A 64,339-nucleotide genomic window follows, 5' to 3' on the forward strand; every position below is an offset into this window, starting at 1 on the left:
CGCTCTTTCTCTCTCTCTGCGCTCTTTCTCTCTCTCTGCGCTCTTTCTCTCTCTCTGCGCTCTTTCTCTCTCTCTGCGCTCTTTCTTTCTCTCTCTCTGCGCTCTTTCTTTCTCTCTCTCTGCGCTCTTTCTTTCTCTCTCTCTGCGCTCTTTCTTTCTTTCTGCGCTCTTTCTTTCTCTCTCTGCGCTCTCTCTTTCTCTCTCTGCGCTCTTTCTTTCTCTTTCTTTCTCTGCGCTCTTTCTCTCTCTGCGCTCTCTCTCTCTCTCTGCGCTCTTTCTCTCTCTGCGCTCTTTCTCTCTCTGCGCTCTTTCTTTCTCTTTCTTTCTCTGCGCTCTTTCTCTCTCTCTGCGCTCTTTCTCTCTCTCTCTCTGCGCTCTTTCTTTCTCTTTCTCTCTCTCTGTGCTCTTTCTCTCTCTCGGCGCTCTTTCTCTCTCTCTCTCTCTGCGCTCTTTCTTTCTCTTTCTCTCTCTGCGCTCTCTATCTGCGCTCTTTCTTTCTCTCTGCGCTCTTTCTTTCTTTCTCTTTGCGCTCTTTTTTTCTCTCTTTGCGCTCTTTTTTTCTCTCTTTGCGCTCTTTTTTCTCTCTCTGCGCTCTTTCTTTCTCTCTCTCTGCGCTCTTTCTTTCTCTGCGCTCTTTATTTCTCTGCGCTCTTTATTTCTCTCTCTGCGCTCTTTATTTCTCTCTCTGCGCTCTTTATTTCTCTCTCTCTCTGCGCTCTTTCTTTCTCTTTCTCTCTCTGCGCTCTCTCTCTCTGCGCTCTATCTTTCCCTCTGCGCTCTTTCTTTCTTTCTCTCTGCGCTCTTTTTTTCTCTCTTTGCGCTCTTTCTTTCTCTCTCTGCTCTCTTTCTTTCGCTCTCTGTGCTCTTTCTTTCTCTCTCTCTGCGCTCTTTCTCTCTCTCTGCACTGTTTCTTTCTCTCTCTCTGCGCTCTTTCTTCCTCTCTGCGCTCTCTCTCTCTCTGCGCTCTTTCTCTCTCTCTGCGCTCTTTCTCTCTCTCTGCGCTCTTTCTCTCTCTCTGCGCTCTTTCTCTCTCTCTGCGTTCTTTCTCTCTCTCTCTGCGCTCTTTCTCTCTCTCTGCGCTCTTTCTTTCTCTCTCTCTCTGCGCTCTTTCTTCCTCTCTCTGCGCTCTTTCTTTCTCTGCGCTTTTCCTTTCTCTCTCTCTCTCTGCGCTCTTTCTCTCTCTCTGCGCACTTTCTTTCTCTCTGCGCTCTTTCTCTCTCTCTGCGTTCTTTCTCTCTCTCTCTGCGCTCTTTCTCTCTCTCTGCGCTCTTTCTTTCTCTCTCTCTCTGCGCTCTTTCTTCCTCTCTCTGCTCTCTTTCTTTCTCTGCGCTCTTTCTTTCTCTCTGCGCTCTTTCTCTCTCTGCGCACTTTCTCTCTCTGCGCTCTTTCTTTCTCTTTCTCTCTCTCTGCGCTCTCTCTCTCTCTCTCGGCGCTCTCTCTCTCTCTCTGCGCTCTTTCTTTCTCTTTCTCTCTGCGCTCTCTCTCTCTCTCTGCGCTCTTTCTTTCTCTCTGCGCTCTTTCTTTCTTTCTCTCTGCGCTCTTTTTTTCTCTCTTTGCGCTCTTTCTTTCTCTCTCTGCTCTCTTTCTTTCTCTCTCTGCTCTCTTTCTTTCTCTCTCTGCGCTCTTTCTTTCTCTCTCTCTGCGCTCTTTCTTTCTCTGCGCTCTTTCTTTCTCTCTCTGTGCTCTTTATTTCTCTCTCTGCGCTCTTTCTCTCTCTCTCTGCGCTCTTTCTCTCTCTCTGCGCTCTTTCTTTCTCTCTCTCTGCGCTCTTTCTCTCTCTATGTGCTCTTTCTTTCTCTCTGCGCTCTTTCTTTCTCTCTCTCTGCGCTCTTTCTCCCTCTCTCTCTCTGCGCTCTTTCTCTCTCTGCGCTCTTTCTTTCTCTCTCTCTCTGCGCTCTTTCTTTCTCTCTCTCTCTGCGCTCTTTCTTTCTCTCTCTCTCTGCGCTCTTTCTTTCTCTCTGTGCTCTTTCTCTCTCACTCTCTGCGCTCTTTCTTTCTCTCTCTGCGCTCTTTCTTTCTCTCTCTGCGCTCTTTCTTTCTCTCTCTGCGCTCTTTCTTTCTCTCTCTGCGCTCTTTCTTTCTCTCTCTGCGCTCTTTCTTTCTCTCTCTGCGCTCTTTCTCTCTCTCTGCGCTCTTTCTCTCTCTCTGCGCTCTTTCTCTCTCTCTGCGCTCTTTCTCTCTCTCTGCGCTCTTTCTCTCTCTCTGCGCTCTTTCTCTCTCTCTGCGCTCTTTCTTTCTCTCTGCGCTCTCTCTCTGCGCTCTCTCTCTCTCTGCGCTCTTTCTCTCTCTGCGCTCTTTCTCTCTCTGCGATCTTTCTCTCTCTGCGCTCTTTCTCTCTCTGCGCTCTTTCTCTCTCTGCGCTCTTTCTTTCTCTTTCTTTCTCTGCGCTCTTTCTCTCTCTTTGCGCTCTTTCTCTCTCTCTCTGCGCTCTTTCTTCTTCTCTCTGCGCTCTTTCTTTCTCTGCGCTTTTTCTTTCTCTCTCTCTCTCTGCGCTCTTTCTCTCTCTCTGCGCTCTTTCTTTCTTTCTCTCTGCGCTGTTTCTTTCTTTCTGCGCTCTTTTTTTCTCTCTTTGCGCTCTTTCTCTCTCTCTCTCTCTGCGCTCTTTCTTTCTCTCTGCACTCTTTCTCTCTCTGCGCACTTTCTCTCTCTGCGCACTTTCTCTCTCTGCGCTCTTTCTTTCTCTCTCTCTGCGCTCTCTCTCTCTCGGCGCTCTTTCTCTCTCTCTCTGTGCTCTTTCTTTCTCTTTCTCTCTCTCTGCGCTCTTTCTCTCTCTCTCTCTGCGCTCTTTCTCTCTCTGCGCTCTTTCTTTCTCTCTCTCTCTGCGCTCTTTCTTTCTCTATCTCTCTGCGCTCTTTCTTTCTCTCTGTGCTCTTTCTCTCTCACTCTCTGCGCTCTTTCTTTCTCTCTCTGCGCTCTTTCTCTCTCTCTGCGCTCTTTCCATCTCTTTGCTCTCTTTCTCTCTCTCTGCGCTCTTTCTCTCTCTCTGCGCTCTTTCTCTCTCTGCGCTCTCTCTCTGCGCTCTCTCTCTGCACTCTTTCTCTCTCTGCGCTCTTTCTCTCTCTGCACTCTTTCTTTCTCTTTCTTTCTCTGCGCTCTTTCTCTCTCTCTGCGCTCTTTCTCTCTCTCTGCGCTCTTTCTCTCTCTCTCTGCGCTTTTTCTCTCTCTCTCTCTGCGCTCTTACTTTCTCTTTCTCTCTCTGCGCTCTTTCTCTCTCTCTGCGCTCTTTCTTTCTCTCTCTGTGCTCTTTCTTTCTTTCTATCTCTGCGCTCTTTCTCTCTCTGCGCTCTCTCTTTCTCTCTCTGCGCTCTTTCTTTCTCTTTCTTTCTCTGCGCTCTTTCTCTCTCTGCGCTCTCTCTCTCCCTGCGCTCTTTCTCTCTCTGCGCTCTTTCTCTCTCTGCGCTCTTTCTTTCTCTTTCTTTCTCTGCGCTCTTTCTCTCTCTCTCTCTGCGCTCTTTCTTTCTCTTTCTCTCTCTCTGCGCTCTTTCTCTCTCTCGGCGCTCTTTCTCTCTCTCTCTCTCTGCGCTCTTTCTTTCTCTTTCTCTCTCTGCGCTCTCTCTCTCTGCGCTCTTTCTTTCTCTCTGCGCTCTTTCTTTCTTTCTCTCTGCGCTCTTTTTTTCTCTCTTTGCGCTCTTTCTTTCTCTCTCTGCTCTCTTTCTTTCTCTCTCTGTGCTCTTTCTTTCTCTCTCTCTGCGCTCTTTCTCTCTCTCTGCGCTCTTTCTTTCTCTCTCTCTGCGCTCTTTCTTCCTCTCTCTCTCTCTCTGCGCTCTTTCTCTCTCTGCACTCTTTCTTTCTCTCTCTCTCTGCGCTCTTTCTTTCTCTCTCTCTCTGCGCTCTTTCTTTCTCTCTGTGCTCTTTCTCTCACTCTCTGCGCTCTTTCTTTCTCTCTCTGCGCTCTTTCTTTCTCTCTCTGCGCTCTTTCTTTTCTCTCTGCGCTCTTTCTTTCTCTCTCTGCGCTCTTTCTTTCTCTCTCTCTGCGCTCTTTCTCTCTCTCTGCGCTCTTTCTCTCTCTCTGCGCTCTTTCTCTCTCTTTGCGCTCTTTCTCTCTCTCTGCGCTTTTTCTCTCTCTCTGCGCTCTTTCTCTCTCTGCGCCCTTTCTCTCTCTGCGCTCTTTCTCTCTCTGCGCTCTTTCTCTCTCTGCGCTCTTTCTCTCTCTGCACTCTTTCTTTCTCTTTCTTTCTCTGCGCTCTTTCTCTCTCTCTCTCTGCGCTCTTTCTCTCTCTCTCTCTGCGCTCTTACTTTCTCTTTCTCTCTCTGCGCTCTTTCTCTCTCTCTGCGCTCTTTCTTTCTTTCTCTCTGCGCTCTTTCTTTCTTTCTGCGCTCTTTTTTTCTCTCTTTGCGCTCTTTCTTTCTCTCTCTGCGCTCTCTCTTTCTCTCTCTGCGCTCTTTCTTTCTCTTTCTTTCTCTGCGCTCTTTCTCTCTCTGCGCTCTCTCTCTCTCTGCGCTCTTTCTTTCTTTCTGCGCTCTTTCTTTCTTTCTCTCTGCGCTCTTTCTTTCTTTCTGCGCTCTTTTTTTCTCTCTTTGCGCTCTTTCTTTCTCTCTCTGCGCTCTCTCTTTCTCTCTCTGCGCTCTTACTTTCTCTTTCTCTCTCTGCGCTCTTTCTCTCTCTCTGCGCTCTTTCTTTCTTTCTCTCTGCGCTCTTTCTTTCTTTCTGCGCTCTTTTTTTCTCTCTTTGCGCTCTTTCTTTCTCTCTCTGCGCTCTCTCTTTCTCTCTCTGCGCTCTTTCTTTCTCTTTCTTTCTCTGCGCTCTCTCTCTCTCTGCGCTCTTACTTTCTCTTTCTCTCTCTGCGCTCTTTCTCTCTCTCTGCGCTCTTTCTTTCTCTCTCTGCGCTCTTTCTTTCTTTCTATCTCTGCGCTCTTTCTCTCTCTGCGCTCTCTCTTTCTCTCTCTGCGCTCTTTCTTTCTCTTTCTTTCTCTGCGCTCTTTCTCTCTCTGCGCTCTCTCTCTCCCTGCGCTCTTTCTCTCTCTGCGCTCTTTCTCTCTCTGCGCTCTTTCTTTCTCTTTCTTTCTCTGCGCTCTTTCTCTCTCTCTGCGCTCTTTCTCTCTCTCTCTCTGCGCTCTTTCTTTCTCTTTCTCTCTCTCTGCGCTCTTTCTCTCTCTCGGCGCTCTTTCTCTCTCTCTCTCTCTGCGCTCTTTCTTTCTCTTTCTCTCTCTGCGCTCTCTCTCTCTGCGCTCTTTCTTTCTCTCTGCGCTCTTTCTTTCTTTCTCTCTGCGCTCTTTTTTCTCTCTTTGCGCTCTTTTTTCTCTCTTTGCGCTCTTTCTTTCTCTCTCTGCGCTCTTTCTTTCTCTCTGCGCTCTTTCTTTCTCTGCGCTCTTTATTTCTCTCTCTGCCCTCTTTATTTCTCTCTCTGCGCTCTTTATTTCTCTCTCTGCGCTCTTTCTCTCTCTCTATGCGCTCTCTCTCTGTGCTCTTTCTTTCTCTCTCTCTGCACTCTTTCTTTCTCTCTCTGCGCTCTTTCTTTCTCTCTCTCTGTGCTCTTTCTTTCTCTCTGCGCTCTTTCTCTCTCTCTGCGCTCTTTCTCTCTCTCTGCGCTCTTTCTTTCTCTCTCTGCGCTCTTTCTTTCTCTCTCTGCGCTCTTTCTTTCTTTTTCTCTCTCTCTGCGCTCTTTCTCTCTCTCTCTGCGCTCTTTCTCTCTCTCTGCGCTCTTTCTTTCTCTTTCTCTCTCTGCGCTCTTTCTTTCTCTTTCTCTCTCTGCGCTCTCTCTCTCTGCGCTCTATCTTTCTCTCTGCGCTCTTTCTTTCTTTCTCTCTGCGCTCTTTTTTTCTCTCTTTGCGCTCTTTCTTTCTCTCTCTGCTCTCTTTCTTTCTCTCTCTGTGCTCTTTCTTTCTCTCTCTCTGCGCTCTTTCTCTCTCTCTGCGCTCTTTCTTTCTCTCTCTCTGCGCTCTTTCTTCCTCTCTCTCTCTCTGCGCTCTTTCTCTCTCTGCACTCTTTCTTTCTCTCTCTCTCTGCGCTCTTTCTTTCTCTCTCTCTCTGCGCTCTTTCTTTCTCTCTGTGCTCTTTCTCTCACTCTCTGCGCTCTTTCTTTCTCTCTCTGCGCTCTTTCTTTCTCTCTCTGCGCTCTTTCTTTCTCTCTCTGCGCTCTTTCTTTCTCTCTCTGCGCTCTTTCTTTCTCTCTCTCTGCGCTCTTTCTCTCTCTCTGCGCTCTTTCTCTCTCTCTGCGCTCTTTCTCTCTCTTTGCGCTCTTTCTCTCTCTCTGCGCTTTTTCTCTCTCTCTGCGCTCTTTCTCTCTCTGCGCTCTTTCTCTCTCTGCGCTCTTTCTCTCTCTGCGCTCTTTCTCTCTCTGCACTCTTTCTTTCTCTTTCTTTCTCTGCGCTCTTTCTCTCTCTCTCTCTGCGCTCTTTCTCTCTCTCTCTCTCTGCGCTCTTACTTTCTCTTTCTCTCTCTGCGCTCTTTCTCTCTCTCTGCGCTCTTTCTTTCTTTCTTTCTCTCTGCGCTCTTTCTTTCTTTCTGCGCTCTTTTTTTCTCTCTTTGCGCTCTTTCTTTCTCTCTCTGCGCTCTCTCTTTCTCTCTCTGCGCTCTTTCTTTCTCTTTCTTTCTCTGCGCTCTTTCTCTCTCTGCGCTCTCTCTCTCCCTGCGCTCTTTCTCTCCCTGCGCTCTTTCTCTCTCTGCGCTCTTTCTTTCTCTTTCTTTCTCTGCGCTCTTTCTCTCTCTCTGCGCTCTTTCTCTCTCTCTCTCTGCGCTCTTTCTTTCTCTTTCTCTCTCTCTGCGCTCTTTCTTTCTCTCTCTCTGTGCTCTTTCTTCCTCTCTCTCTCTCTGCGCTCTTTCTCTCTCTGCGCTCTTTCTTTCTCTCTCTCTCTGCGCTCTTTCTTTCTCTCTCTCTCTGCGCTCTTTCTTTCTCTCTGTGCTCTTTCTCTCACTCTCTGCGCTCTTTCTTTCTCTCTGCACTCTTTCTCTCTCTGCGCACTTTCTCTCTCTGCGCACTTTCTCTCTCTGCGCTCTTTCTTTCTCTTTCTCTGCGCTCTCTCTCTCTCTCTGTGCTCTTTCTTTCTCTTTCTCTCTCTCTGCGCTCTTTCTCTCTCTCTCTCTGCGCTCTTTCTTTCTCTTTCTCTCTGCGCTCTTTCTTTCTCTTTCTCTCTGCGCTCTCTCTCTCTCTGCGCTCTTTCTTTCTCTCTGCGCTCTTTCTTTCTTTCTCTCTGCGCTCTTTTTTTCTCTCTTTGCGCTCTTTCTTTCTCTGTCTGCTCTCTTTCTTTCTCTCTCTGCTCTCTTTCTTTCTCTCTCTGCGCTCTTTCTTTCTCTCTCTCTGCGCTCTTTCTTTCTCTGCGCTCTTTCTTTCTCTCTCTGCGCTCTTTATTTCTCTCTCTGCGCTCTTTCTCTCTCTCTCTGCGCTCTTTCTCTCTCTCTGCGCTCTTTCTTTCTCTCTCTCTGCGCTCTTTCTCTCTCTATGTGCTCTTTCTTTCTCTCTGCGCTCTTTCTTTCTCTCTCTCTGCGCTCTTTCTTCCTCTCTCTCTCTGCGCTCTTTCTCTCTCTGCGCTCTTTCTTTCTCTCTCTCTCTGCGCTCTTTCTTTCTCTATCTCTCTGCGCTCTTTCTTTCTCTCTGTGCTCTTTCTCTCTCACTCTCTGTGCTCTTTCTCTCTCACTCTCTGCGCTCTTTCTTTCTCTCTCTGCGCTCTTTCTTTCTCTCTCTGCGCTCTTTCTTTCTCTCTCTGCGCTCTTTCTTTCTCTCTCTGCGCTCTTTCTTTCTCTCTCTGCGCTCTTTCTTTCTCTCTCTGCGCTCTTTCTTTCTCTCTCTCTGCGCTCTTTCTTTCTCTCTCTCTGCGCTCTTTCTCTCTCTCTGCGCTCTTTCTCTCTCTCTGCGCTCTTTCTCTCTCTCTGCGCTCTTTCTCTCTCTTTGCTCTCTTTCTCTCTCTCTGCGCTCTTTCTCTCTCTCTGCGCTCTTTCTCTCTCTGCGCTCTCTCTCTGCGCTCTCTCTCTGCGCTCTTTCTCTCTCTGCGCTCTTTCTCTCTCTGCACTCATTCTTTCTCTTTCTTTCTCTGCGCTCTTTCTCTCTCTCTGCGCTCTTTCTCTCTCTCTGCGCTCTTTCTCTCTCTCTCTGCGCTCTTTCTCTCTCTCTCTCTGCGCTCTTACTTTCTCTTTCTCTCTCTGCGCTCTTTCTCTCTCTCTGCGCTCTTTCTTTCTCTCTCTGCGCTCTTTCTTTCTTTCTATCTCTGCGCTCTTTCTCTCTCTGCGCTCTCTCTTTCTTTCTCTGCGCTCTTTCTTTCTCTTTCTTTCTCTGCGCTCTTTCTCTCTCTGCGCTCTCTCTCTCCCTGCGCTCTTTCTCTCTCTGCGCTCTTTCTCTCTCTGCGCTCTTTCTTTCTCTTTCTTTCTCTGCGCTCTTTCTCTCTCTCTGCGCTCTTTCTCTCTCTCTCTCTGCGCTCTTTCTTTCTCTTTCTCTTTCTCTGCGCTCTTTCTCTCTCTCGGCGCTCTTTCTCTCTCTCTCTCTGCGCTCTTTCTTTCTCTTTCTCTCTCTGCGCTCTCTCTCTCTGCGCTCTTTCTTTCTCTCTGCGCTCTTTCTTTCTTTCTCTCTGCGCTCTTTTTTTCTCTCTTTGCGCTCTTTTTTTCTCTCTTTGCGCTCTTTCTTTCTCTCTCTGCGCTCTTTCTTTCTCTCTCTGCGCTCTTTCTCTCTCTCTCTCTGCGCTCTTTCTTTCTCTCTCTGCGCTCTTTCTCTCTCTGCGCTCTTTCTTTCTCTCTCTCTGTGCTCTTTCTCTCTCTCTGCGCTCTTTCTCTCTCTCTGCGCTCTTTCTTTCTCTCTCTGCGCTCTTTCTTTCTCTTTCTCTCTCTCTGCGCTCTTTCTCTCTCTCTCTGCGCTCTTTCTCTCTCTCTCTCTGCGCTCTTTCTTTCTCTTTCTCTCTCTGCGCTCTTTCTTTCTCTTTCTCTCTCTGCGCTCTCTCTCTCTGCGCTCTATCTTTCTCTCTGCGCTCTTTCTTTCTTTCTCTCTGCGCTCTTTTTTTCTCTCTTTGCGCTCTTTCTTTCTCTCTCTGCTCTCTTTCTTTCTCTCTCTGTGCTCTTTCTTTCTCTCTCTCTGCGCTCTTTCTTTCTCTCTGCGCTCTTTCTTTCTCTCTCTCTGCGCTCTTTCTTCCTCTCTCTCTCTCTGCGCTCTTTCTCTCTCTGCGCTCTTTCTTTCTCTCTCTCTCTGCGCTCTTTCTTTCTCTCTCTCTCTGCGCTCTTTCTTTCTCTCTGTGCTCTTTCTCTCACTCTCTGCGCTCTTTCTTTCTCTCTCTGCGCTCTTTCTTTCTCTCTCTGCGCTCTTTCTTTCTCTCTCTGCGCTCTTTCTTTCTCTCTCTGCGCTCTTTCTTTCTCTCTCTGCGCTCTTTCTTTCTCTCTCTCTGCGCTCTTTCTCTCTCTCTGCGCTCTTTCTCTCTCTCTGCGCTCTTTCTCTCTCTCTGCGCTCTTTCTCTCTCTCTGCGCTCTTTCTCTCTCTTTGCGCTCTTTCTCTCTCTTTGCGCTCTTTCTCTCTCTCTGCGCTCTTTCTCTCTCTCTGCGCTCTTTCTCTCTCTGCGCTCTTTCTCTCTCTGCGCTCTTTCTCTCTCTGCGCTCTTTCTCTCTCTGCGCTCTTTCTCTCTCTGCGCTCTTTCTCTCTCTGCACTCTTTCTTTCTCTTTCTTTCTCTGCGCTCTTTCTCTCTCTCTGCGCTCTTTCTCTCTCTCTCTCTGCGCTCTTTCTCTCTCTCTCTCTGCGCTCTTACTTTCTCTTTCTTTCTTTCTGCGCTCTTTCTCTCTCTCTGCGCTCTTTCTTTCTTTCTCTCTGCGCTCTTTCTTTCTTTCTGCGCTCTTTTTTTCGCTCTTTGCGCTCTTTCTTTCTCTCTCTGCGCTCTCTCTTTCTCTCTCTGCGCTCTTTCTTTCTCTTTCTTTCTCTGCGCTCTTTCTCTCTCTGCGCTCTCTCTCTCCCTGCGCTCTTTCTCTCTCTGCGCTCTCTCTCTCCCTGCGCTCTTTCTCTCCCTGCGCTCTTTCTCTCTCTGCGCTCTTTCTTTCTCTTTCTTTCTCTGCGCTCTTTCTCTCTCTCTGCGCTCTTTCTCTCTCTCTCTCTGCGCTCTTTCTTTCTCTTTCTCTCTCTCTGCGCTCTTTCTCTCTCTCGGCGCTCTTTCTCCCTCTCTCTCTCTGCGCTCTTTCTTTCTCTTTCTCTCTCTGCGCTCTCTCTCTCTGCGCTCTTTCTTTCTCTCTGCGCTCTTTCTTTCTTTCTCTCTGCGCTCTTTTTTTCTCTCTTTGCGCTCTTTTTTTCTCTCTTTGCGCTCTTTCTTTCTCTCTCTGCGCTCTTTCTTTCTCTCTCTCTGCGCTCTTTCTTTCTCTGCGCTCTTTATTTCTCTCTCTGCGCTCTTTATTTCTCTCTCTGCGCTCTATATTTCTCTCTCTGCGCTCTTTATTTCTCTCTCTGCGCTCTTTATTTCTCTCTCTGCGCTCTTTCTCTCTCTCTATGCGCTCTCTCTCTGCGCTCTTTCTCTCTCTCTCTCTGCGCTCTTTCTTTCTCTCTCTCTGCGCTCTTTCTTTCTCTCTCTGCGCTCTTTCTCTCTCTGCGCTCTTTCTTTCTCTCTCTCTGTGCTCTTTCTATCTCTCTGTGCTCTTTCTCTCTCTCTGCGCTCTTTCTCTCTCTCTGCGCTCTTTCTCTCTCTCTGCGCTCTTTCTCTCTCTCTGCGCTCTTTCTTTCTCTCTCTGCGCTCTTTCTTTCTCTCTCTGCGCTCTTTCTTTCTCTTTCTCTCTCTCTGCGCTCTTTCTCTCTCTCTCTGCGCTCTTTCTCTCTCTCTCTCTGCGCTCTTTCTTTCTCTTTCTCTCTCTGCGCTCTTTCTTTCTCTTTCTCTCTCTGCGCTCTCTCTCTCTGCGCTCTTTCTTTCTTTCTCTCTGCGCTCTTTTTTTCTCTCTCTGCTCTCTTTCTTTCTCTCTCTCTGCGCTCTTTCTCTCTCTGTGCTCTTTCTTTCTCTCTCTCTCTGCGCTCTTTCTTTCTCTCTCTCTCTGCGCTCTTTCTTCCTCTCTCTGCGCTCTTTCTTTCTCTGCGCTTTTTCTTTCTCTCTCTCTCTGCGCTCTTTCTCTCTCTCTGCGCTCTTTCTTTCTTTCTCTCTGCGCTCTTTCTTTCTTTCTCTCTGCGCTGTTTCTTTCTTTCTGCGCTCTTTTTTTCTCTCTTTGCGCTCTTTCTCTCTCTCTCTCTGCGCTCTTTCTTTCTCTCTGCGCTCTTTCTCTCTCTGCGCACTTTCTCTCTCTGCGCACTTTCTCTCTCTGCGCTCTTTCTTTCTCTTTCTCTCTCTCTCTGCGCTCTCTCTCTCTCGGCGCTCTTTCTCTCTCTCTCTCTCTCTCTCTCTGTGCTCTTTCTTTCTCTTTCTCTCTCTGCGCTCTCTCTCTCTCTCTCTGCGCTCTTTCTTTCTCTCTGCGCTCTTTCTTTCTTTCTCTCTGCGCTCTTTTTTTCTCTCTTTGCGCTCTTTTTTTCTCTCTTTGCGCTCTTTCTTTCTCTCTCTGCGCTCTTCCTTTCTCTCTCTGCGCTCTTTCTTTCTCTCTCTCTCTGCGCTCTTTCTTTCTCTGCGCTCTTTATTTCTCTCTCTGCGCTCTTTATTTCTCTCTCTGCGCTCTTTTTTTCTCTCTCTGCGCTCTTTCTTTCTCTCTCTCTGCGCACTTTCTTTCTCTCTCTGCGCTCTTTCTCTCTCTGCGCTCTTTCTTTCTCTCTCTCTGCGCTCTTTCTCTCTCTCTGTGCTCTTTCTCTCTCTCTGCGCTCTTTCTTTCTCATTCTCTCTCTCTGCGCTCTTTATCTCTCTCTCTGCGCTCTTTCTCTCTCTCTCTCTGCGCTCTTTCTTTCTCTTTCTCTCTCTGCGCTCTCTCTCTCTCTCTGCGCTCTTTCTTTCTCTCTGCGCTCTTTCTTTCTTTCTCTCTGCGCTCTTTCTTCTCTCTCTGCTCTCTTTCTTTCTCTCTCTGCTCTCTTTCTTTCTCTCTCTGCGCTCTTTCTTTCTCTCGCTGCGCTCTTTCTTTCTCTCTCTGCGCTCTTTCTCTCTCTGAGCTCTTTATTTCTCTCTCTGCGCTCTTTATTTCTCTCTCTGCGCTCTTTCTCTCTCTCTCTGCGCTCTTTCTCTCTCTCTCTGCGCTCTTTCTTTCTCTCTCTCTGCGCTCTTTCTCTCTCTATGTGCTCTTTCTTTCTCTCTGCGCTCTTTCTTTCTCTCTCTCTGCGCTCTTTCTTCCTCTCTCTCTCTCTGCACTCTTTCTCTCTCTCTGCGCTATTTCTTTCTCTCTCTGCGCTCTTTCTTTCTCTCTCTCTCTGCGCTCTTTCTTTCTCTCTGTGCTCTTTCTCTCTCACTCTCTGCGCTCTATCTTTCTCTCTCTGCGCTCTTTCTTTCTCTCTCTGCGCTCTTTCTTTCTCTCTCTGCGCTCTTTCTCTCTCTCTGCGCTCTTTCTCTCTCTCTGCGCTCTTTCTCTCTCTCTGCGCTCTTTCTCTCTCTCTGCGCTCTTTCTCTCTCTCTGCGCTCTTTCTCTCTCTCTGCGCTCTTTCTCTCTCTCTGCGCTCTTTCTCTCTCTCTCTCTGCGCTCTTTCTTTCTCTCTGCTCTCTTTCTCTCTCTGCGCTCTCTCTCTGTGCTCTTTCTCTCTCTGCGCTCTTTCTCTCTCTGCGCTCTTTCTCTCTCTGCGCTCTTTCTTTCTCTTTCTTTCTCTGCGCTCTTTCTCTCTCTCTGCGCTCTTTCTCTCTCTCTCTCTGCGCTCTTTCTCTCTCTCTCTGCGCTCTTTCTTTCTCTTTCTCTCTCTGCGCTCTTTCTCTCTCTCTGCGCTCTTTCTTTCTTTCTCTCTGCGCTCTTTCTTTCTTTCTGCGCTCTTTTTTTCTCTCTTTGCGCTCTTTCTTTCTCTCTCTGCGCTCTCTCTTTCTCTCTCTGCGCTCTTTCTTTCTCTTTCTTTCTCTGCGCTCTTTCTCTCTCTGCGCTCTCTCTCTCTCTGCGCTCTTTCTCTCTCTGCGCTCTTTCTCTCTCTGCGCTCTTTCTTTCTCTTTCTTTCTCTGCGCTCTTTCTCTCTCTCTGCGCTCTTTCTTTCTCTTTCTCTCTCTCTGCGCTCTTTCTCTCTCTCGGCGCTCTTTCTCTCTCTCTCTCTCTGCGCTCTTTCTTTCTCTTTCTCTCTCTGCGCTCTCTCTCTGCGCTCTTTCTTTCTCTCTACGCTCTTTCTTTCTTTCTCTCTGCGCTCTTTTTTTCTCTCTCTCTGCGCTCTTTTTTTCTCTCTCTGCGCTCTTTATTTCTCTCTCTGCGCTCTTTATTTCTCTCTCTGTGCTCTTTATTTCTCTCTCTGCGCTCTTTATTTCTCTCTCTGCGCTCTTTATTTCTCTCTCTGCGCTCTTTATTTCTCTCTCTGCGCTCTTTATTTCTCTCTCTGTGCTCTTTATTTCTCTCTCTGCGCTCTTTCTTTCTCTTTCTCTCTCTCTGCGCTCTTTCTCTCTCTCGGCGCTTTTTCTCTCTCTCTCTCTCTCTGCGCTCTTTCTTTCTCTTTCTCTCTCTGCGCTCTCTCTCTCTGTGCTCTTTATTTCTCTCTCTGCGCTCTTTATTTCTCTCTCTGCGCTCTTTATTTCTCTCTCTGCGCTCTTTCTCTCTCTCTCTGCGCTCTCTCTCTCTCTCTGCGCTCTCTCTCTGCGCTCTTTCTTTCTCTCTCTCTGCGCTCTTTCTTTCTCTCTCTGCGCTCTTTCTCTCTCTGCGCTCTTTCTTTCTCTCTCTCTGTGCTCTTTCTCTCTCTCTGTGCTCTTTCTCTCTCTCTGCGCTCTTTCTCTCTCTCTGCGCTCTTTCTCTCTCTCTGCGCTCTTTCTCTCTCTCTGCGCTCTTTCTTTCTCTCTCTGCGCTCTTTCTTTCTCTCTCTGTGCTCTTTCTTTCTCTTTCTCTCTCTCTGCGCTCTTTCTCTCTCTCTGCGCTCTTTCTTTCTCTTTCTCTCTCTGCGCTCTCTCTCTCTGCGCTCTTTCTTTCTCTCTGCGCTCTTTCTTTCTTTCTCTCTGCGCTCTTTTTTTCTCTCTTTGCGCTCTTTTTTTCTCTCTTTGCGCTCTTTCTTTCTCTCTCTGCTCTCTTTCTTTCTCTCTCTGCGCTCTTTCTTTCTCTCTCTCTGCGCTATTTCTTTCTCTGCGCTCTTTATTTCTCTCTCTGCGCTCTTTCTCTCTCTCTGCGCTCTTTCTCTCTCTCTCTCTGCGCTCTTTCTTTCTCTTTCTCTCTCTCTGCGCTCTTTCTCTCTCTTTGCGCTCTTTCTTTCTCTCTCTGCGCTCTTTATTTCTCTCTCTGCGCTCTTTATTTCTCTCTCTGCGCTCTTTCTCTCTCTCTCTGCGCTCTCTCTCTGCGCTCTTTCTTTCTCTCTGCGCTCTTTCTTTCTCTCTCTGCGCTCTTTCTCTCTCTGCGCTCTTTCTTTCTCTCTCTCTGTGCTCTTTCTCTCTCTCTGCGCTCTTTCTCTCTCTCTGCGCTCTTTCTCTCTCTCTGCGCTCTTTCTCTCTCTCTGCGCTCTTTCTTTCTCTCTCTGCGCTCTTTCTTTCTCTCTCTGCGCTCTTTCTTTCTCTCTCTGTGCTCTTTCTTTCTCTTTCTCTCTCTCTGCGCTCTTTCTCTCTCTCTGCGCTCTTTCTTTCTCTTTCTCTCTTTGCGCTCTCTCTCTCTCTGCGCTCTTTCTTTCTCTCTGCGCTCTTTCTTTCTCTCTGCGCTCTTTCTTTCTTTCTCTCTGCGCTCTTTTTTTCTCTCTTTGCGCTCTTTTTTTCTCTCTTTGCGCTCTTTCTTTCTCTCTCTGCTCTCTTTCTTTCTCTCTCTGCGCTCTTTCTTTCTCTCTCTCTGCGCTATTTCTTTCTCTGCGCTCTTTATTTCTCTCTCTGCGCTCTTTCTCTCTCTCTGCGCTCTTTCTCTCTCTCTCTCTGCGCTCTTTCTTTCTCTTTCTCTCTCTCTGCGCTCTTTCTCTCTCTCGGCGCTCTTTCTCTCTCTCTCTCTCTGCGCTCTTTCTTTCTCTTTCTCTCTCTGCGCTCTCTCTCTCTGCGCTCTTTATTTCTCTCTCTGCGCTCTTTATTTCTCTCTCTGCGCTCTTTATTTCTCTCTCTGCGCTCTTTCTCTCTCTCTCTGCGCTCTCTCTCTGTGCTCTTTCTTTCTCTCTGCGCTCTTTCTTTTTCTCTCTGCGCTCTTTCTCTCTCTGCGCTCTTTCTTTCTCTCTCTCTGTGCTCTTTCTCTCTCTCTGCGCTCTCACTCTCTCTCTCTGCGCTCTTTCTCTCTCTCTGTGCTCTTTCTTTCTCTCTCTGCGCTCTTTCTTTCTCTCTCTGTGCTCTTTCTTTCTCTTTCTCTCTCTCTGCGCTCTTTCTCTCTCTCTCTGCGCTCTTTCTTTCTCTTTCTCTCTCTGCGCTCTCTCTCTCTGCGCTCTTTCTTTCTCTCTGCGCTCTTTCTTTCTTTCTCTCTGCGCTCTTTTTTTCTCTCTTTGCGCTCTTTTTATCTCTCTTTGCGCTCTTACTTTCTCTCTCTGCTCTCTTTCTTTCTCTCTCTGCGCTCTTTCTTTCTCTCTCTCTGCGCTCTTTCTTTCTCTGCGCTCTTTATTTCTCTCTCTGCGCTTTTTCTCTCTCTCTGCGCTCTTTCTCTCTCTATGTGCTCTTTCTTTCTCTCTGCGCTCTTTCTTTCTCTCTCTCTGCGCTCTTTCTTCCTCTCTCTCTCTGCGCTCTTTCTCTCTCTCTGCGCTCTTTCTCTCTCTCTGCGCTATTTCTTTCTCTCTCTGCGCTCTTTCTTTCTCTCACTCTCTGCGCTCTTTCTTTCTCTCTCTGCGCTCTTTCTTTCTCTCTCTGCGCTCTTTCTTTCTCTCTCTGCGCTCTTTCTTTCTCTCTCTGCGCTCTTTCTTTCTCTCTCTCTGCGCTTTTTCTTTCTCTCTCTCTGCGCTCTTTTTTTCTCTCTCTCTGCGCTCTTTCTCTCTCTCTGCGCTCTTTCTCTCTCTCTGCGCTCTTTCTCTCTCTGCGCTCTTTCTTTCTCTCTCTGCGTTTTTTCTTTCTCTCTCTCTGCGCTCTTTTTTTCTCTCTCTCTGCGCTCTTTCTCTCTCTCTGCGCTCTTTCTCTCTCTGCGCTCTTTCTCTCTCTGCGCTCTTTCTCTCTCTGCGCTCTTTCTTTCTCTCTCTCTGTGCTCTTTCTCTCTCTCTGTGCTCTTTCTCTCTCTCTGCGCTCTTTCTCTCTCTCTGCGCTCTTTCTCTCTCTCTGCGCTCTTTCTTTCTCTCTCTGCGCTCTTTCTTTCTCTCTCTGCGCTCTTTCTTTCTCTTTCTCTCTCTCTGCGCTCTTTCTCTCTCTCTCTGCGCTCTTTCTCTCTCTCTCTCTGCGCTCTGTCTTTCTCTTTCTCTCTCTGCGCTCTTTCTTTCTCTTTCTCTCTCTGCGCTCTCTCTCTCTGCGCTCTTTCTTTCTCTCTGCACTCTTTCTTTCTCTCTGCACTCTTTCTTTCTCTCTTTGCGCTCTTTCTTTCTCTCTTTGCGCTCTTTCTTTCTCTGCGCTCTTTCTTTCTCTCTCTGCGCTCTTTATTTCTCTCTCTGTGCTTTTTCACTCTCTCTGCGCTCTTTCTTTCTCTCTGCGCTCTTTCTTTCTCTCTCTCTGCGCTCTTTCTTCCTCTCTCTCTCTGCGCTCTTTCTCTTTCTCTCTCTCTGCGCTCTTTCTTTCTCTCTACGCTCTTTCTTTCTTTCTCTCTGCGCTCTTTTTTTCTCTCTCTCTGCGCTCTTTTTTTCTCTCTTTGCGCTCTTTCTTTCTCTCTCTGCGCTCTTTCTTTCTCTCTCTCTGCGCTCTTTCTTTCTCTGCGCTCTTTATTTCTCTCTCTGCGCTCTTTATTTCTCTCTCTGCGCTCTTTATTTCTCTCTCTGCGCTCTTTATTTCTCTCTCTGTGCTCTTTATTTCTCTCTCTGCGCTCTTTATTTCTCTCTCTGCGCTCTTTATTTCTCTCTCTGCGCTCTTTATTTCTCTCTCTGCGCTCTTTATTTCTCTCTCTGTGCTCTTTATTTCTCTCTCTGCGCTCTTTCTTTCTCTTTCTCTCTCTCTGCGCTCTTTCTCTCTCTCGGCGCTTTTTCTCTCTCTCTCTCTCTCTGCGCTCTTTCTTTCTCTTTCTCTCTCTGCGCTCTCTCTCTCTGTGCTCTTTATTTCTCTCTCTGCGCTCTTTATTTCTCTCTCTGCGCTCTTTATTTCTCTCTCTGCGCTCTTTCTCTCTCTCTCTGCGCTCTCTCTCTCTCTCTGCGCTCTCTCTCTGCGCTCTTTCTTTCTCTCTCTCTGCGCTCTTTCTTTCTCTCTCTGCGCTCTTTCTCTCTCTGCGCTCTTTCTTTCTCTCTCTCTGTGCTCTTTCTCTCTCTCTGTGCTCTTTCTCTCTCTCTGCGCTCTTTCTCTCTCTCTGCGCTCTTTCTCTCTCTCTGCGCTCTTTCTCTCTCTCTGCGCTCTTTCTTTCTCTCTCTGCGCTCTTTCTTTCTCTCTCTGTGCTCTTTCTTTCTCTTTCTCTCTCTCTGCGCTCTTTCTCTCTCTCTGCGCTCTTTCTTTCTCTTTCTCTCTCTGCGCTCTCTCTCTCTGCGCTCTTTCTTTCTCTCTGCGCTCTTTCTTTCTTTCTCTCTGCGCTCTTTTTTTCTCTCTTTGCGCTCTTTTTTTCTCTCTTTGCGCTCTTTCTTTCTCTCTCTGCTCTCTTTCTTTCTCTCTCTGCGCTCTTTCTTTCTCTCTCTCTGCGCTATTTCTTTCTCTGCGCTCTTTATTTCTCTCTCTGCGCTCTTTCTCTCTCTCTGCGCTCTTTCTCTCTCTCTCTCTGCGCTCTTTCTTTCTCTTTCTCTCTCTCTGCGCTCTTTCTCTCTCTTTGCGCTCTTTCTTTCTCTCTCTGCGCTCTTTATTTCTCTCTCTGCGCTCTTTATTTCTCTCTCTGCGCTCTTTCTCTCTCTCTCTGCGCTCTCTCTCTGCGCTCTTTCTTTCTCTCTGCGCTCTTTCTTTCTCTCTCTGCGCTCTTTCTCTCTCTGCGCTCTTTCTTTCTCTCTCTCTGTGCTCTTTCTCTCTCTCTGCGCTCTTTCTCTCTCTCTGCGCTCTTTCTCTCTCTCTGCGCTCTTTCTCTCTCTCTGCGCTCTTTCTTTCTCTCTCTGCGCTCTTTCTTTCTCTCTCTGCGCTCTTTCTTTCTCTCTCTGTGCTCTTTCTTTCTCTTTCTCTCTCTCTGCGCTCTTTCTCTCTCTCTGCGCTCTTTCTTTCTCTTTCTCTCTTTGCGCTCTCTCTCTCTCTGCGCTCTTTCTTTCTCTCTGCGCTCTTTCTTTCTCTCTGCGCTCTTTCTTTCTTTCTCTCTGCGCTCTTTTTTTCTCTCTTTGCGCTCTTTTTTTCTCTCTTTGCGCTCTTTCTTTCTCTCTCTGCTCTCTTTCTTTCTCTCTCTGCGCTCTTTCTTTCTCTCTCTCTGCGCTATTTCTTTCTCTGCGCTCTTTATTTCTCTCTCTGCGCTCTTTCTCTCTCTCTGCGCTCTTTCTCTCTCTCTCTCTGCGCTCTTTCTTTCTCTTTCTCTCTCTCTGCGCTCTTTCTCTCTCTCGGCGCTCTTTCTCTCTCTCTCTCTCTGCGCTCTTTCTTTCTCTTTCTCTCTCTGCGCTCTCTCTCTCTGCGCTCTTTATTTCTCTCTCTGCGCTCTTTATTTCTCTCTCTGCGCTCTTTATTTCTCTCTCTGCGCTCTTTCTCTCTCTCTCTGCGCTCTCTCTCTGTGCTCTTTCTTTCTCTCTGCGCTCTTTCTTTTTCTCTCTGCGCTCTTTCTCTCTCTGCGCTCTTTCTTTCTCTCTCTCTGTGCTCTTTCTCTCTCTCTGCGCTCTCACTCTCTCTCTCTGCGCTCTTTCTCTCTCTCTGTGCTCTTTCTTTCTCTCTCTGCGCTCTTTCTTTCTCTCTCTGTGCTCTTTCTTTCTCTTTCTCTCTCTCTGCGCTCTTTCTCTCTCTCTCTGCGCTCTTTCTTTCTCTTTCTCTCTCTGCGCTCTCTCTCTCTGCGCTCTTTCTTTCTCTCTGCGCTCTTTCTTTCTTTCTCTCTGCGCTCTTTTTTTCTCTCTTTGCGCTCTTTTTATCTCTCTTTGCGCTCTTACTTTCTCTCTCTGCTCTCTTTCTTTCTCTCTCTGCGCTCTTTCTTTCTCTCTCTCTGCGCTCTTTCTTTCTCTGCGCTCTTTATTTCTCTCTCTGCGCTTTTTCTCTCTCTCTGCGCTCTTTCTCTCTCTATGTGCTCTTTCTTTCTCTCTGCGCTCTTTCTTTCTCTCTCTCTGCGCTCTTTCTTCCTCTCTCTCTCTGCGCTCTTTCTCTCTCTCTGCGCTCTTTCTCTCTCTCTGCGCTATTTCTTTCTCTCTCTGCGCTCTTTCTTTCTCTCACTCTCTGCGCTCTTTCTTTCTCTCTCTGCGCTCTTTCTTTCTCTCTCTGCGCTCTTTCTTTCTCTCTCTGCGCTCTTTCTTTCTCTCTCTGCGCTCTTTCTTTCTCTCTCTCTGCGCTTTTTCTTTCTCTCTCTCTGCGCTCTTTTTTTCTCTCTCTCTGCGCTCTTTCTCTCTCTCTGCGCTCTTTCTCTCTCTCTGCGCTCTTTCTCTCTCTGCGCTCTTTCTTTCTCTCTCTGCGTTTTTTCTTTCTCTCTCTCTGCGCTCTTTTTTTCTCTCTCTCTGCGCTCTTTCTCTCTCTCTGCGCTCTTTCTCTCTCTGCGCTCTTTCTCTCTCTGCGCTCTTTCTCTCTCTGCGCTCTTTCTTTCTCTCTCTCTGTGCTCTTTCTCTCTCTCTGTGCTCTTTCTCTCTCTCTGCGCTCTTTCTCTCTCTCTGCGCTCTTTCTCTCTCTCTGCGCTCTTTCTTTCTCTCTCTGCGCTCTTTCTTTCTCTCTCTGCGCTCTTTCTTTCTCTTTCTCTCTCTCTGCGCTCTTTCTCTCTCTCTCTGCGCTCTTTCTCTCTCTCTCTCTGCGCTCTGTCTTTCTCTTTCTCTCTCTGCGCTCTTTCTTTCTCTTTCTCTCTCTGCGCTCTCTCTCTCTGCGCTCTTTCTTTCTCTCTGCACTCTTTCTTTCTCTCTGCACTCTTTCTTTCTCTCTTTGCGCTCTTTCTTTCTCTCTTTGCGCTCTTTCTTTCTCTGCGCTCTTTCTTTCTCTCTCTGCGCTCTTTATTTCTCTCTCTGTGCTTTTTCTCTCTCTCTGCGCTCTTTCTTTCTCTCTGCGCTCTTTCTTTCTCTCTCTCTGCGCTCTTTCTTCCTCTCTCTCTCTGCGCTCTTTCTCTTTCTCTCTCTCTGCGCTCTTTCTCTCTCTCGGCGCTCTTTCTCTCGCTCTCTCTCTCTCTCTGCGCTCTTTCTTTCTCTTTCTCTCTCTGCGCTCTCTCTCTCTGCGCTCTTTATTTCTCTCTCTGCGCTCTTTATTTCTCTCTCTGCGCTCTTTCTCTCTCTCTCTGCGCTCTTTCTCTCTCTCTCTGCGCTCTCTCTCTGCGCTCTTTCTTTCTCTCTGCGCTCTTTCTTTCTCTCTCTGCGCTCTTTCTTTCTCTTTCTGCGCTCTTTCTTTCTCTCTCTCTGTGCTCTTTCTCTCTCTCTGCGCTCTCTCTCTCTCTCTGCGCTCTTTCTCTCTCTCTGTGCTCTTTCTTTCTCTCTCTGTGCTCTTTCTCTCTCTGTGCTCTTTCTTTCTCTTTCTCTCTCTCTGCGCTCTTTCTCTCTCTCTCTGCGCTCTTTCTTTCTCTTTCTCTCTCTGCGCTCTCTCTCTGCGCTCTTTCTTTCTCTCTGCGCTCTTTCTTTCTTTCTCTCTGCGCTCTTTTTTTCTCTCTTTGCGCTCTTTTTATCTCTCTTTGCGCTCTTTATTTCTCTCTCTGCTCTCTTTCTTTCTCTCTCTGCGCTCTTTCTTTCTCTCTCTCTGCGCTCTTTCTTTCTCTGCGCTCTTTATTTCTCTCTCTGCGCTTTTTCTCTCTCTCTGCGCTCTTTCTCTCTCTATGTGCTCTTTCTTTCTCTCTGCGCTCTTTCTTTCTCTCTCTCTGCGCTCTTTCTTCCTCTCTCTCTCTGCGCTCTTTCTCTCTCTCTGCGCTCTTTCTCTCTCTCTGCGCTATTTCTTTCTTTCTCTGCGCTCTTTCTTTCTCTCTCTCTCTGCGCTCTTTCTTTCTCTCTCTCTCTGCGCTCTTTCTCTCTCTCTGCGCTCTTTCTCTCTCTCTGCGCTCTTTCTCTCTCTCTGCGCTCTTTCTCTCTCTCTGCGCTCTTTCTCTCTCTCTGCGCTCTTTCTCTCTCTCTGCGTTCTTTCTCTCTCTCTGCGCTCTTTCTCTCTCTCTCTCTGCGCTCTTTCTTTCTCTCTGCTCTCTTTCTCTCTCTGCGCTCTCTCTCTGTGCTCTTTCTCTCTCTGCGCTCTTTCTCTCTCTGCGCTCTTTCTCTCTCTGCGCTCTTTCTTTCTCTTTCTTTCTCTGCGCTCTTTCTCTCTCTCTGCGCTCTTTCTCTCTCTCTCTGCGCTCTTTCTCTCTCTCTCTCTGCGCTCTTTCTTTCTCTTTCTCTCTCTGCGCTCTTTCTCTCTCTCTGCGCTCTTTCTTTCTTTCTCTCTGCGCTCTTTCTTTCTTTCTGCGCTCTTTTTTTCTCTCTTTGCGCTCTTTCTTTCTCTCTCTAAGCTCTCTCTTTCTCTCTCTGCGCTCTTTCTTTCTCTTTCTTTCTCTGCGCTCTTTCTCTCTCTGCGCTCTCTCTCTCTCTGCGCTCTTTCTCTCTCTGCGCTCTTTCTCTCTCTGCGCTCTTTCTTTCTCTTTCTTTCTCTGCGCTCTTTCTCTCTCTCTGCGCTCTTTCTTTCTCTTTCTCTCTCTCTGCGCTCTTTCTCTCTCTCGGCGCTCTTTCTCTCTCTCTCTCTCTGCGCTCTTTCTTTCTCTTTCTCTCTCTGCGCTCTTTCTTTCTCTCTGCGCTCTTTCTTTCTTTCTCTCTGCGCTCTTTTTTTCTCTCTCTCTGCGCTCTTTTTTTCTCTCTTTGCGCTCTTTCTTTCTCTCTCTGCGCTCTTTCTTTCTCTCTCTCTGTGCTCTTTCTTTCTCTGCGCTCTTTATTTCTCTCTCTGCGCTCTTTATTTCTCTCTCTGCGCTCTTTATTTCTCTCTCTGCGCTCTTTATTTCTCTCTCTGCGCTCTTTATTTCTCTCTCTGCGCTCTTTATTTCTCTCTCTGCGCTCTTTATTTCTCTCTCTGTGCTCTTTATTTCTCTCTCTGCGCTCTTTATTTCTCTCTCTGCGCTCTTTCTTTCTCTTTCTCTCTCTCTGCGCTCTTTCTCTCTCTCGGCGCTCTTTCTCTCTCTCTCTCTCTCTCTGCGCTCTTTCTTTCTCTTTCTCTCTCTGCGCTCTCTCTCTCTGCGCTCTTTCTTTCTCTTTCTTTCTCTGCGCTCTTTCTCTCTCTGCGCTCTCTCTCTCTCTGCGCTCTTTCTCTCTCTGCGCTCTTTCTCTCTCTGCGCTCTTTCTTTCTCTTTCTTTCTCTGCGCTCTTTCTTTCTCTTTCTCTCTCTCTGCGCTCTTTCTCTCTCTCGGCGCTCTTTCTCTCTCTCTCTCTCTGCGCTCTTTCTTTCTCTTTCTCTCTCTGCGCTCTCTCTCTGCGCTCTTTCTTTCTCTCTGCGCTCTTTCTTTCTTTCTCTCTGCGCTCTTTTTTTCTCTCTCTCTGCGCTCTTTTTTTCTCTCTTTGCGCTCTTTCTTTCTCTCTCTGCGCTCTTTCTTTCTCTCTCTCTGTGCTCTTTCTTTCTCTGCGCTCTTTATTTCTCTCTCTGCGCTCTTTATTTCTCTCTCTGCGCTCTTTATTTCTCTCTCTGCGCTCTTTCTTTCTCTCTCTGCGCTCTTTATTTCTCTCTCTGCGCTCTTTATTTCTCTCTCTGCGCTCTTTATTTCTCTCTCTGCGCTCTTTATTTCTCTCTCTGCGCTCTTTATTTCTCTCTCTGCGCTCTTTCTTTCTCTTTCTCTCTCTCTGCGCTCTTTCTCTCTCTCGGCGCTCTTTCTCTCTCTCTCTCTCTCTCTGCGCTCTTTCTTTCTCTTTCTCTCTCTGCGCTCTCTCTCTCTCTGCGCTCTTTATTTCTCTCTCTGCGCTCTTTATTTCTCTCTCTGCGCTCTTTATTTCTCTCTCTGCGCTCTTTCTCTCTCTCTCTGCGCTCTCTCTCTCTCTCTGCGCTCTCTCTCTGCGCTCTTTCTTTCTCTCTCTCTGCGCTCTTTCTTTCTCTCTCTGCGCTCTTTCTCTCTCTGCGCTCTTTCTTTCTCTCTCTCTGTGCTCTTTCTCTCTCTCTGTGCTCTTTCTCTCTCTCTGCGCTCTTTCTCTCTCTCTGCGCTCTTTCTCTCTCTCTGCGCTCTTTCTTTCTCTCTCTGCGCTCTTTCTTTCTCTCTCTGTGCTCTTTCTTTCTCTTTCTCTCTCTCTGCGCTCTTTCTCTCTCTCTGCGCTCTTTCTTTCTCTTTCTCTCTCTGCGCTCTCTCTCTCTGCGCTCTTTCTTTCTCTTTGCGCTCTTTCTTTCTTTCTCTCTGCGCTCTTTTTTTCTCTCTTTGCGCTCTTTTTTTCTCTCTTTGCGCTCTTTCTTTCTCTCTCTGCTCTCTTTCTTTCTCTCTCTGCGCTCTTTCTTTCTCTCTCTCTGCGCTATTTCTTTCTCTGCGCTCTTTATTTCTCTCTCTGCGCTCTTTCTCTCTCTCTGCGCTCTTTCTCTCTCTCTCTCTGCGCTCTTTCTTTCTCTTTCTCTCTCTCTGCGCTCTTTCTCTCTCTTTGCGCTCTTTCTTTCTCTCTCTGCGCTCTTTATTTCTCTCTCTGCGCTCTTTATTTCTCTCTCTGCGCTCTTTCTCTCTCTCTCTGCGCTCTCTCTCTGCGCTCTTTCTTTCTCTCTGCGCTTTTTCTTTCTCTCTCTGCGCTCTTTCTCTCTCTGCGCTCTTTCTTTCTCTCTCTCTGTGCTCTTTCTCTCTCTCTGCGCTCTCTCTCTCTCTCTGTGTGCTCTTTCTCTCTCTCTGCGCTCTTTCTCTCTCTCTGCGCTCTTTCTCTCTCTCTGCGCTCTTTCTCTCTCTCTGCGCTCTTTCTTTCTCTCTCTGCTCTCTTTCTTTCTCTCTCTGTGCTCTTTCTTTCTCTTTCTCTCTCTCTGCGCTCTTTCTCTCTCTCTGCGCTCTTTCTTTCTCTTTCTCTCTCTGCGCTCTCTCTCTCTCTGCGCTCTTTCTTTCTCTCTGCGCTCTTTCTTTCTTTCTCTCTGCGCTCTTTTTTTCTCTCTTTGCGCTCTTTTTTTCTCTCTTTGCGCTCTTTCTTTCTCTCTCTGCTCTCTTTCTTTCTCTCTCTGCGCTCTTTCTTTCTCTCTCTCTGCGCTATTTCTTTCTCTGCGCTCTTTATTTCTCTCTCTGCGCTCTTTCTCTCTCTCTGCGCTCTTTCTCTCTCTCTCTCTGCGCTCTTTCTTTCTCTTTCTCTCTCTCTGCGCTCTTTCTCTCTCTCGGCGCTCTTTCTCTCTCTCTCTCTCTCTGCGCTCTTTCTTTCTCTTTCTCTCTCTGCGCTTTCTCTCTCTGCGCTCTTTATTTCTCTCTCTGCGCTCTTTATTTCTCTCTCTGCGCTCTTTATTTCTCTCTCTGCGCTCTTTCTCTCTCTCTCTGCGCTCTCTCTCTGTGCTCTTTCTTTCTCTCTGCGCTCTTTCTTTTTCTCTCTGCGCTCTTTCTCTCTCTGCGCTCTTTCTTTCTCTCTCTCTGTGCTCTTTCTCTCTCTCTGCGCTCTCTCTCTCTTTCTCTGCGCTCTTTCTCTCTCTCTGTGCTCTTTCTTTCTCTCTCTGCGCTCTTTCTTTCTCTCTCTGTGCTCTTTCTTTCTCTTTCTCTCTCTCTGCGCTCTTTCTCTCTCTCTCTGCGCTCTTTCTTTCTCTTTCTCTCTCTGCGCTCTCTCTCTCTGCGTTCTTTCTTTCTCTCTGCGCTCTTTCTTTCTTTCTCTCTGCGCTCTTTTTTTCTCTCTTTGCGCTCTTTTTATCTCTCTTTGCGCTCTTTCTTTCTCTCTCTGCTCTCTTTCTTTCTCTCTCTGCGCTCTTTCTTTCTCTCTCTCTGTGCTCTTTCTCTCTCTCTGCGCTCTCTCTCTCTCTCTCTGCGCTCTTTCTCTCTCTCTGTGCTCTTTCTTTCTCTCTCTGCGCTCTTTCTTTCTCTCTCTGTGCTCTTTCTTTCTCTTTCTCTCTCTCTGCGCTCTTTCTCTCTCTCTCTGCGCTCTTTCTTTCTCTTTCTCTCTCTGCGCTCTCTCTCTCTGCGCTCTTTCTTTCTCTCTGCGCTCTTTCTTTCTTTCTCTCTGCGCTCTTTTTTTCTCTCTTTGCGCTCTTTTTATCTCTCTTTGTGCTCTTTTTCTTTCTCTCTCTGCTCTCTTTCTTTCTCTCTCTGCGCTCTTTCTTTCTCTCTCTCTGCGCTCTTTCTTTCTCTGCGCTCTTTATTTCTCTCTCTGCGCTTTTTCTCTCTCTCTGCGCTCTTTCTCTCTCTATGTGCTCTTTCTTTCTCTCTGCGCTCTTTCTTTCTCTCTCTCTGCGCTCTTTCTTCCTCTCTCTCTCTGCGCTCTTTCTCTCTCTCTGCGCTCTTTCTCTCTCTCTGCGCTATTTCTTTCTCTCTCTGCGCTCTTTCTTTCTCTCACTCTCTGCGCTCTTTCTTTCTCTCTCTGCGCTCTTTCTTTCTCTCTCTGCGCTCTTTCTTTCTCTCTCTGCGCTCTTTCTTTCTCTCTCTGCGCTCTTTCTTTCTCTCTCTCTGCGCTTTTTCTTTCTCTCTCTCTGCGCTCTTTTTTTCTCTCTCTCTGCGCTCTTTCTCTCTCTCTGCGCTCTTTCTCTCTCTCTGCGCTCTTTCTCTCTCTGCGCTCTTTCTTTCTCTCTCTGCGTTTTTTCTTTCTCTCTCTCTGCGCTCTTTTTTTCTCTCTCTCTGCGCTCTTTCTCTCTCTCTGCGCTCTTTCTCTCTCTGCGCTCTTTCTCTCTCTGCGCTCTTTCTCTCTCTGCGCTCTTTCTTTCTCTCTCTCTGTGCTCTTTCTCTCTCTCTGTGCTCTTTCTCTCTCTCTGCGCTCTTTCTCTCTCTCTGCGCTCTTTCTCTCTCTCTGCGCTCTTTCTTTCTCTCTCTGCGCTCTTTCTTTCTCTCTCTGCGCTCTTTCTTTCTCTTTCTCTCTCTCTGAGCTCTTTCTCTCTCTCTCTGCGCTCTTTCTCTCTCTCTCTCTGCGCTCTTTCTTTCTCTTTCTCTCTCTGCGCTCTTTCTTTCTCTTTCTCTCTCTGCGCTCTCTCTCTCTGCGCTCTTTCTTTCTCTCTGCACTCTTTCTTTCTCTCTGCACTCTTTCTTTCTCTCTTTGCGCTCTTTCTTTCTCTCTCTGCGCTCTTTCTTTCTCTCTGCGCTCTTTCTTTCTCTCTCTCTGCGCTCTTTCTTCCTCTCTCTCTCTGCGCTCTTTCTCTCTCTCTCTCTGCGCTCTTTCTTTCTCTTTCTCTCTCTCTGCGCTCTTTCTCTCTCTCGGCGCTCTTTCTCTCGCTCTCTCTCTCTCTGCGCTCTTTCTTTCTCTTTCTCTCTCTGCGCTCTCTCTCTCTGCGCTCTTTATTTCTCTCTCTGCGCTCTTTATTTCTCTCTTTGCGCTCTTTATTTCTCTCTCTGCGCTCTTTCTCTCTCTCTCTGCGCTCTCTCTCTGCGCTCTTTCTTTCTCTCTGCGCTCTTTCTTTCTCTCTCTGCGCTCTTTCTTTCTCTCTCTGCGCTCTTTCTTACTCTCTCTCTGTGCTCTTTCTCTCTCTCTGCGCTCTCTCTCTCTCTATGCGCTCTTTCTCTCTCTCTGTGCTCTTTCTTTCTCTCTCTGCGCTCTTTCTTTCTCTCTCTGTGCTCTTTCTTTCTCTTTCTCTCTCTCTGCGCTCTTTCTCTCTCTCTCTGCGCTCTTTCTTTCTCTTTCTCTCTCTGCGCTCTCTCTCTGCGCTCTTTCTTTCTCTCTGCGCTCTTTCTTTCTTTCTCTCTGCGCTCTTTTTTTCTCTCTTTGCGCTCTTTTTATCTCTCTTTGCGCTCTTTATTTCTCTCTCTGCTCTCTTTCTTTCTCTCTCTGCGCTCTTTCTTTCTCTCTCTCTGCGCTCTTTCTTTCTCTGCGCTCTTTATTTCTCTCTCTGCGCTTTTTCTCTCTCTCTGCGCTCTTTCTCTCTCTATGTGCTCTTTCTTTCTCTCTGCGCTCTTTCTTTCTCTCTCTCTGCGCTCTTTCTTCCTCTCTCTCTCTGCGCTCTTTCTCTCTCTCTGCGCTCTTTCTCTCTCTCTGCGCTATTTCTTTCTTTCTCTGCGCTCTTTCTTTCTCTCTCTCTCTGCGCTCTTTCTTTCTCTCTCTCTCTGCGCTCTTTCTTTCTCTCTGCGCTCTTTCTCTCTCACTCTCTGCGCTCTTTCTTTCTCTCTCTGCGCTCTTTCTTTCTCTCTCTGCGCTCTTTCTTTCTCTCTCTGCGCTCTTTCTTTCTCTCTCTGCGCTATTTCTTTCTCTGCGCTCTTTATTTCTCTCTCTGCGCTCTTTCTCTCTCTCTGCGCTCTTTCTCTCTCTCTCTCTGCGCTCTTTCTTTCTCTTTCTCTCTCTGCGCTCTCTCTCTCTGCGCTCTTTATTTCTCTCTCTGCGCTCTTTATTTCTCTCTCTGCGCTCTTTATTTCTCTCTCTGCGCTCTTTCTCTCTCTCTCTGCGCTCTCTCTCTGTGCTCTTTCTTTCTCTCTGCGCTCTTTCTTTTTCTCTCTGCGCTCTTTCTCTCTCTGCGCTCTTTCTTTCTCTCTCTCTGTGCTCTTTCTCTCTCTCTGCGCTCTCTCTCTCTTTCTCTGCGCTCTTTCTCTCTCTCTGTGCTCTTTCTTTCTCTCTCTGCGCTCTTTCTTTCTCTCTCTGTGCTCTTTCTTTCTCTTTCTCTCTCTCTGCGCTCTTTCTCTCTCTCTCTGCGCTCTTTCTTTCTCTTTCTCTCTCTGCGCTCTCTCTCTCTGCGTTCTTTCTTTCTCTCTGCGCTCTTTCTTTCTTTCTCTCTGCGCTCTTTTTTTCTCTCTTTGCGCTCTTTTTATCTCTCTTTGCGCTCTTTCTTTCTCTCTCTGCTCTCTTTCTTTCTCTCTCTGCGCTCTTTCTTTCTCTCTCTCTGTGCTCTTTCTCTCTCTCTGCGCTCTCTCTCTCTCTCTCTGCGCTCTTTCTCTCTCTCTGTGCTCTTTCTTTCTCTCTCTGCGCTCTTTCTTTCTCTCTCTGTGCTCTTTCTTTCTCTTTCTCTCTCTCTGCGCTCTTTCTCTCTCTCTCTGCGCTCTTTCTTTCTCTTTCTCTCTCTGCGCTCTCTCTCTCTGCGCTCTTTCTTTCTCTCTGCGCTCTTTCTTTCTTTCTCTCTGCGCTCTTTTTTTCTCTCTTTGCGCTCTTTTTATCTCTCTTTGTGCTCTTTTTCTTTCTCTCTCTGCTCTCTTTCTTTCTCTCTCTGCGCTCTTTCTTTCTCTCTCTCTGCGCTCTTTCTTTCTCTGCGCTCTTTATTTCTCTCTCTGCGCTTTTTCTCTCTCTCTGCGCTCTTTCTCTCTCTATGTGCTCTTTCTTTCTCTCTGCGCTCTTTCTTTCTCTCTCTCTGCGCTCTTTCTTCCTCTCTCTCTCTGCGCTCTTTCTCTCTCTCTGCGCTCTTTCTCTCTCTCTGCGCTATTTCTTTCTCTCTCTGCGCTCTTTCTTTCTCTCACTCTCTGCGCTCTTTCTTTCTCTCTCTGCGCTCTTTCTTTCTCTCTCTGCGCTCTTTCTTTCTCTCTCTGCGCTCTTTCTTTCTCTCTCTGCGCTCTTTCTTTCTCTCTCTCTGCGCTTTTTCTTTCTCTCTCTCTGCGCTCTTTTTTTCTCTCTCTCTGCGCTCTTTCTCTCTCTCTGCGCTCTTTCTCTCTCTCTGCGCTCTTTCTCTCTCTGCGCTCTTTCTTTCTCTCTCTGCGTTTTTTCTTTCTCTCTCTCTGCGCTCTTTTTTTCTCTCTCTCTGCGCTCTTTCTCTCTCTCTGCGCTCTTTCTCTCTCTGCGCTCTTTCTCTCTCTGCGCTCTTTCTCTCTCTGCGCTCTTTCTTTCTCTCTCTCTGTGCTCTTTCTCTCTCTCTGTGCTCTTTCTCTCTCTCTGCGCTCTTTCTCTCTCTCTGCGCTCTTTCTCTCTCTCTGCGCTCTTTCTTTCTCTCTCTGCGCTCTTTCTTTCTCTCTCTGCGCTCTTTCTTTCTCTTTCTCTCTCTCTGCGCTCTTTCTCTCTCTCTCTGCGCTCTTTCTCTCTCTCTCTCTGCGCTCTTTCTTTCTCTTTCTCTCTCTGCGCTCTTTCTTTCTCTTTCTCTCTCTGCGCTCTCTCTCTCTGCGCTCTTTCTTTCTCTCTGCACTCTTTCTTTCTCTCTGCACTCTTTCTTTCTCTCTTTGCGCTCTTTCTTTCTCTCTTTGCGCTCTTTCTTTCTCTGCGCTCTTTCTTTCTCTCTCTGCGCTCTTTATTTCTCTCTCTGTGCTTTTTCTCTCTCTCTGCGCTCTTTCTTTCTCTCTGCGCTCTTTCTTTCTCTCTCTCTGCGCTCTTTCTTCCTCTCTCTCTCTGCGCTCTTTCTCTCTCTCTCTCTGCGCTCTTTCTTTCTCTTTCTCTCTCTCTGCGCTCTTTCTCTCTCTCGGCGCTCTTTCTCTCGCTCTCTCTCTCTCTGCGCTCTTTCTTTCTCTTTCTCTCTCTGCGCTCTCTCTCTCTGCGCTCTTTATTTCTCTCTCTGCGCTCTTTATTTCTCTCTTTGCGCTCTTTATTTCTCTCTCTGCGCTCTTTCTCTCTCTCTCTGCGCTCTCTCTCTGCGCTCTTTCTTTCTCTCTGCGCTCTTTCTTTCTCTCTCTGCGCTCTTTCTTTCTCTCTCTGCGCTCTTTCTTACTCTCTCTCTGTGCTCTTTCTCTCTCTCTGCGCTCTCTCTCTCTCTCTGCGCTCTTTCTCTCTCTCTGTGCTCTTTCTTTCTCTCTCTGCGCTCTTTCTTTCTCTCTCTGTGCTCTTTCTTTCTCTTTCTCTCTCTCTGCGCTCTTTCTCTCTCTCTCTGCGCTCTTTCTTTCTCTTTCTCTCTCTGCGCTCTCTCTCTGCGCTCTTTCTTTCTCTCTGCGCTCTTTCTTTCTTTCTCTCTGCGCTCTTTTTTTCTCTCTTTGCGCTCTTTTTATCTCTCTTTGCGCTCTTTATTTCTCTCTCTGCTCTCTTTCTTTCTCTCTCTGCGCTCTTTCTTTCTCTCTCTCTGCGCTCTTTCTTTCTCTGCGCTCTTTATTTCTCTCTCTGCGCTTTTTCTCTCTCTCTGCGCTCTTTCTCTCTCTATGTGCTCTTTCTTTCTCTCTGCGCTCTTTCTTTCTCTCTCTCTGCGCTCTTTCTTCCTCTCTCTCTCTGCGCTCTTTCTCTCTCTCTGCGCTCTTTCTCTCTCTCTGCGCTATTTCTTTCTTTCTCTGCGCTCTTTCTTTCTCTCTCTCTCTGCGCTCTTTCTTTCTCTCTCTCTCTGCGCTCTTTCTTTCTCTCTGCGCTCTTTCTCTCTCACTCTCTGCGCTCTTTCTTTCTCTCTCTGCGCTCTTTCTTTCTCTCTCTGCGCTCTTTCTTTCTCTCTCTGCGCTCTTTCTTTCTCTCTCTGCGCTCTTTCTCTCTCTCTGCGCTCTTTCTCTCTCTCTGCGCTCTTTCTTTCTCTCTCTGCGCTCTTTCTTTCTCTCTCTGCGCTCTTTCTTTCTCTTTCTCTCTCTCTGCGCTCTTTCTCTCTCTCTCTGCGCTCTTTCTCTCTCTCTCTCTGCGCTCTTTCTTTCTCTTTCTCTCTCTGCGCTCTTTCTTTCTCTTTCTCTCTCTGCGCTCTCTCTCTCTGCGCTCTTTCTTTCTCTCTGCACTCTTTCTTTCTCTCTGCACTCTTTCTTTCTCTCTTTGCGCTCTTTCTTTCTCTCTTTGCGCTCTTTCTTTCTCTGCGCTCTTTCTTTCTCTCTCTGCGCTCTTTATTTCTCTCTCTGTGCTTTTTCTCTCTCTCTGCGCTCTTTCTTTCTCTCTGCGCTCTTTCTTTCTCTCTCTCTGCGCTCTTTCTTCCTCTCTCTCTCTGCGCTCTTTCTCTCTCTCTCTCTGCGCTCTTTCTTTCTCTTTCTCTCTCTCTGCGCTCTTTCTCTCTCTCGGCGCTCTTTCTCTCGCTCTCTCTCTCTCTGCGCTCTTTCTTTCTCTTTCTCTCTCTGCGCTCTCTCTCTCTGCGCTCTTTATTTCTCTCTCTGCGCTCTTTATTTCTCTCTTTGCGCTCTTTATTTCTCTCTCTGCGCTCTTTCTCTCTCTCTCTGCGCTCTCTCTCTGCGCTCTTTCTTTCTCTCTGCGCTCTTTCTTTCTCTCTCTGCGCTCTTTCTTTCTCTCTCTGCGCTCTTTCTTACTCTCTCTCTGTGCTCTTTCTCTCTCTCTGCGCTCTCTCTCTCTCTCTCTGCGCTCTTTCTCTCTCTCTGTGCTCTTTCTTTCTCTCTCTGCGCTCTTTCTTTCTCTCTCTGTGCTCTTTCTTTCTCTTTCTCTCTCTCTGCGCTCTTTCTCTCTCTCTCTGCGCTCTTTCTTTCTCTTTCTCTCTCTGCGCTCTCTCTCTGCGCTCTTTCTTTCTCTCTGCGCTCTTTCTTTCTTTCTCTCTGCGCTCTTTTTTTCTCTCTTTGCGCTCTTTTTATCTCTCTTTGCGCTCTTTATTTCTCTCTCTGCTCTCTTTCTTTCTCTCTCTGCGCTCTTTCTTTCTCTCTCTCTGCGCTCTTTCTTTCTCTGCGCTCTTTATTTCTCTCTCTGCGCTTTTTCTCTCTCTCTGCGCTCTTTCTCTCTCTATGTGCTCTTTCTTTCTCTCTGCGCTCTTTCTTTCTCTCTCTCTGCGCTCTTTCTTCCTCTCTCTCTCTGCGCTCTTTCTCTCTCTCTGCGCTCTTTCTCTCTCTCTGCGCTATTTCTTTCTTTCTCTGCGCTCTTTCTTTCTCTCTCTCTCTGCGCTCTTTCTTTCTCTCTCTCTCTGCGCTCTTTCTTTCTCTCTGCGCTCTTTCTCTCTCACTCTCTGCGCTCTTTCTTTCTCTCTCTGCGCTCTTTCTTTCTCTCTCTGCGCTCTTTCTTTCTCTCTCTGCGCTCTTTCTTTCTCTCTCTGCGCTATTTCTTTCTCTGCGCTCTTTATTTCTCTCTCTGCGCTCTTTCTCTCTCTCTGCGCTCTTTCTCTCTCTCTCTCTGCGCTCTTTCTTTCTCTTTCTCTCTCTCTGCGCTCTTTCTCTCTCTCGGCGCTCTTTCTCTCTCTCTCTCTCTCTGCGCTCTTTCTTTCTCTTTCTCTCTCTGCGCTCTCTCTCTCTGCGCTCTTTATTTCTCTCTCTGCGCTCTTTATTTCTCTCTCTGCGCTCTTTCTCTCTCTCTCTGCGCTCTCTCTCTGTGCTCTTTCTTTCTCTCTGCGCTCTTTCTTTTTCTCTCTGCGCTCTTTCTCTCTCTGCGCTCTTTCTTTCTCTCTCTCTGTGCTCTTTCTCTCTCTCTGCGCTCTCTCTCTCTTTCTCTGCGCTCTTTCTCTCTCTCTGTGCTCTTTCTTTCTCTCTCTGCGCTCTTTCTTTCTCTCTCTGTGCTCTTTCTTTCTCTTTCTCTCTCTCTGCGCTCTTTCTCTCTCTCTCTGCGCTCTTTCTTTCTCTTTCTCTCTCTGCGCTCTCTCTCTCTGCGTTCTTTCTTTCTCTCTGCGCTCTTTCTTTCTTTCTCTCTGCGCTCTTTTTTTCTCTCTTTGCGCTCTTTTTATCTCTCTTTGCGCTCTTTCTTTCTCTCTCTGCTCTCTTTCTTTCTCTCTCTGCGCTCTTTCTTTCTCTCTCTCTGCGCTCTTTCTTTCTCTGCGCTCTTTATTTCTCTCTCTGCGCTTTTTCTCTCTCTCTGCGCTCTTTCTCTCTCTATGTGCTCTTTCTTTCTCTCTGCGCTCTTTCTTTCTCTCTCTCTGCGCTCTTTCTTCCTCTCTCTCTCTGCGCTCTTTCTCTCTCTCTGCGCTCTTTCTCTCTCTCTGCGCTATTTCTTTCTCTCTCTGCGCTCTTTCTTTCTCTCACTCTCTGCGCTCTTTCTTTCTCTCTCTGCGCTCTTTCTTTCTCTCTCTGCGCTCTTTCTTTCTCTCTCTGCGCTCTTTCTTTCTCTCTCTGCGCTCTTTCTTTCTCTCTCTCTGCGCTTTTTCTTTCTCTCTCTCTGCGCTCTTTTTTTCTCTCTCTCTGCGCTCTTTCTCTCTCTCTGCGCTCTTTCTCTCTCTCTGCGCTCTTTCTCTCTCTGCGCTCTTTCTTTCTCTCTCTGCGTTTTTTCTTTCTCTCTCTCTGCGCTCTTTTTTTCTCTCTCTCTGCGCTCTTTCTCTCTCTCTGCGCTCTTTCTCTCTCTGCGCTCTTTCTCTCTCTGCGCTCTTTCTCTCTCTGCGCTCTTTCTTTCTCTCTCTCTGTGCTCTTTCTCTCTCTCTGTGCTCTTTCTCTCTCTCTGCGCTCTTTCTCTCTCTCTGCGCTCTTTCTCTCTCTCTGCGCTCTTTCTTTCTCTCTCTGCGCTCTTTCTTTCTCTCTCTGCGCTCTTTCTTTCTCTTTCTCTCTCTCTGCGTTCTTTCTTTCTCTTTCTCTCTCTGCGCTCTTTCTTTCTCTTTCTCTCTCTGCGCTCTCTCTCTCTGCGCTCTTTCTTTCTCTCTGCACTCTTTCTTTCTCTCTGCACTCTTTCTTTCTCTCTTTGCGCTCTTTCTTTCTCTCTTTGCGCTCTTTCTTTCTCTGCGCTCATTCTTTCTCTCTCTGCGCTCTTTATTTCTCTCTCTGTGCTTTTTCTCTCTCTCTGCGCTCTTTCTTTCTCTCTGCGCTCTTTCTTTCTCTCTCTCTGCGCTCTTTCTTCCTCTCTCTCTCTGCGCTCTCTCTCTCTCTCTCTCTGCGCTCTTTCTTTCTCTTTCTCTCTCTCTGCGCTCTTTCTCTCTCTCGGCGCTCTTTCTCTCGCTCTCTCTCTGCGCTCTTTCTTTTTCTTTCTCTCTCTGCGCTCTCTCTCTCTGCGCTCTTTATTTCTCTCTCTGCGCTCTTTATTTCTCTCTCTGCGCTCTTTATTTCTCTCTCTGCGCTCTTTCTCTCTCTCTCTGCGCTCTCTCTCTGCGCTCTTTCTTTCTCTCTGCGCTCTTTCTTTCTCTCTCTGCGCTCTTTCTTTCTCTCTCTGCGCTCTTTCTTTCTCTCTCTCTGTGCTCTTTCTCTCTCTCTGCGCTCTCTCTCTCTCTCTGCGCTCTTTCTCTCTCTCTGTGCTCTTTCTTTCTCTCTCTGCGCTCTTTCTTTCTCTCTCTGTGCTCTTTCTTTCTCTTTCTCTCTCTCTGCGCTCTTTCTCTCTCTCTCTCTGCGCTCTTTCTTTCTCTTTCTCTCTCTGCGCTCTCTCTCTGCGCTCTTTCTTTCTCTCTGCGCTCTTTCTTTCTTTCTCTCTGCGCTCTTTTTTTCTCTCTTTGCGCTCTTTTTATCTCTCTTTGCGCTCTTTATTTCTCTCTCTGCTCTCTTTCTTTCTCTCTCTGCGCTCTTTCTTTCTCTCTCTCTGCGCTCTTTCTTTCTCTGCGCTCTTTATTTCTCTCTCTGCGCTTTTTCTCTCTCTCTGCGCTCTTTCTCTCTCTATGTGCTCTTTCTTTCTCTCTGCGCTCTTTCTTTCTCTCTCTCTGCGCTCTTTCTTCCTCTCTCTCTCTCTGCGCTCTTTCTCTCTCTCTGCGCTCTTTCTCTCTCTCTGCGCTCTTTCTCTCTCTCTGCACTATTTCTTTCTTTCTCTGCGCTCTTTCTTTCTCTCTCTCTCTGCGCTCTTTCTTTCTCTCTCTCTCTGCGCTCTTTCTTTCTCTCTGCGCTCTTTCTCTCTCACTCTCTGCGCTCTTTCTTTCTCTCTCTGCGCTCTTTCTTTCTCTCTCTGCGCTCTTTCTTTCTCTCTCTGCGCTCTTTCTTTCTCTCTCTGCGCTCTTTCTTTCTCTCTCTCTGCGCTTTTTCTTTCTCTCTCTCTGCGCTCTTTTTTTCTCTCTCTCTGCGCTCTTTCTCTCTCTCTGCGCTCTTTCTCTCTCTCTGCGCTCTTTCTCTCTCTGCGCTCTTTCTTTCTCTCTCTGCGTTTTTTCTTTCTCTCTCTCTGCGCTCTTTTTTTCTCTCTCTCTGCGCTCTTTCTCTCTCTCTGCGCTCTTTCTCTCTCTCTGCGCTCTTTCTCTCTCTGCGCTCTTTCTCTCTCTGCGCTCTTTCTTTCTCTCTCTCTGTGCTCTTTCTCTCTCTCTGTGCTCTTTCTCTCTCTCTGCGCTCTTTCTCTCTCTCTGCGCTCTTTCTTTCTCTCTCTGCGCTCTTTCTTTCTCTCTCTGCGCTCTTTCTTTCTCTTTCTCTCTCTCTGCGCTCTTTCTCTCTCTCTCTGCGCTCTTTCTCTCTCTCTCTCTCTGCGCTCTTTCTTTCTCTTTCTCTCTCTGCGCTCTTTCTTTCTCTTTCTCTCTCTGCGCTCTATCTCTCTGCGCTCTTTCTTTCTCTCTGCACTCTTTCTTTCTCTCTGCACTCTTTCTTTCTCTCTTTGCGCTCTTTCTTTCTCTCTTTGCGCTCTTTCTTTCTCTGCGCTCTTTCTTTCTCTCTCTGCGCTCTTTATTTCTCTCTCTGTGCTTTTTCTCTCTCTCTGCGCTCTTTCTCTCTCTATGTGCTCTTTCTTTCTCTCTGCGCTCTTTCTTTCTCTCTCTCTGCGCTCTTTCTTCCTCTCTCTCTCTGCGCTCTTTCTCTCTCTCTGCGCTCTTTCTCTCTCTCTGCGCTCTTTCTTCCTCTCTCTCTCTGCGCTCTTTCTCTCTCTCGGCGCTCTTTCTCTCTCTCTCTCTCTGCGCACTTTCTTTCTCTTTCTCTCTCTGCGCTCTTTCTTTCTCTCTGCGCTCTTTCTTTCTTTCTTTCTCTCTGCGCTCTTTTTTTTCTCTCTTTGCGCTCTTTTTTTCTCTCTTTGCGCTCTTTCTTTCTCTCTCTGCGCTCTTTCTTTCTCTTTCTCTGTGCTCTTTCTTTCTCTGCGCTCTTTATTTCTCTCTCTGCGCTCTTTATTTCTCTCTCTGCGCTCTTTATTTCTCTCTCTGCGCTCTTTATTTCTCTCTCTGCGCTCTTTATTTCTCTCTCTGCGCTCTTTCTCTCTCTCTCTGCGCTCTCTCTCTGCGCTCTTTCTTTCTCTCTCTCTGCGCTCTTTCTTTCTCTCTCTGCGCTCTTTCTCTTTCTCTGCGCTCTTTCTTTCTCTCTTTCTGCGCTCTTTCTCTCTCTCTCTCTGCGCTCTTTCTCTCTCTCTCTCTGCGCTCTTTCTCTCTCTCTCTCTGCGCTCTTTCTTTCTCTTTCTCTCTCTGCGCTCTTTCTTTCTCTTTCTCTCTCTGCGCTCTTTCTTTCTCTTTCTCTCTCTGCGCTCTTTCTCTCTGCGCTCTTTCTTTCTCTCTGCGCACTTTCTTTCTCTCTCTCTGCGCTCTTTCTCTCTCTCTGCGCTCTTTCTTTCTCTCTGCGCTCTCTCTCTGCGCTCTTTCTTTCTCTCTCTGCGCTCTTTCTTTCTCTCTCTCTGCGCTCTTTCTCTCTCTCTTTCTGCGCTCTTTCTTTCTCTTTCTCTCTCTGCGCTCTCTCTCTCTGCGCTCTTTCTTTCTCGCTGCACTCTTTCTTTCTCTCTGCGCTCTTTTTTTCTCTCTTTGCACTTTTTTTTCTCTCTCTGCGCTCTTTCTTTCTCTCTCTCTGCGCACTTTCTCTCTCTCTCTCTCTCTCTGCGCTCTTTCTCTCTCTCTGCGCTCTTTCTTTCTCTCTGCGCTCTCTCTCTGCGCTTTTTCTTTCTCTCTCTGCGCTCTTTCTTTCTCTCTCTGCGCTCTTTCTTTCTCTCTCTGCGCTCTTTCTTTCTCTCTCTCTGCGCTCTCTCTCTCTCTCTGCGCTCTTTCTTTCTCTCTCTCTGCGCTCTTTCTTTCTCTCTCTGCGCTCTTTCTTTCTCTCTCTGCGCTCTTTCTTTCTCTCTCTGCGCTCTTTCTTTCTCTCTCTGCGCTCTTTCTTTCTCTCTCTGCGCTCTCTCTCTCTGCGCTCTTTCTCTCTCTCTGCGCTCTTTCTCTCTGCGCTCTTTCTCTCTCTCTGTGCTCTTTCTCTCTCTCTGCGCTCTTTCTTTCTCTGTCTGCGCTCTTTCTTTCTCTGTCTGCGCTCTTTCTTTCTCTGTCTGCGCTCTTTCTTCCTCTCTCTCTCTCTGCGCTCTTTTATTCTCTACGCTCTTTCTCTCTCTCTGCGCTCTTTCTTTCTCTCTCTCTGCGCTCTCTCTTTCTCTCTGCGCTCTCTCTCTGCGCTCTTTCTTTCTCTCTCTCTCTGCGCTCTTTCTTTCTCTCTGCGCTCTTTTTTTCTCTCTCTCTGCGCTCTTTTTTTCTCTCTCTCTGCGCTCTTTTTTTCTCTCTCTCTGCGCTCTCTCTCTCTCTCTGCGCTCTTTCTTTCTCTCTGCGCTCTTTCTTTCTCTCTCTCTGCGCTCTTTCTCTCTCTCTCTCTGCGCTCTTTCTTTCTCTTTCTCTCTCTGCGCTCTTTCTTTCTCTTTCTCTCTCTGCGCTCTTTCTTTCTCTTTCTCTCTCTGCGCTCTTTCTCTCTGCGCTCTTTCTTTCTCTCTGCGCACTTTCTTTCTCTCTCTCTGCGCTCTTTCTCTCTCTCTGCGCTCTTTCTTTCTCTCTGCGCTCTCTCTCTGCGCTCTTTCTTTCTCTCTCTGCGCTCTTTCTTTCTCTCTCTCTGCGCTCTTTCTCTCTCTCTTTCTGCGCTCTTTCTTTCTCTTTCTCTCTCTGCGCTCTCTCTCTCTGCGCTCTTTCTTTCTCGCTGCACTCTTTCTTTCTCTCTGCGCTCTTTTTTTCTCTCTTTGCACTTTTTTTTCTCTCTTTGCGCTCTTTCTTTCTCTCTCTGCGCTCTTTCTTTCTCTCTCTCTGCGCTCTTTCTTTCTCTGCGCTCTTTCTTTCTCTCTCTGCGCTCTTTCTTTCTCTCTCTGCGCTCTCTCTCTGCGCTCTCTCTCTCTCTCTGCGCTCTTTCTTTCTCTCTCTCTGCGCTCTTTCTTTCTCTCTCTGCGCTCTCTCTCTCTCTGCGCTCTTTCTTTCTCTTTCTCTCTCTGCGCTCTTTCTTTCTCTTTCTCTCTCTGCGCTCTCTCTCTCTGTGCTCTTTCTTTCTCTCTGCGCTCTTTCTTTCTCTCTGCGCTCTTTTTTTCTCTCTTTGCGCTCTTTTTTTCTCTCTTTGCGCTCTTTCTTTCTCTCTCTGCGCTCTTTCTTTCTCTCTCTCTGCGCTCTTTCTTTCTCTGCGCTCTTTCTTTCTCTCTCTGCGCTCTTTCTTTCTCTCTCTGCGCTTTCTCTCTTTCTCTGCGCTCTCTCTATGTGCTCTTTCTTTCTCTCTCTCTGCGCTCTTTCTTTCTCTCTCTGCGCTCTTTCTTTCTCTCTCTGCGCTCTTTCTCTCTCTCTGCGCTCTTTCTCTCTCTGCGCTCTTTCTCTCTCTGCGCTCTTTCTTTCTCTCTGCACTCTTACTTTCTCTCTCTCTGCGCTCTTTCTCTCTCTCTGCGCTCTTTCTTTCTCTTTCTCTCTCTCTGCACTCTTTCTCTCTCTCTCTCTGCGCTCTTTCTCTCTCTCTCTCTGCGCTCTTTCTTTCTCTCTCTCTCTGCGCTCTTTCTCTCTGCGCACTTTCTTTCTCTCTCTCTGCGCTCTTTCTTTCTCTCTGCGCTCTCTCTCTCTGCGCTCTTTCTTTCTCTCTTTCTGCGCTCTTTCTCTCTCTCTCTCTGCGCTCTTTCTCTCTCTGCGCTCTTTCTCTCTCTCTCTCTGCGCTCTTTCTTTCTCTTTCTCTCTCTGCGCTCTTTCTTTCTCTTTCTCTCTCTGCGCTCTTTCTTTCTCTTTCTCTCTCTGCGCTCTTTCTCTCTGCGCTCTTTCTTTCTCTCTGCGCACTTTCTTTCTCTCTCTCTGCGCTCTTTCTCTCTCTCTGCGCTCTTTCTTTCTCTCTCTGCGCTCTCTCTCTCTGCGCTCTTTCTCTCTCTCTGCGCTCTTTCTCTCTGCGCTCTTTCTCTCTCTCTGTGCTCTTTCTCTCTCTCTGCGCTCTTTCTTTCTCTGTCTGCGCTCTTTCTTTCTCTGTCTGCGCTCTTTCTTTCTCTGTCTGCGCTCTTTCTTCCTCTCTCTCTCTCTGCGCTCTTTTATTCTCTACGCTCTTTCTCTCTCTCTGCGCTCTTTCTTTCTCTCTCTCTGCGCTCTCTCTTTCTCTCTGCGCTCTCTCTCTGCGCTCTTTCTTTCTCTCTCTCTCTGCGCTCTTTCTTTCTCTCTGCGCTCTTTTTTTCTCTCTCTCTGCGCTCTTTTTTTCTCTCTCTCTGCGCTCTTTTTTTCTCTCTCTCTGCGCTCTCTCTCTCTCTCTGCGCTCTTTCTTTCTCTCTGCGCTCTTTCTTTCTCTCTCTCTGAGCTCTTTCTCTCTCTCTCTCTGCGCTCTTTCTTTCTCTTTCTCTCTCTGCGCTCTTTCTTTCTCTTTCTCTCTCTGCGCTCTTTCTTTCTCTTTCTCTCTCTGCGCTCTTTCTCTCTGCGCTCTTTCTTTCTCTCTGCGCACTTTCTTTCTCTCTCTCTGCGCTCTTTCTCTCTCTCTGCGCTCTTTCTTTCTCTCTGCGCTCTCTCTCTGCGCTCTTTCTTTCTCTCTCTGCGCTCTTTCTTTCTCTCTCTCTGCGCTCTTTCTCTCTCTCTTTCTGCGCTCTTTCTTTCTCTTTCTCTCTCTGCGCTCTCTCTCTCTGCGCTCTTTCTTTCTCGCTGCACTCTTTCTTTCTCTCTGCGCTCTTTTTTTCTCTCTTTGCACTTTTTTTTCTCTCTTTGCGCTCTTTCTTTCTCTCTCTGCGCTCTTTCTTTCTCTCTCTCTGCGCTCTTTCTTTCTCTGCGCTCTTTCTTTCTCTCTCTGCGCTCTTTCTTTCTCTCTCTGCGCTCTCTCTCTGCGCTCTCTCTCTCTCTCTGCGCTCTTTCTTTCTCTCTCTCTGCGCTCTTTCTTTCTCTCTCTGCGCTCTCTCTCTCTCTGCGCTCTTTCTTTCTCTTTCTCTCTCTGCGCTCTTTCTTTCTCTTTCTCTCTCTGCGCTCTCTCTCTCTGTGCTCTTTCTTTCTCTCTGCGCTCTTTCTTTCTCTCTGCGCTCTTTTTTTCTCTCTTTGCGCTCTTTTTTTCTCTCTTTGCGCTCTTTCTTTCTCTCTCTGCGCTCTTTCTTTCTCTCTCTCTGCGCTCTTTCTTTCTCTGCGCTCTTTCTTTCTCTCTCTGCGCTCTTTCTTTCTCTCTCTGCGCTCTCTCTCTCTCTCTGCGCTTTCTCTCTTTCTCTGCGCTCTCTCTATGTGCTCTTTCTTTCTCTCTCTCTGCGCTCTTTCTTTCTCTCTCTGCGCTCTTTCTTTCTCTCTCTGCGCTCTTTCTCTCTCTCTGCGCTCTTTCTCTCTCTGCGCTCTTTCTCTCTCTGCGCTCTTTCTTTCTCTCTGCACTCTTACTTTCTCTCTCTCTGCGCTCTTTCTCTCTCTCTGCGCTCTTTCTTTCTCTTTCTCTCTCTCTGCACTCTTTCTCTCTCTCTCTCTGCGCTCTTTCTCTCTCTCTCTCTGCGCTCTTTCTTTCTCTCTCTCTCTGCGCTCTTTCTCTCTGCGCACTTTCTTTCTCTCTCTCTGCGCTCTTTCTTTCTCTCTGCGCTCTCTCTCTCTGCGCTCTTTCTTTCTCTCTTTCTGCGCTCTTTCTCTCTCTCTCTCTGCGCTCTTTCTCTCTCTGCGCTCTTTCTCTCTCTCTCTCTGCGCTCTTTCTTTCTCTTTCTCTCTCTGCGCTCTTTCTTTCTCTTTCTCTCTCTGCGCTCTTTCTTTCTCTTTCTCTCTCTGCGCTCTTTCTCTCTGCGCTCTTTCTTTCTCTCTGCGCACTTTCTTTCTCTCTCTCTGCGCTCTTTCTCTCTCTCTGCGCTCTTTCTTTCTCTCTGCGCTCTCTCTCTGCGCTCTTTCTTTCTCTCTCTGCGCTCTTTCTTTCTCTCTCTCTGCGCTCTTTCTCTCTCTCTTTCTGCGCTCTTTCTTTCTCTTTCTCTCTCTGCGCTCTCTCTCTCTGCGCTCTTTCTTTCTCGCTGCACTCTTTCTTTCTCTCTGCGCTCTTTTTTTCTCTCTTTGCACTTTTTTTTCTCTCTTTGCGCTCTTTCTTTCTCTCTCTGCGCTCTTTCTTTCTCTCTCTCTGCGCTCTTTCTTTCTCTGCGCTCTTTCTTTCTCTCTCTGCGCTCTTTCTTTCTCTCTCTGCGCTCTCTCTCTGCGCTCTCTCTCTCTCTCTGCGCTCTTTCTTTCTCTCTCTCTGCGCTCTTTCTTTCTCTCTCTGCGCTCTTTCTTTCTCTCTCTGCGCTCTTTCTTTCTCTCTCTGCGCTCTTTCTTTCTCTCTCTGCGCTCTTTCTTTCTCTCTCTGCGCTCTCTCTCTCTCTGCGCTCTTTCTTTCTCTCTCTGCGCTCTTTCTTTCTCTCTGTCTGCGCTCTTTCTTCCTCTCTCTCTCTCTGCGCTCTTTTATTCTCTACGCTCTTTCTCTCTCTCTGCGCTCTTTCTTTCTCTCTCTCTGCGCTCTCTCTTTCTCTCTGCGCTCTCTCTCTGCGCTCTTTCTTTCTCTCTCTCTCTGCGCTCTTTCTTTCTCTCTGCGCTCTTTTTTTCTCTCTCTCTGCGCTCTTTTTTTCTCTCTCTCTGCGCTCTTTTTTTCTCTCTCTCTGCGCTCTCTCTCTCTCTCTGCGCTCTTTCTTTCTCTCTGCGCTCTTTCTTTCTCTCTCTCTGCGCTCTTTCTCTCTCTCTCTCTGCGCTCTTTCTTTCTCTTTCTCTCTCTGCGCTCTTTCTTTCTCTTTCTCTCTCTGCGCTCTTTCTTTCTCTTTCTCTCTCTGCGCTCTTTCTCTCTGCGCTCTTTCTTTCTCTCTGCGCACTTTCTTTCTCTCTCTCTGCGCTCTTTCTCTCTCTCTGCGCTCTTTCTTTCTCTCTGCGCTCTCTCTCTGCGCTCTTTCTTTCTCTCTCTGCGCTCTTTCTTTCTCTCTCTCTGCGCTCTTTCTCTCTCTCTTTCTGCGCTCTTTCTTTCTCTTTCTCTCTCTGCGCTCTCTCTCTCTGCGCTCTTTCTTTCTCGCTGCACTCTTTCTTTCTCTCTGCGCTCTTTTTTTCTCTCTTTGCACTTTTTTTTCTCTCTTTGCGCTCTTTCTTTCTCTCTCTGCGCTCTTTCTTTCTCTCTCTCTGCGCTCTTTCTTTCTCTGCGCTCTTTCTTTCTCTCTCTGCGCTCTTTCTTTCTCTCTCTGCGCTCTCTCTCTGCGCTCTCTCTCTCTCTCTGCGCTCTTTCTTTCTCTCTCTCTGCGCTCTTTCTTTCTCTCTCTGCGCTCTTTCTTTCTCTCTCTGCGCTCTTTCTTTCTCTCTCTGCGCTCTTTCTTTCTCTCTCTGCGCTCTTTCTTTCTCTCTCTGCGCTCTCTCTCTCTCTGCGCTCTTTCTCTCTCTCTGCGCTCTTTCTCTCTGCGCTCTTTCTCTCTCTCTGTGCTCTTTCTCTCTCTCTGCGCTCTTTCTTTCTCTGTCTGCGCTCTTTCTTTCTCTGTCTGCGCTCTTTCTTTCTCTGTCTGCGCTCTTTCTTCCTCTCTCTCTCTCTGCGCTCTTTTATTCTCTACGCTCTTTCTCTCTCTCTGCGCTCTCTCTTTCTCTCTGCGCTCTCTCTCTGCGCTCTTTCTTTCTCTCTCTCTCTGCGCTCTTTCTTTCTCTCTGCGCTCTTTTTTTCTCTCTCTCTGCGCTCTTTTTTTCTCTCTCTCTGCGCTCTTTTTTTCTCTCTCTCTGCGCTCTCTCTCTCTCTCTGCGCTCTTTCTTTCTCTCTGCGCTCTTTCTTTCTCTCTGCGCTCTTTCTTTCTCTCTGCGCTCTTTCTCTCTCTGCGCTCTTTCTCTCTCTGCGCTCTTTCTCTCTCTGCGCTCTTTCTCTCTCTGCGCTCTTTCTCTCTCTGCGCTCTTTCTCTCTCTGCGCTCTTTCTCTCTCTGCGCTCTTTCTCTCTCTGCGCTCTTTCTCTCTCTGCGCTCTTTCTCTCTCTGCGCTCTTTCTCTCTCTGCGCTCTTTCTCTCTCTGCGTTCTTTCTCTCTCTGCGTTCTTTCTCTCTCTCTGCGCTCTTTCTCTCTCTCTGCGCTCTTTCTCTCTCTCTGCGCTCTTTCTCTCTCTCTGCGCTCTTTCTCTCTCTTTGCACTCTTTCTTTCTCTCTCTGCGCTCTTTCTTTCTCTCTCTCTCTGCGCTCTTTCTTTCTCTCTCTCTGCGCTCTCTCTCTCTCGCTGCGCTCTCTCTCTCTCTCGCTGCGCTCTTTCTCTCTCTCTGTGTGCTCTTTCTTTCTCTCTCTGCGCTCTTTCTTTCTCTCTCTCTGCGCTCTTTCTTTCTCTCTCTCTGCGCTCTTTCTTTCTCTCTCTCTGCGCTCTTTCTTTCTCTCTGCGCTCTTTCTTTCTCTCTGTGCACTTTCTTTCTCTCTGCTCTCTTTCTCTCTCTCTGCGCTCTTTCTTTCTCTCTGCGCTCTTTCTCTCTCTCTGCGCTCTCTCTCTGCGCTCTCTCTCTGCGCTCTCTCTCTCTCTGCGCTCTCTCTCTCTCTGCGCTCTCTCTCTCTCTGCGCTCTCTCTCTCTCTGCGCTCTCTCTCTCTCTGCGCTCTCTCTCTCTCTGCGCTCTCTCTCTCTGCGCTCTTTCTTTCTCTCTCTCTGCGCTCTTTCTCTCTCTCTGCGTTCTTTCTTTCTCTCTCTCTCTGCGCTCTTTCTTCCTCTCTCTGCACTCTTTCTTTCTCTGCGCTTTTTCTTTCTCTCTCTCTGCGCTCTTTCTTTCTCTCTGCACTCTTACTTTCTCTCTCTCTGCGCTCTTTCTTTCTCTCTCTCTGCGCTCTTTCTTTCTCTCTCTCTGCGCTCTTTCTCTCTCTCTGCGCTCTTTCTCTCTCTCTGCGCTCTTTCTCTCTCTCTCTGCGCTCTTTCTTTCTCTTTCTCTCTCTGCGCTCTCTCTCTGTGCTCTTTCTTTCTCTCTGCGCACTTTCTTTCTCTCTCTCTGCGCTCTTTCTCTCTCTCTGCGCTCTTTCTTTCTCTCTGCGCTCTCTCTCTCTGCGCTCTTTCTTTCTCTCTCTGTGCTCTTTCTTTCTCTCTCTCTGCGCTCTTTCTCTCTCTCTCTCTCTCTGCGCTCTTTCTTTCTCTTTCTCTCTATGCGCTCTTTCTTTCTCTTTCTCTCTCTGCGCTCTTTCTCTCTGCGCTCTTTCTTTCTCTCTGCGCACTTTCTTTCTCTCTCTCTGCGCTCTTTCTTTCTCTCTGCGCACTTTCTTTCTTTCTCTCTGCGCACTTTCTTTCTCTCTCTCTGCGCTCTCTCTCTCTCTGCGCTCTTTCTTTCTCTCTGCGCTCTCTCTCTGCGCTCTTTCTTTCTCTCTCTGCGCTCTTTCTTTCTCTCTCTGCGCTCTTTCTCTCTCTCTCTCTGCGCTCTTTCTCTCTCTCTCTCTCTGCGCTCTTTCTTTCTCTTTCTCTCTCTGCGCTCTTTCTTTCTCTTTCTCTCTCTGCGCTCTTTCTCTCTGCTCTCTTTCTTTCTCTCTGCGCTCTTTCTTTCTCTCTGCGCTCTTTCTTTCTCTCTGCGCTCTTTCTTTCTCTTTGCGCTCTTTTTTTCTCTCTTTGCGCTCTTTTTTTCTCTCTCTGCGCTCTTTCTTTCTCTCTCTGCGCTCTTTCTTTCTCTCTCTCTGCGCTCTTTCTTTCTCTTTCTCTCTCTGCGCTCTCTCTCTCTGTGCTCTTTCTTTCTCTCTGCGCTCTTTCTTTCTCTCTGCGCTCTTTTTTCTCTCTTTGCGCTCTTTTTTTCTCTCTTTGCGCTCTTTCTTTCTCTCTCTGCGCTCTTTCTTTCTCTCTCTCTGCGCTCTTTCTTTCTCTGCGCTCTTTCTTTCTCTCTCTGCGCTCTTTATTTCTCTCTCTGCGCTCTCTCTCTGCGCTCTCTCTCTCTCTGCGCTCTCTCTCTGCGCTCTTTCTTTCTCTCTCTGCGCTCTTTCTCTCTCTCTGCGCTCTTTCGCTTTCTCTGTGCTCTTTCTCTCTCTCTGTGCTCTTTCTCTCTCTGCGCTCTTTCTCTCTCTGCGCTCTTTCTCTCTCTGCGCTCTTTCTCTCTCTGCGCTCTTTCTTTCTCTCTCTCTGCGCTCTTTCTTTCTTTCTCTCTGCGCTCTTTCTTTCTCTCTGCACTCTTACTTTCTCTCTCTCTGCGCTCTTTCTCTCTCTCTGCGCTCTTTCTTTCTCTTTCTCTCTCTCTGCGCTCTCTCTCTCTCTCTGCGCTCTTTCTCTCTCTCTCTCTGCGCTCTTTCTTTCTCTTTCTCTCTCTGCGCTCTTTCTCTCTCTCTGTGCTCTTTCTTTCTCTCTGCGCTCTTTCTTTCTCTCTTTCTGCGCTCTTTCTCTCTCTCTCTCTGCGCTCTTTCTCTCTCTCTCTCTGCGCTCTTTCTCTCTCTCTCTCTGCGCTCTTTCTCTCTCTCTCTCTCTGCGCTCTTTCTTTCTCTTTCTCTCTCTGCGCTCTTTCTTTCTCTTTCTTTCTCTGCGCTCTTTCTTTCTCTTTCTCTCTCTGCGCTCTTTCTTTCTCTTTCTCTCTCTGCGCTCTTTCTCTCTGCGCTCTTTCTTTCTCTCTGCGCACTTTCTTTCTCTCTCTCTGCGCTCTTTCTCTCTCTGCGCTCTTTCTCTCTCTGCGCTCTTTCTTTCTCTCTGCGCTCTCTCTCTCTGCGCTCTTTCTTTCTCTCTCTGCGCTCTTTCTTTCTCTCTCTGTGCTCTTTCTTTCTCTCTCTCTGCGCTCTTTTTTTCTCTCTTTGCACTCTTTTTTTCTCTCTTTGCGCTCTTTCTTTCTCTCTCTGCGCTCTTTCTTTCTCTCTCTCTGCGCTCTTTCTTTCTCTCTCTCTGCGCTCTTTCTCTCTCTCTGTGCTCTTTCTCTCTCTGCGCTCTCTCTCTCTCTCTGCGCTCTCTCTCTCTGCGCTCTTTCTCTCTCTCTGCGCTCTTTCTCTCTCTCTGCGCTCTTTCTCTCTCTCTGCGCTCTTTCTCTCTCTCTGCGCTCTTTCTTTCTCTTTCTCTGCGCTCTCTCTCTCTCTCTGCGCTCTTTCTTTCTCTTTCTCTCTCTGCGCTCTTTCTCTCGGCGCTCTTTCTTTCTCTCTGCGCACTTTCTTTCTCTCTCTCTGCACTCTTTCTCTCTCTCTGTGCTCTTTCTTTCTCTCTGCGCTCTTTCTTTCTCTCTGCGCTCTCTCTCTGCGCTCTTTCTTTCTCTCTGCGCTCTTTCTTTCTCTCTCTCTGCGCTCTTTCTCTCTCTCTCTCTGCGCTCTCTCTCTCTCTCTGCGCTCTTTCTTTCTCTTTCTCTCTCTGCGCTCTTTCTTTCTCTTTCTCTCTCTGCGCTCTCTCTCTCTGTGCTCTTTCTTTCTCTCTGCGCTCTTTTTTTCTCTCTTTGCGCTCTTTTTTTCTCTCTTTGCGCTCTTTCTTTCTCTCTCTGTGCTCTTTCTTTCTCTCTCTCTGCGCTCTTTCTTTCTCTGCGCTCTTTCTTTCTCTCTCTGCGCTCTTTATTTCTCTCTCTGCGCTCTCTCTCTCTCTGCGCTCTCTCTCTGCGCTCTTTCTTTCTCTCTCTCTGCGCTCTTTCTTTCTCTCTCTGCGCTCTTTCTTTCTCTCTCTGCGCTCTTTCTCTCTCTCTGCGCTCTTTCTCTCTCTCTGTGCTCTTTCTCTCTCTGCGCTCTTTCTCTCTCTGCGCTCTTTCTCTCTCTGCGCTCTTTCTTTCTCTCTGCGCTCTTTCTTTCTCTCTGCACTCTTACTTTCTCTCTCTCTGCGCTCTTTCTCTCTCTCTGCGCTCTTTCTTTCTCTTTCTCTCTCTCTGCACTCTTTCTCTCTCTCTCTCTGCGCTCTTTCTCTCTCTCTCTCTGCGCTCTTTCTTTCTCTTTCTCTCTCTGCGCTCTTTCTCTCTGCGCACTTTCTTTCTCTCTCTCTGCGCTCTTTCTCTCTCTCTGCGCTCTTTCTTTCTCTCTGCGCTCTCTCTCTCTGCGCTCTTTCTTTCTCTCTTTCTGCGCTCTTTCTTTCTCTCTTTCTGCGCTCTTTCTCTCTCTCTCTCTGCGCTCTTTCTCTCTCACTCTCTGCGCTCTTTCTTTCTCTTTCTCTCTCTGCGCTCTTTCTTTCTCTTTCTCTCTCTGCGCTCTTTCTTTCTCTTTCTCTCTCTGCGCTCTTTCTCTCTGCGCTCTTTCTTTCTCTCTGCGCACTTTCTTTCTCTCTCTCTGCGCTCTTTCTCTCTCTCTGCGCTCTTTCTTTCTCTCTGCGCTCTCTCTCTGCGCTCTTTCTTTCTCTCTCTGCGCTCTTTCTTTCTCTCTCTCTGCGCTCTTTCTTCCTCTCTCTCTCTGCGCTCTTTCTTCCTCTCTCTGCGCTCTTTCTTTCTCTGCGCTTTTTCTTTCTCTCTCTCTCTCTGCGCTCTTTCTTTCTCTCTCTCTGCGCTCTTTCTCTCTCTCTGCGCTCTTTCTTTCTCTTTCTCTCTCTCTGCGCTCTTTCTCTCTCTCTCTCTCTCTGCGCTCTCTCTCTGCGCTCTTTATTTCTCTCTGCGCTCTTTCTTTCTCTCTCTGTGCTCTTTCTTTCTCTCTCTCTGCGCTCTTTCTCTCTCTCTCTCTCTGTGTGCTCTTTCTTTCTTTTCTCTCTATGCGCTCTTTCTTTCTCTTTCTCTCTCTGCGCTCTTTCTCTCTGCGCTCTTTCTTTCTCTCTGCGCACTTTCTTTCTCTCTCTCTGCGCTCTTTCTCTCTGCGCACTTTCTTTCTCTCTCTCTGCGCTCTTTCTTTCTCTCTGTGCTCTCTCTCTGCGCTCTTTCTTTCTCTCTCTGCGCTCTTTCTTTCTCTCTCTGCGCTCTTTCTCTCTGCGCTCTTTCTCTCTCTCTCTCTGCGCTCTCTCTCTCTCTGCGCTCTTTCTTTCTCTTTCTCTCTCTGCGCTCTCTCTCTCTCTGCGCTCTCTCTCTCTCTGCGCTCTTTCTTTCTCTTTCTCTGTGCTCTTTCTCTCTCTCTCTCTCTGCGCTCTTTCTTTCTCTTTCTCTCTCTGCGCTCTTTCTCTCTGCGCACTTTCTTTCTCTCTCTGCGTTCTTTCTCTCTCTCTGCGCTCTTTCTTTCTCTCTCTGCGCTCTTTCTTTCTCTCTCTCTGCGCTCTCTTTCTCTCTGCGCTCTTTCTTTTTTTCTTTCTTTCTCTCTGCGCTCTTTTTTTCTCTCTTTGCGCTCTTTTTTGTCTCTTTGCGCTTTTTCTTTCTCTCTCTGCACTCTTTCTTTCTCTCTCTGCGCTCTTTCTTTCTCTGCGCTCTTTATTTCTATCTCTGCGCTCTTTATTTCTCTCTCTGCGCTCTTTATTTCTCTCTCTGCGCTCTTTATTTCTCTCTCTGCGCTCTTTATTTCTCTCTGCGCTCTTTCTTTCTCTTTCTCTCTCTGCGCTCTCTCTCTCTGTGCTCTTTCTTTCTCTCTGCGCTCTTTCTTTCTCTCTTTGCGCTCTTTTTTTCTCTCTTTGCGCTCTTTCTTTCTCTCTCTGCGCTCTTTCTTTCTGTCTCTCTGCGCTCTTTCTTTCTCTGCGCTCTTTCTTTCTCTCTCTGCGCTCTTTATTTCTCTCTCTGCGCTCTCTCTCTGCGCTCTTTCTTTCTCTCTCTCTCTGCGCTCATTCTTTCTCTCTCTCTCTGCGCTCTTTCTCTCTCTCTCTCAGCGCTCTTTCTCTCTCTCTCTCTCTGCGCTCTTTCTTTCTCTTTCTCTCTCTGCGCTCTCTCTCTCTGCGCTCTTTCCTTCTCTCTGCGCTCTTTCTTTCTTTCTCTCTGCGCTCTTTTTTTCTCTCTCTGCGCTCTTTTTCTCTCTCTCTGCGCTCTTTCTTTCTCTCTCTCTGCGCTCTTTATTTCTTTCTCTGCGCTCTTTATTTCTCTCTCTGCGCTCTTTATTTCTCTCTCTGCGCTCTTTATTTCTCTCTCTGCGCTCTTTATTTCTCTCTCTGCGCTCTTTATTTCTCTCTCTGCGCTCTTTATTTCTCTCTCTGCGCTCTTTATTTCTCTCTCTGCGCTCTTTATTTCTCTCTCTCTCTCTGCGCTCTCTCTCTGCGCTCTTTCTCTCTCTCTCTGCGCTCTTTCTTTCTCTTTCTCTCTCTGCGCTCTCTCTCTGTGCTCTTTCTTTCTCTCTGCGCACTTTCTTTCTCTCTCTCTGCGCTCTTTCTCTCTCTCTGCGCTCTTTCTTTCTCTCTGCGCTCTCTCTCTCTGCGCTCTTTCTTTCTCTCTCTGTGCTCTTTCTTTCTCTCTCTCTGCGTTCTTTCTCTCTCTCTCTCTGCGCTCTTTCTTTCTCTCTGCGCACTTTCTTTCTCTCTCTCTGCGCTCTTTCTTTCTCTCTGCGCACTTTCTTTCTTTCTCTCTGCGCACTTTCTTTCTCTCTCTCTGCGGTCTTTCTCTCTCTCTGCGCTCTTTCTTTCTCTCTGCGCTCTCTCTCTGCGCTCTTTCTTTCTCTCTCTGCGCTCTTTCTTTCTCTCTCTGCGCTCTTTCTCTCTCTCTCTCTGCGCTCTTTCTCTCTCTCTCTCTCTGCGCTCTTTCTTTCTCTTTCTCTCTCTGCGCTCTTTCTTTCTCTTTCTCTCTCTGCGCTCTTTCTCTCTGCTCTCTTTCTTTCTCTCTGCGCTCTTTCTTTCTCTCTGCGCTCTTTCTTTCTCTCTGCGCTCTTTCTTTCTCTTTGCGCTCTTTTTTTCTCTCTTTGCGCTCTTTTTTTCTCTCTCTGCGCTCTTTCTTTCTCTCTCTGCGCTCTTTCTTTCTCTCTCTCTGCGCTCTTTCTTTCTCTTTCTCTCTCTGCGCTCTCTCTCTCTGTGCTCTTTCTTTCTCTTTGCGCTCTTTTTTCTCTCTTTGCGCTCTTTTTTTCTCTCTTTGCGCTCTTTCTTTCTTTCTCTGCGCTCTTTCTTTCTCTCTCTGCACTCTTTATTTCTCTCTCTGCGCTCTTTATTTCTCTCTCTGCGCTCTCTCTCTCTCTGCGCTCTCTCTCTGCGCTCTTTCTTTCTCTCTCTGCGCTCTTTCTCTCTCTCTGCGCTCTTTCTCTCTCTCTGCGCTCTTTCTCTCTCTCTGTGCTCTTTCTCTCTCTGCGCTCTTTCTCTCTCTGCGCTCTTTCTCTCTCTGCGCTCTTTCTCTCTCTGCGCTCTTTCTCTCTCTGCGCTCTTTCTCTCTGCGCACTTTCTTTCTCTCTCTGCGTTCTTTCTCTCTCTCTGCGCTCTTTCTTTCTCTCTCTGCGCTCTTTCTTTCTCTCTCTCTGCGCTCTCTTTCTCTCTGCGCTCTTTCTTTCTTTCTTTCTCTCTGCGCTCTTTTTTTCTCTCTTTGCGCTCTTTTTTGTCTCTTTGCGCTCTTTCTTTCTCTCTCTGCACTCTTTCTTTCTCTCTCTGCGCTCTTTCTTTCTCTGCGCTCTTTATTTCTATCTCTGCGCTCTTTATTTCTCTCTCTGCGCTCTTTATTTCTCTCTCTGCGCTCTTTATTTCTCTCTCTGCGCTCTTTATTTCTCTCTGCGCTCTTTCTTTCTCTTTCTCTCTCTGCGCTCTCTCTCTCTGTGCTCTTTCTTTCTCTCTGCGCTCTTTCTTTCTCTCTTTGCGCTCTTTTTTTCTCTCTTTGCGCTCTTTCTTTCTCTCTCTGCGCTCTTTCTTTCTGTCTCTCTGCGCTCTTTCTTTCTCTGCGCTCTTTCTTTCTCTCTCTGCGCTCTTTATTTCTCTCTCTGCGCTCTCTCTCTGCGCTCTTTCTTTCTCTCTCTCTCTGCGCTCATTCTTTCTCTCTCTCTCTGCGCTCTTTCTCTCTCTCTCTCGGCGCTCTTTCTCTCTCTCTCTCTCTGCGCTCTTTCTTTCTCTTTCTCTCTCTGCGCTCTCTCTCTCTGCGCTCTTTCCTTCTCTCTGCGCTCTTTCTTTCTTTCTCTCTGCGCTCTTTTTTTCTCTCTCTGCGCTCTTTTTCTCTCTCTCTGCGCTCTTTCTTTCTCTCTCTCTGCGCTCTTTATTTCTTTCTCTGCGCTCTTTATTTCTCTCTCTGCGCTCTTTATTTCTCTCTCTGCGCTCTTTATTTCTCTCTCTGCGCTCTTTATTTCTCTCTCTGCGCTCTTTATTTCTCTCTCTGCGCTCTTTATTTCTCTCTCTGCGCTCTTTATTTCTCTCTCTGCGCTCTTTATTTCTCTCTCTCTCTCTGCGCTCTCTCTCTGCGCTCTTTCTCTCTCTCTCTGCGCTCTTTCTTTCTCTTTCTCTCTCTGCGCTCTCTCTCTGTGCTCTTTCTTTCTCTCTGCGCACTTTCTTTCTCTCTCTCTGCGCTCTTTCTCTCTCTCTGCGCTCTTTCTTTCTCTCTGCGCTCTCTCTCTCTGCGCTCTTTCTTTCTCTCTCTGTGCTCTTTCTTTCTCTCTCTCTGCGTTCTTTCTCTCTCTCTCTCTCTCTCTGCGCTCTTTCTTTCTCTCTGCGCACTTTCTTTCTCTCTCTCTGCGCTCTTTCTTTCTCTCTGCGCACTTTCTTTCTTTCTCTCTGCGCACTTTCTTTCTCTCTCTCTGCGGTCTTTCTCTCTCTCTGCGCTCTTTCTTTCTCTCTGCGCTCTCTCTCTGCGCTCTTTCTTTCTCTCTCTGCGCTCTTTCTTTCTCTCTCTGCGCTCTTTCTCTCTCTCTCTCTGCGCTCTTTCTCTCTCTCTCTCTCTGCGCTCTTTCTTTCTCTTTCTCTCTCTGCGCTCTTTCTTTCTCTTTCTCTCTCTGCGCTCTTTCTCTCTGCTCTCTTTCTTTCTCTCTGCGCTCTTTCTTTCTCTCTGCGCTCTTTCTTTCTCTCTGCGCTCTTTCTTTCTCTTTGCGCTCTTTTTTTCTCTCTTTGCGCTCTTTTTTTCTCTCTCTGCGCTCTTTCTTTCTCTCTCTGCGCTCTTTCTTTCTCTCTCTCTGCGCTCTTTCTTTCTCTTTCTCTCTCTGCGCTCTCTCTCTCTGTGCTCTTTCTTTCTCTTTGCGCTCTTTTTTCTCTCTTTGCGCTCTTTTTTTCTCTCTTTGCGCTCTTTCTTTCTTTCTCTGCGCTCTTTCTTTCTCTCTCTGCACTCTTTATTTCTCTCTCTGCGCTCTTTATTTCTCTCTCTGCGCTCTCTCTCTCTCTGCGCTCTCTCTCTGCGCTCTTTCTTTCTCTCTGCGCTCTTTCTTTCTCTCTGCACTCTTACTTTCTCTCTCTCTGCGCTCTTTCTCTCTCTCTGCGCTCTTTCTTTCTCTTTCTCTCTCTCTGCACTCTTTCTCTCTCTCTCTCTGCGCTCTTTCTCTCTCTCTCTCTGCGCTCTTTCTTTCTCTTTCTCTCTCTGCGCTCTTTCTCTCTGCGCACTTTCTTTCTCTCTCTCTGCGCTCTTTCTCTCTCTCTGCGCTCTTTCTTTCTCTCTGCGCTCTCTCTCTCTGCGCTCTTTCTTTCTCTCTTTCTGCGCTCTTTCTTTCTCTCTTTCTGCGCTCTTTCTCTCTCTCTCTCTGCGCTCTTTCTCTCTCACTCTCTGCGCTCTTTCTTTCTCTTTCTCTCTCTGCGCTCTTTCTTTCTCTTTCTCTCTCTGCGCTCTTTCTTTCTCTTTCTCTCTCTGCGCTCTTTCTCTCTGCGCTCTTTCTTTCTCTCTGCGCACTTTCTTTCTCTCTCTCTGCGCTCTTTCTCTCTCTCTGCGCTCTTTCTTTCTCTCTGCGCTCTCTCTCTGCGCTCTTTCTTTCTCTCTCTGCGCTCTTTCTTTCTCTCTCTCTGCGCTCTTTCTTCCTCTCTCTCTCTGCGCTCTTTCTTCCTCTCTCTGCGCTCTTTCTTTCTCTGCGCTTTTTCTTTCTCTCTCTCTCTCTGCGCTCTTTCTTTCTCTCTCTCTGCGCTCTTTCTCTCTCTCTGCGCTCTTTCTTTCTCTTTCTCTCTCTCTGCGCTCTTTCTCTCTCTCTCTCTCTCTGCGCTCTCTCTCTGCGCTCTTTATTTCTCTCTGCGCTCTTTCTTTCTCTCTCTGTGCTCTTTCTTTCTCTCTCTCTGCGCTCTTTCTCTCTCTCTCTCTCTGTGTGCTCTTTCTTTCTTTTCTCTCTATGCGCTCTTTCTTTCTCTTTCTCTCTCTGCGCTCTTTCTCTCTGCGCTCTTTCTTTCTCTCTGCGCACTTTCTTTCTCTCTCTCTGCGCTCTTTCTCTCTGCGCACTTTCTTTCTCTCTCTCTGCGCTCTTTCTTTCTCTCTGTGCTCTCTCTCTGCGCTCTTTCTTTCTCTCTCTGCGCTCTTTCTTTCTCTCTCTGCGCTCTTTCTCTCTGCGCTCTTTCTCTCTCTCTCTCTGCGCTCTCTCTCTCTCTGCGCTCTTTCTTTCTCTTTCTCTCTCTGCGCTCTCTCTCTCTCTGCGCTCTCTCTCTCTCTGCGCTCTTTCTTTCTCTTTCTCTGTGCTCTTTCTCTCTCTCTCTCTCTGCGCTCTTTCTTTCTCTTTCTCTCTCTGCGCTCTTTCTCTCTGCGCACTTTCTTTCTCTCTCTGCGTTCTTTCTCTCTCTCTGCGCTCTTTCTTTCTCTCTCTGCGCTCTTTCTTTCTCTCTCTCTGCGCTCTCTTTCTCTCTGCGCTCTTTCTTTCTTTCTTTCTTTCTCTCTGCGCTCTTTTTTTCTCTCTTTGCGCTCTTTTTTGTCTCTTTGCGCTTTTTCTTTCTCTCTCTGCACTCTTTCTTTCTCTCTCTGCGCTCTTTCTTTCTCTGCGCTCTTTATTTCTATCTCTGCGCTCTTTATTTCTCTCTCTGCGCTCTTTATTTCTCTCTCTGCGCTCTTTATTTCTCTCTCTGCGCTCTTTATTTCTCTCTGCGCTCTTTCTTTCTCTTTCTCTCTCTGCGCTCTCTCTCTCTGTGCTCTTTCTTTCTCTCTGCGCTCTTTCTTTCTCTCTTTGCGCTCTTTTTTTCTCTCTTTGCGCTCTTTCTTTCTCTCTCTGCGCTCTTTCTTTCTGTCTCTCTGCGCTCTTTCTTTCTCTGCGCTCTTTCTTTCTCTCTCTGCGCTCTTTATTTCTCTCTCTGCGCTCTCTCTCTGCGCTCTTTCTTTCTCTCTCTCTCTGCGCTCATTCTTTCTCTCTCTCTCTGCGCTCTTTCTCTCTCTCTCTCAGCGCTCTTTCTCTCTCTCTCTCTCTGCGCTCTTTCTTTCTCTTTCTCTCTCTGCGCTCTCTCTCTCTGCGCTCTTTCCTTCTCTCTGCGCTCTTTCTTTCTTTCTCTCTGCGCTCTTTTTTTCTCTCTCTGCGCTCTTTTTCTCTCTCTCTGCGCTCTTTCTTTCTCTCTCTCTGCGCTCTTTATTTCTTTCTCTGCGCTCTTTATTTCTCTCTCTGCGCTCTTTATTTCTCTCTCTGCGCTCTTTATTTCTCTCTCTGCGCTCTTTATTTCTCTCTCTGCGCTCTTTATTTCTCTCTCTGCGCTCTTTATTTCTCTCTCTGCGCTCTTTATTTCTCTCTCTGCGCTCTTTATTTCTCTCTCTGCGCTCTTTATTTCTCTCTCTCTCTCTGCGCTCTCTCTCTGCGCTCTTTCTCTCTCTCTCTGCGCTCTTTCTTTCTCTTTCTCTCTCTGCGCTCTCTCTCTGTGCTCTTTCTTTCTCTCTGCGCACTTTCTTTCTCTCTCTCTGCGCTCTTTCTCTCTCTCTGCGCTCTTTCTTTCTCTCTGCGCTCTCTCTCTCTGCGCTCTTTCTTTCTCTCTCTGTGCTCTTTCTTTCTCTCTCTCTGCGTTCTTTCTCTCTCTCTCTCTGCGCTCTTTCTTTCTCTCTGCGCACTTTCTTTCTCTCTCTCTGCGCTCTTTCTTTCTCTCTGCGCACTTTCTTTCTTTCTCTCTGCGCACTTTCTTTCTCTCTCTCTGCGGTCTTTCTCTCTCTCTGCGCTCTTTCTTTCTCTCTGCGCTCTCTCTCTGCGCTCTTTCTTTCTCTCTCTGCGCTCTTTCTTTCTCTCTCTGCGCTCTTTCTCTCTCTCTCTCTGCGCTCTTTCTCTCTCTCTCTCTCTGCGCTCTTTCTTTCTCTTTCTCTCTCTGCGCTCTTTCTTTCTCTTTCTCTCTCTGCGCTCTTTCTCTCTGCTCTCTTTCTTTCTCTCTGCGCTCTTTCTTTCTCTCTGCGCTCTTTCTTTCTCTCTGCGCTCTTTCTTTCTCTTTGCGCTCTTTTTTTCTCTCTTTGCGCTCTTTTTTTCTCTCTCTGCGCTCTTTCTTTCTCTCTCTGCGCTCTTTCTTTCTCTCTCTCTGCGCTCTTTCTTTCTCTTTCTCTCTCTGCGCTCTCTCTCTCTGTGCTCTTTCTTTCTCTTTGCGCTCTTTTTTCTCTCTTTGCGCTCTTTTTTTCTCTCTTTGCGCTCTTTCTTTCTTTCTCTGCGCTCTTTCTTTCTCTCTCTGCACTCTTTATTTCTCTCTCTGCGCTCTTTATTTCTCTCTCTGCGCTCTCTCTCTCTCTGCGCTCTCTCTCTGCGCTCTTTCTTTCTCTCTCTGCGCTCTTTCTCTCTCTCTGCGCTCTTTCTCTCTCTCTGCGCTCTTTCTCTCTCTCTGTGCTCTTTCTCTCTCTGCGCTCTTTCTCTCTCTGCGCTCTTTCTCTCTCTGCGCTCTTTCTCTCTCTGCGCTCTTTCTCTCTGCGCACTTTCTTTCTCTCTCTGCGTTCTTTCTCTCTCTCTGCGCTCTTTCTTTCTCTCTCTGCGCTCTTTCTTTCTCTCTCTCTGCGCTCTCTTTCTCTCTGCGCTCTTTCTTTCTTTCTTTCTCTCTGCGCTCTTTTTTTCTCTCTTTGCGCTCTTTTTTGTCTCTTTGCGCTCTTTCTTTCTCTCTCTGCACTCTTTCTTTCTCTCTCTGCGCTCTTTCTTTCTCTGCGCTCTTTATTTCTATCTCTGCGCTCTTTATTTCTCTCTCTGCGCTCTTTATTTCTCTCTCTGCGCTCTTTATTTCTCTCTCTGCGCTCTTTATTTCTCTCTGCGCTCTTTCTTTCTCTTTCTCTCTCTGCGCTCTCTCTCTCTGTGCTCTTTCTTTCTCTCTGCGCTCTTTCTTTCTCTCTTTGCGCTCTTTTTTTCTCTCTTTGCGCTCTTTCTTTCTCTCTCTGCGCTCTTTCTTTCTGTCTCTCTGCGCTCTTTCTTTCTCTGCGCTCTTTCTTTCTCTCTCTGCGCTCTTTATTTCTCTCTCTGCGCTCTCTCTCTGCGCTCTTTCTTTCTCTCTCTCTCTGCGCTCATTCTTTCTCTCTCTCTCTGCGCTCTTTCTCTCTCTCTCTCGGCGCTCTTTCTCTCTCTCTCTCTCTGCGCTCTTTCTTTCTCTTTCTCTCTCTGCGCTCTCTCTCTCTGCGCTCTTTCCTTCTCTCTGCGCTCTTTCTTTCTTTCTCTCTGCGCTCTTTTTTTCTCTCTCTGCGCTCTTTTTCTCTCTCTCTGCGCTCTTTCTTTCTCTCTCTCTGCGCTCTTTATTTCTTTCTCTGCGCTCTTTATTTCTCTCTCTGCGCTCTTTATTTCTCTCTCTGCGCTCTTTATTTCTCTCTCTGCGCTCTTTATTTCTCTCTCTGCGCTCTTTATTTCTCTCTCTGCGCTCTTTATTTCTCTCTCTGCGCTCTTTATTTCTCTCTCTGCGCTCTTTATTTCTCTCTCTCTCTCTGCGCTCTCTCTCTGCGCTCTTTCTCTCTCTCTCTGCGCTCTTTCTTTCTCTTTCTCTCTCTGCGCTCTCTCTCTGTGCTCTTTCTTTCTCTCTGCGCACTTTCTTTCTCTCTCTCTGCGCTCTTTCTCTCTCTCTGCGCTCTTTCTTTCTCTCTGCGCTCTCTCTCTCTGCGCTCTTTCTTTCTCTCTCTGTGCTCTTTCTTTCTCTCTCTCTGCGTTCTTTCTCTCTCTCTCTCTCTCTCTGCGCTCTTTCTTTCTCTCTGCGCACTTTCTTTCTCTCTCTCTGCGCTCTTTCTTTCTCTCTGCGCACTTTCTTTCTTTCTCTCTGCGCACTTTCTTTCTCTCTCTCTGCGGTCTTTCTCTCTCTCTGCGCTCTTTCTTTCTCTCTGCGCTCTCTCTCTGCGCTCTTTCTTTCTCTCTCTGCGCTCTTTCTTTCTCTCTCTGCGCTCTTTCTCTCTCTCTCTCTGCGCTCTTTCTCTCTCTCTCTCTCTGCGCTCTTTCTTTCTCTTTCTCTCTCTGCGCTCTTTCTTTCTCTTTCTCTCTCTGCGCTCTTTCTCTCTGCTCTCTTTCTTTCTCTCTGCGCTCTTTCTTTCTCTCTGCGCTCTTTCTTTCTCTCTGCGCTCTTTCTTTCTCTTTGCGCTCTTTTTTTCTCTCTTTGCGCTCTTTTTTTCTCTCTCTGCGCTCTTTCTTTCTCTCTCTGCGCTCTTTCTTTCTCTCTCTCTGCGCTCTTTCTTTCTCTTTCTCTCTCTGCGCTCTCTCTCTCTGTGCTCTTTCTTTCTCTTTGCGCTCTTTTTTCTCTCTTTGCGCTCTTTTTTTCTCTCTTTGCGCTCTTTCTTTCTTTCTCTGCGCTCTTTCTTTCTCTCTCTGCACTCTTTATTTCTCTCTCTGCGCTCTTTATTTCTCTCTCTGCGCTCTCTCTCTCTCTGCGCTCTCTCTCTGCGCTCTTTCTTTCTCTCTCTGCGCTCTTTCTCTCTCTCTGCGCTCTTTCTCTCTCTCTGCGCTCTTTCTCTCTCTCTGTGCTCTTTCTCTCTCTGCGCTCTTTCTCTCTCTGCGCTCTTTCTCTCTCTGCGCTCTTTCTCTCTCTGCACTCTTTCTTTCTCTCTCTCTGCGCTCTTTCTTTCTTTCTCTCTGCGCTCTTTCTTTCTCTCTGCACTCTTACTTTCTCTCTCTCTGCGCTCTTTCTCTCTCTCTGCGCTCTTTCTTTCTCTTTCTCTCTCTCTGCGCTCTCTCTCTCTCTCTCTGCGCTCTTTCTCTCTCTCTCTCTGCGCTCTTTCTTTCTCTTTCTCTCTCTGCGCTCTTTCTCTCTCTCTGTGCTCTTTCTTTCTCTCTGCGCTCTTTCTTTCTCTCTTTCTGCGCTCTTTCTCTCTCTCTCTCTCTGCGCTCTTTCTCTCTCTGTCTGCGCTCTTTCTCTCTCTCTCTCTGCGCTCTTTCTCTCTCTCTCTCTCTGCGCTCTTTCTTTCTCTTTCTCTCTCTGCGCTCTTTCTTTCTCTTTCTCTCTCTGCGCTCTTTCTTTCTCTTTCTCTCTCTGCGCTCTTTCTTTCTCTTTCTCTCTCTGCGCTCTTTCTTTCTCTTTCTCTCTCTGCGCTCTTTCTCTCTGCGCTCTTTCTTTCTCTCTGCGCACTTTCTTTCTCTCTCTCTGCGCTCTTTCTCTCTCTGCGCTCTTTCTCTCTCTGCGCTCTCTCTCTCTGCGCTCTTTCTTTCTCTCTCTGCGCTCTTTCTTTCTCTCTCTGTGCTCTTTCTTTCTCTCTCTCTGCGCTCTTTATTTCTCTCTCTGCGCTCTTTATTTCTCTCTCTGCGCTCTTTATTTCTCTCTCTGCGCTCTTTATTTCTCTCTCTGCGCTCTTTATTTCTCTCTCTCTCTCTGCGCTCTCTCTCTGCGCTCTTTCTCTCTCTCTCTGCGCTCTTTCTTTCTCTTTCTCTCTCTGCGCTCTCTCTCTGTGCTCTTTCTTTCTCTCTGCGCACTTTCTTTCTCTCTCTCTGCGCTCTTTCTCTCTCTCTGCGCTCTTTCTTTCTCTCTGCGCTCTCTCTCTCTGCGCTCTTTCTTTCTCTCTCTGTGCTCTTTCTTTCTCTCTCTCTGCGTTCTTTCTCTCTCTCTCTCTCTCTCTGCGCTCTTTCTTTCTCTCTGCGCACTTTCTTTCTCTCTCTCTGCGCTCTTTCTTTCTCTCTGCGCACTTTCTTTCTTTCTCTCTGCGCACTTTCTTTCTCTCTCTCTGCGGTCTTTCTCTCTCTGCGCTCTTTCTTTCTCTCTGCGCTCTCTCTCTCTGCGCTCTTTCTTTCTCTCTCTGCGCTCTTTCTTTCTCTCTCTGTGCTCTTTCTTTCTCTCTCTCTGCGCTCTTTTTTTCTCTCTTTGCACTCTTTTTTTCTCTCTTTGCGCTCTTTCTTTCTCTCTCTGCGCTCTTTCTTTCTCTCTCTCTGCGCTCTTTCTTTCTCTGCGCTCTTTCTTTCTCTCTCTGCGCTCTTTCTTTCTCTCTCTGCGCTCTTTCTTTCTCTCTCTCTGCGCTCTTTCTTTCTCTCTCTCTGCGCTCTTTCTTTCTCTCTCTCTGCGCTCTTTCTCTCTCTCTGCGCTCTTTCTCTCTCTCTGCGCTCTTTCTCTCTCTCTGCGCTCTTTCTCTCTCGCTGCGCTCTTTCTCTCTCGCTGCGCTCTTTCTCTCTCTCTGCGCTCTTTCTCTCTCTCTGTGCTCTTTCTCTCTCTGCGCTCTCTCTCTCTCTCTCTGCGCTCTTTCTCTCTCTCTGCGCTCTTTCTCTCTCTCTGCGCTCTTTCTCTCTCTCTGCGCTCTTTCTCTCTCTCTGCGCTCTTTCTTTCTCTTTCTCTGCGCTCTCTCTCTCTCTCTGCGCTCTTTCTTTCTCTTTCTCTCTCTGCGCTCTTTCTCTCTGCGCTCTTTCTTTCTCTCTGCGCACTTTCTTTCTCTCTCTCTGCACTCTTTCTCTCTCTCTGCGCTCTTTCATTCTCTCTGCGCTCTCTCTCTGCGCTCTTTCTTTCTCTCTCTGTGCTCTTTCTTTCTCTCTCTCTGCGCTCTTTCTCTCTCTCTCTCTGCGCTCTCTCTCTCTCTCTCTCTGCGCTCTTTCTTTCTCTTTCTCTCTCTGCACTCTTTCTTTCTCTTTCTCTCTCTGCGCTCTCTCTCTCTGTGCTCTTTCTTTCTCTCTGCGCTCTTTTTTTCTCTCTTTGCGCTCTTTTTTTCTCTCTTTGCGCTCTTTCTTTCTCTCTCTGTGCTCTTTCTTTCTCTCTCTCTGCGCTCTTTCTTTCTCTGCGCTCTTTCTTTCTCTCTCTGCGCTCTTTATTTCTCTCTCTGCGCTCTTTATTTCTCTCTCTGCGCTCTCTCTCTCTCTGCGCTCTCTCTCTGCGCTCTTTCTTTCTCTCTCTCTGCGCTCTTTCTTTCTCTCTCTGCGCTCTTTCTTTCTCTCTCTGCGCTCTTTCTCTCTCTCTGCGCTCTTTCTCTCTCTCTGCGCTCTTTCTCTCTCTCTGTGCTCTTTCTCTCACTGCGCTCTTTCTTTCTCTCTGCGCTCTTTCTTTCTCTCTGCACTCTTACTTTCTCTCTCTCTGCGCTCTTTCTCTCTCTCTGCGCTCTTTCTTTCTCTTTCTCTCTCTCTGCACTCTTTCTCTCTCTCTCTCTGCGCTCTTTCTCTCTCTCTCTCTGCGCTCTTTCTTTCTCTCTGCGCTCTCTCTCTCTGCGCTCTTTCTTTCTCTCTTTCTGCGCTCTATCTTTCTCTCTTTCTGCGCTCTTTCTCTCTCTCTCTGCGCTCTTTCTCTCTCACTCTCTGCGCTCTTTCTTTCTCTTTCTCTCTCTGCGCTCTTTCTTTCTCTTTCTCTCTCTGCGCTCTTTCTTTCTCTTTCTCTCTCTGCGCTCTTTCTCTCTGCGCTCTTTCTTTCTCTCTGCGCACTTTCTTTCTCTCTCTCTGCGCTCTTTCTCTCTCTCTGCGCTCTTTCTTTCTCTCTGCGCTCTCTCTCTGCGCTCTTTCTTTCTCTTTCTCTCTCTGCGCTCTTTCTCTCTGCGCTCTTTCTTTCTCTCTGCGCACTTTCTTTCTCTCTCTCTGCGCTCTTTCTCTCTCTGCGCTCTTTCTCTCTCTGCGCTCTTTCTTTCTCTCTGCGCTCTCTCTCTCTGCGCTCTTTCTTTCTCTCTCTGCGCTCTTTCTTTCTCTCTCTGTGCTCTTTCTTTCTCTCTCTCTGCGCTCTTTTTTTCTCTCTTTGCACTCTTTTTTTCTCTCTTTGCGCTCTTTCTTTCTCTCTCTGCGCTCTTTCTTTCTCTCTCTCTGCGCTCTTTCTTTCTCTCTCTCTGCGCTCTTTCTCTCTCTCTGCGCTCTTTCTCTCTCTCTGCGCTCTTTCTCTCTCTCTGCGCTCTTTCTCTCTCGCTGCGCTCTTTCTCTCTCGCTGCGCTCTTTCTCTCTCTCTGCGCTCTTTCTCTCTCTCTGTGCTCTTTCTCTCTCTGCGCTCTTTCTCTCTCTGCGCTCTTTCTCTCTCTGCGCTCTTTCTCTCTCTGCGCTCTTTCTCTCTGCGCACTTTCTTTCTCTCTCTGCGTTCTTTCTCTCTCTCTGCGCTCTTTCTTTCTCTCTCTGCGCTCTTTCTTTCTCTCTCTCTGCGCTCTCTTTCTCTCTGCGCTCTTTCTTTCTTTCTTTCTTTCTCTCTGCGCTCTTTTTTTCTCTCTTTGCGCTCTTTTTTGTCTCTTTGCGCTCTTTCTTTCTCTCTCTGCACTCTTTCTTTCTCTCTCTGCGCTCTTTCTTTCTCTGCGCTCTTTATTTCTATCTCTGCGCTCTTTATTTCTCTCTCTGCGCTCTTTATTTCTCTCTCTGCGCTCTTTATTTCTCTCTCTGCGCTCTTTATTTCTCTCTGCGCTCTTTCTTTCTCTTTCTCTCTCTGCGCTCTCTCTCTCTGTGCTCTTTCTTTCTCTCTGCGCTCTTTCTTTCTCTCTTTGCGCTCTTTTTTTCTCTCTTTGCGCTCTTTCTTTCTCTCTCTGCGCTCTTTCTTTCTGTCTCTCTGCGCTCTTTCTTTCTCTGCGCTCTTTCTTTCTCTCTCTGCGCTCTTTATTTCTCTCTCTGCGCTCTCTCTCTGCGCTCTTTCTTTCTCTCTCTCTCTGCGCTCATTCTTTCTCTCTCTCTCTGCGCTCTTTCTCTCTCTCTCTCGGCGCTCTTTCTCTCTCTCTCTCTCTGCGCTCTTTCTTTCTCTTTCTCTCTCTGCGCTCTCTCTCTCTGCGCTCTTTCCTTCTCTCTGCGCTCTTTCTTTCTTTCTCTCTGCGCTCTTTTTTTCTCTCTCTGCGCTCTTTTTCTCTCTCTCTGCGCTCTTTCTTTCTCTCTCTCTGCGCTCTTTATTTCTTTCTCTGCGCTCTTTATTTCTCTCTCTGCGCTCTTTATTTCTCTCTCTGCGCTCTTTATTTCTCTCTCTGCGCTCTTTATTTCTCTCTCTGCGCTCTTTATTTCTCTCTCTGCGCTCTTTATTTCTCTCTCTGCGCTCTTTATTTCTCTCTCTGCGCTCTTTATTTCTCTCTCTGCGCTCTTTATTTCTCTCTCTGCGCTCTTTATTTCTCTCTCTCTCTCTGCGCTCTCTCTCTGCGCTCTTTCTCTCTCTCTCTGCGCTCTTTCTTTCTCTTTCTCTCTCTGCGCTCTCTCTCTGTGCTCTTTCTTTCTCTCTGCGCACTTTCTTTCTCTCTCTCTGCGCTCTTTCTCTCTCTCTGCGCTCTTTCTTTCTCTCTGCGCTCTCTCTCTCTGCGCTCTTTCTTTCTCTCTCTGTGCTCTTTCTTTCTCTCTCTCTGCGTTCTTTCTCTCTCTCTCTCTCTCTCTGCGCTCTTTCTTTCTCTCTGCGCACTTTCTTTCTCTCTCTCTGCGCTCTTTCTTTCTCTCTGCGCACTTTCTTTCTTTCTCTCTGCGCACTTTCTTTCTCTCTCTCTGCGGTCTTTCTCTCTCTCTGCGCTCTTTCTTTCTCTCTGCGCTCTCTCTCTGCGCTCTTTCTTTCTCTCTCTGCGCTCTTTCTTTCTCTCTCTGCGCTCTTTCTCTCTCTCTCTCTGCGCTCTTTCTCTCTCTCTCTCTCTGCGCTCTTTCTTTCTCTTTCTCTCTCTGCGCTCTTTCTTTCTCTTTCTCTCTCTGCGCTCTTTCTCTCTGCTCTCTTTCTTTCTCTCTGCGCTCTTTCTTTCTCTCTGCGCTCTTTCTTTCTCTCTGCGCTCTTTCTTTCTCTTTGCGCTCTTTTTTTCTCTCTTTGCGCTCTTTTTTTCTCTCTCTGCGCTCTTTCTTTCTCTCTCTGCGCTCTTTCTTTCTCTCTCTCTGCGCTCTTTCTTTCTCTTTCTCTCTCTGCGCTCTCTCTCTCTGTGCTCTTTCTTTCTCTTTGCGCTCTTTTTTCTCTCTTTGCGCTCTTTTTTTCTCTCTTTGCGCTCTTTCTTTCTTTCTCTGCGCTCTTTCTTTCACTCTCTGCACTCTTTATTTCTCTCTCTGCGCTCTTTATTTCTCTCTCTGCGCTCTCTCTCTCTCTGCGCTCTCTCTCTGCGCTAATTCTTTCTCTCTCTGCGCTCTTTCTTTCTCTCTCTGCGCTCTTTCTCTCTCTCTGCGCTCTTTCTCTCTCTCTGCGCTCTTTCTCTCTCTCTGTGCTCTTTCTCTCTCTGCGCTCTTTCTCTCTCTGCGCTCTTTCTCTCTCTGCGCTCTTTCTCTCTCTGCGCTCTTTCTTTCTCTCTCTCTGCGCTCTTTCTTTCTTTCTCTCTGCGCTCTTTCTTTCTCTCTGCACTCTTACTTTCTCTCTCTCTGCGCTCTTTCTCTCTCTCTGCGCTCTTTCTTTCTCTTTCTCTCTCTCTGCGCTCTCTCTCTCTCTCTCTGCGCTCTTTCTCTCTCTCTCTCTGCGCTCTTTCTTTCTCTTTCTCTCTCTGCGCTCTTTCTCTCTCTCTGTGCTCTTTCTTTCTCTCTGCGCTCTTTCTTTCTCTCTTTCTGCGCTCTTTCTCTCTCTCTCTCTGCGCTCTTTCTCTCTCTCTCTGCGCTCTTTCTCTCTCTCTCTCTGCGCTCTTTCTCTCTCTCTCTCTCTGCGCTCTTTCTTTCTCTTTCTCTCTCTGCGCTCTTTCTTTCTCTTTCTCTCTCTGCGCTCTTTCTTTCTCTTTCTCTCTCTGCGCTCTTTCTTTCTCTTTCTCTCTCTGCGCTCTTTCTTTCTCTTTCTCTCTCTGCGCTCTTTCTCTCTGCGCTCTTTCTTTCTCTCTGCGCACTTTCTTTCTCTCTCTCTGCGCTCTTTCTCTCTCTGCGCTCTTTCTCTCTCTGCGCTCTTTCTTTCTCTCTGCGCTCTCTCTCTCTGCGCTCTTTCTTTCTCTCTCTGCGCTCTTTCTTTCTCTCTCTGTGCTCTTTCTTTCTCTCTCTCTGCGCTCTTTTTTTCTCTCTTTGCACTCTTTTTTTCTCTCTTTGCGCTCTTTCTTTCTCTCTCTGCGCTCTTTCTTTCTCTCTCTCTGCGCTCTTTCTTTCTCTGCGCTCTTTCTTTCTCTCTCTGCGCTCTTTCTTTCTCTCTCTGCGCTCTTTCTTTCTCTCTCTCTGCGCTCTTTCTTTCTCTCTCTCTGCGCTCTTTCTTTCTCTCTCTCTGCGCTCTTTCTCTCTCTCTGCGCTCTTTCTCTCTCTCTGCGCTCTTTCTCTCTCTCTGCGCTCTTTCTCTCTCGCTGCGCTCTTTCTCTCTCGCTGCGCTCTTTCTCTCTCTCTGCGCTCTTTCTCTCTCTCTGTGCTCTTTCTCTCTCTGCGCTCTCTCTCTCTCTCTCTGCGCTCTTTCTCTCTCTGCGCTCTTTCTCTCTCTGCGCTCTTTCTCTCTCTCTGCGCTCTTTCTCTCTCTCTGCGCTCTTTCTCTCTCTCTGCGCTCTTTCTCTCTCTCTGCGCTCTTTCTTTCTCTTTCTCTGCGCTCTCTCTCTCTCTCTGCGCTCTTTCTTTCTCTTTCTCTCTCTGCGCTCTTTCTCTCTGCGCTCTTTCTTTCTCTCTGCGTACTTTCTTTCTCTCTCTCTGCACTCTTTCTCTCTCTCTGCGCTCTTTCATTCTCTCTGCGCTCTCTCTCTGCGCTCTTTCTTTCTCTCTCTGTGCTCTTTCTTTCTCTCTCTCTGCGCTCTTTCTCTCTCTCTCTCTGCGCTCTCTCTCTCTCTCTCTCTGCGCTCTTTCTTTCTCTTTCTCTCTCTGCACTCTTTCTTTCTCTTTCTCTCTCTGCGCTCTCTCTCTCTGTGCTCTTTCTTTCTCTCTGCGCTCTTTTTTTCTCTCTTTGCGCTCTTTTTTTCTCTCTTTGCGCTCTTTCTTTCTCTCTCTGTGCTCTTTCTTTCTCTCTCTCTGCGCTCTTTCTTTCTC

Source organism: Ascaphus truei, unplaced genomic scaffold (assembly GCF_040206685.1).
Source record: "Ascaphus truei isolate aAscTru1 unplaced genomic scaffold, aAscTru1.hap1 HAP1_SCAFFOLD_83, whole genome shotgun sequence".
Lineage (NCBI taxonomy): Eukaryota > Metazoa > Chordata > Amphibia > Anura > Ascaphidae > Ascaphus > Ascaphus truei.